Source organism: Saccopteryx bilineata, chromosome 2 (assembly GCF_036850765.1).
Source record: "Saccopteryx bilineata isolate mSacBil1 chromosome 2, mSacBil1_pri_phased_curated, whole genome shotgun sequence".
Lineage (NCBI taxonomy): Eukaryota > Metazoa > Chordata > Mammalia > Chiroptera > Emballonuridae > Saccopteryx > Saccopteryx bilineata.
The window spans coordinates 357,283,510-357,354,848 of record NC_089491.1 but is presented as its reverse complement, the minus strand read 5'-3'; the positions used below and the strand labels follow the sequence as shown (position 1 = coordinate 357,354,848).

The following is a 71,339-nucleotide window of genomic DNA, read 5'->3' as shown; positions in this document are numbered from 1 at the left end:
GATTATTAGAGGGAATAAACTAGCTGATCAGGCTGCCAAGGAGGCACCCCAGGACTTGCTTTACTGTCCCTAGTACCTGCTGTGGACTTATCTCAGTTCTCCCTCGAATATACAGAAGATGATATCAGAAAAGCAGAGGAATGGGGATTTCAGGAAGAAACCCTCAACGGGAAATAAAGGAAAAAAAAGAAAGGACTAGTACTACTGTCAGAAAAACTTGTCAGGCCAGTTACAAAAGATCTGCATGAGGCCACTCATTATGGGAGAGAGGGACTAACAAAATATGTCAGGCCATAGGTCACTAGACCAGGAATTTCCAAGCACTACGGCATGTAACTGCTGCATGCGTGCTCTGTCAGAAAACAATTCTAAGATGGGACCACGCCAAACAGAAAAAGGATGACAATATGCTGGGCTTTTGAGGACTGTCAAATAGACCTCATTCGTGTAAATGCCCAGGAAGAAAGGTTGGAAATACTTCTTAGTCCATATTTTGAGGTTTTTATTTTTCTTTTTGTTGTTTAGAAACTGCCACTGTTTCACTCTGATAAATTTGCAAATGTATTACATCTTCAGGATGATCCATGAAAAAGGATTTAAATTTACTCTAGAATATGGGTTTCTGAAAATAAATGATCAAGATGATTTTTTTGAACAGGATAAGGACTCGTAGAGCTCTGAAAAATGATGGATTCATTGAACTACTGACAAGTGACCAGGATAAATAGGAATTGACTATTTTTCTGACTTTGTTCAAAGTATTGTTGATTCTTAAATCATTTGTTTTCCAAATATAAGAAAACTTTTTTTTTTCTTAAAGCAGTTTTAACAAACTACATCTTTATGAATGATGTTAGGGCCTTTATATTTTTCTCCCTACTTAATCCATCCAGAATCTGGCAACTCTTAATGAGTAGGTATTATTGTAATAGTAATGTATTTATTTGTATAAATCCAATAAGAATCTTCTCTCTTTATAAAATACAGAACCAGTTTCCAAGACTTTGACTAGAATGTCATGTCTCAAAATGACATGCCTGGACTCTGGATGTCACCAGAAAGCTTTAAGGAATTGAGTTTGACTTTGAAGCTAACAAAAGCCAATGAAGAAACAGCCTGGTACCTTGCTTATTCATGGTTCATAGCATTTGCAGGTAAGGAATGAAGGTTGCTTTCCTAGCAGATGGCAAAAAAGAACCTTGGGACATTCTTGGGGATCTCAGGAGCTTGAGGAATTCACCCAAACTTGTAGATACTGCAGGCAGAGCCTAATGGCAACCATATTGCTTGGCTTTTGTGTGTGCCCTGAGGGGCTAATTAAAACTCAATCTGAAAAATCTTACAAAGTTCCAGCAAAGCAGATTGTAAAAAGTCAATATGATCAATTGTGATTCTTGTTGTCTTTATGCAAATTACCAGCCCAAGTTAAAACTAAACTTAATACTGTAGGTCAATCTTAATTTGGCTCTTTAAAAAAAATAAGGGTAACTTTAGGAAGAAAAATGATATTTTAGGAAAATCTATTAACACACAGTTATGAATATCAGAAACTAGACTGGATCCTGAATTTTTCTGATTTTCTTGAATGTTTTGGCTACAACCCTCTGAACTATTGCTTGGTTTCTCTCCCATTCTTCGACTTGAAATTATTAAGAACTAAACATTGTTTCATAGTTCTGTCCATTCAGTTTTTGCCCCAATAACACTGAAATTTGTAACCCAGTTGGTCTCCACCAGGTTACAATCCCTACTCATACTCAGGGAACACCACCTCCTTCCGTGCCCAGGCCTCACCATCCCTCTGACAAGGAGCAAGGATCTTGGCTCTTAAGGAAAATGTCACCCCTCTTCAGTAGGAAGCAGCTACAGAAGAGACCCTGCATCCCTTTTTCCTGAAAGAATTCAGAGCCAGGATCCTTGAGGGGGAATTGTAGGAGACAGAAGAGCAGAGCAAGGGCTATGGGCCAAGTTTGGAAGGCCACCAGGAAGTGGAGCTCAGAATACTTAGCAATGGGCAAAACAAGAAAAACAAAACCCTCACCCCCAGGGCAACCCTTTCTCCACCAGCACCAGCATATTGCTGGGCATGCAGGTTAAAGTCCTCAGTAGAGAAATAAACCAAGGGGATCAGAAAATAGCGCTTAAGCACTAACCCCTTGGGACAACATTTAGGCCTCATTTGTGCTTCAGCTCCAGGCCCAGAAAAGCAGCAAAATAATTACTTCCATATAAAATTGTTAAAAACTAACAGTGGGTTATAATAGGGTATCAATATAGTATACAATCAATAATTTGCACATATATATGATTGCTAGTGCACCATATGTAAGCTATTTCCTAGATTTCCCTTAGCACCCCCACCTAGGAATGCAGGAGAACTACTGAAACAGGACGTTTCCATACCCCTGAGATGACTGGCACCCAAGAAACAATAAAGTCCGTGATTAGATCTGAACGCCATGGAGAAGAAATTATGATTCCAGGAACTGCCCATCCTGCTTGATGACTCTTACAATGCTGGGAACCAGCTATCCTACTTTAAGACTAACTGCATGCCCCCCTACCCCCACCCCTTTGTACTATCCTCACCTGGAAAAGTATATAATCAGCCCTCACAACTGAGATTGTGAGGCAGGCTTTGGGCTAGGATACGTCTCCTGTCTTCTCAAGTTGCTGGCAATCTTGATTAAAGACGCCTGTTTCCCTCTCAGACCCAGTCTCTGCTTATTGGCTATTGTGGTGGCAGGTGACCGGAACCCCGGACTGGTTGTAGTCCAGTAACATTAATTGCATCAAGTTAAATTTATTGAATATGCAGCGAGGAGGGAAGCACAGCTTTGGTTAAAAAATAGATCAAGTAATTAAAGCTGTAAGAAAAATCTGTAGTGCTTTAGATGGTGTAGAGACTCCTGCCATTACAGAATCAGTAAAGAAGCTAAAAAATAGGCTTCTCCAACTTTATAGCAACCTTCAACAAACTTTTCCACTCCACCTCTCATCACCCTTCACCTGCCTGCACTCGACTAAAATTGCTCCCATGTAGTCTGAACGAGCCCACCTCTGTGCCTTAGCTCCTTAAAGTGGTTATTTACTTCCCCATCCTGTCCTCATCCCTCCACTGTTCATGTTTCGACTCAGATGCCACTTCTTCCACGGAGCCCTCCCTGATGAGGAGGGCTTGCAGCCCTTTCTCTACAACTCTTTTAGAGTATTTACTACTGTTCGCCTTGTATCACCCTTACTTCTGTCTGCTCTTTACATACTTCCCCGTCTGCCTGCAGTCCCTTGCAGTGGGGAGTTTGTTTCAAGTTTTCCCAGTATTTAGCTAATGTTTTGAACTGATAGGTCCTCAACAAACAATTGAGTAATAAACAAATTGGGGTGGGTGTAGCAATCTGGAAGAAATCTGGTATGTTCTTTAGAAACTCCACTCCAAGCTTATAGTTTTGGAACAGAGAAGAATAAAATTTGTTTTTACTAAATCCATCTCCTCTTTGCAGAATTATTTTGTGGTCTCTTTCATTGAGCCAATTATGTTTATGCAGGTCAATTACAACAAGCGAGGACCCACTTGCACGAATTACTATGTGCTAAGTATATAATTAGCAGCCGATGTCTAGGGGGGGAGTTTGTTGGATATTTCCATCAGAAAGAAAACCACATTATGATCCATAAAAAACAATGAGCAATGATAATTTCATTTTTATTGGTCATTTAAAAACATTCACTCATAATTCTCCCATGCTTAATAGGCATATGTTTGTATCCTTCAAACTATATCCATAAACTCGTTGCAGAAAATACTTTTCCATAATTGTTCATCCTCATGTCCATCATAAAATCTAAATGAAAGACTTTCAAAGATGGCAAGTGTGGAGTTCACTGAGAGCAAGTAAACAGGTGGTGCAAGGTCTTTCCTGAGAACCAGGCCGCCCGGGTTCTCAAGCCAAGGGGGCCCAGTGCTAACTACAGCATTGTCCTCACACTAAGGGGTTTCTGCACCAAAAGGGGCTGTATCCTGTTTTGCATTTGAATCAGAGCAGGATGAACCCTTGTAACTAGTATCTCTTCCTTTCCATAGATAATTAAGAGGAGGCTTTAGGTCGTTTTAGGAGACCTGCACCCCAGGGCCAGGTCAAAGGGAGACACCGGGCAGGTGATAATGAATGTTAAGTATATGAGAGAATGACCCCAGGCTGGCTGGCTGAACCTTTGCTAGATGGAGAGATGAAGCGGAATTGAATGACATTTTCCACACCCATTCCTTGAGGTTCTGGCAGGTACTTTGCGTCCCACTGCCACCGGTTCCCAGGTCTTATGGAAGGACAACCGGATTCTAGAGCCCATGGGAGGTGATTATCGCCTCAGATTCCCTTCGCAAGTTCGGAAAAAAAAAGAAACACTTTCATGTGTTTCCAAACCCACCTTAGGAAATTGCTTCAGTCTTCCAAAGTGGAAATTAAATCCTCCATGTGAAATGTGTTTTCTTTGCCTCTGCTCCTGGTGGCTCGGCAGCTCTGCTTTCTGGCCCAGACTGAGCCCTGGCCCCCAGGTCAACTTCCTGATTGTGCGCAAGGCTAGAAAATCAGTCAGGATGAAAATGGAGATTGAGGAGCCAATCAATGGACTCCCAGGAGGGAGGACCCTGCTCACCAGCCTGTAGGACATGTTGGTTTCTCTTCAGAAATCAGACCCATCCATTGACGTGTGCTTTGAAATGCTGGGGAGCCTGACAAGTCATGTGAGTGTGAATGTACGTCTCTATGTGCATGTGTGACAGATGCCAGTGTGTTCTCATTTCTCTAGAACCCTCCCTGGGTGGGCAACTGGGAAGAATGGCAGAGTTGTTCCCCCCCTTTGTGAACATCTGGCAGGCTGGGGGGCACCAGCATGCAGGCGGGCCAGGCCACAGCCTGTGCGTTCACTCCTGAGCTAAGCATGTCTGCGTGTGTTCACGAGCACCTGTCTCTGGGACTGGGAGACCGGCTGTTGCTCCCACATTCTTGTATCAGCCACCTCCGTCCTGCCAGCTCCTGTGGTTCCACACGCACACAGCCACAGCTGCAGTGTGGCATAGCTGCTCTCCGCCGGCCCCTTTCTCAAATCTCCTGGATCGGGCGGGGCTTTCTCCTGCTCTCCAAACACCCCCTGTCTGTGTCCCTCTGACACTACATAGCAGTCTTTGAACCAGTGTTTGTCCCTGGAGGATCACATGCGGGGGTGTGGATGAGCCAGAGCCACCCACCCCTGCTGGCCAGGGTGCAGCTCTAAGGTCCTGTCCTCCTGGGTCATCAGAGCGTTGTCCTGGACCCAAAGGGGCGAGACTTCTCCATAGTCCTTGGTAGTGTGCTTAGAACAACACTCCTGGTGTGGCTACTATAATGGTGCTAAGGGGACTGTCCTGAGTGGGAAGAGGGCAATCACAGAGTGATGGAAGAAAGTGCTCACTGTCACTGCCTGGATTCTAGAAAATACCTTGCTTTAGTCACATTTTCTACATTTGTGTGACTTCCCCTTATTATTCATTTGCCTGTTAATGTAGTTGATTATTCATTTAACAAACATTTAATGAGCACCGAATGAAACCAAGGAGTCAAAGTGATTAGCTCCGGAACTGGCCACCTTGGGGTTCAAATCCTAGCCTTGCCATTTCACAATCTCTCTGAACCCCCATTTCCTTGTCTGTTAAGTAGGAGTAAATCTAGTATCTGCCTCATGAGACTGTTCTGAGGCATGCAGTAAAATCACATTTTAAACCCTCTGTAAATGTTAGCTACCATTACCGTTGTTGATGCCGTCATTGTTGCTATCCCTCGAGCTGAGTGTTGAGTGGGACGCTGGAGAAACAGAGCCGAACAGCGCAGCTCCGCCTGCAGATGCTCACGGCCAGCGCAGCGGCAGGTGTGGGAAGCACCAGTGCCAGTTAGAAGCAGGAGGAAAACAAAACTGTGGGGGTTCCAGAGCACAGATCCATTCATTCTGCTTCAAGGAACAGAGGTGCCTCCTTGGAAGAGCTGAGTCCATTCGAGTTGGATATTAAAGACTTTAATAGTCAGAGAGAGGGAAGAAAGGTATCCTAAGAGAGAGAAGAGCATGGGCAAAGGGCTGAGCGTAATGGGAAGATGACAGGCGAGAAGAGGATGGTATGTGGCCAGACTGCAGAGGGCCTTGGGTGCCAAGCCAAGTGGGGCATTTGGGTTTAATTCTATTGGCTGTGGGGAGTGATTCTAGCATCTTAAGCAAGGGACCAGTGGGATATGATCATTGCCAAAGGTACAACTTGCCATTATGAAATAAATACGTGTACCCGAGACTCAGAAAATTGGCAGGAACAAGTGGCCAGATTTTCAGTGCTTTGCTGTGTGACTTTGCTTCCTACCACAGGCAAAGGGGCCAAGTATAATGATGTCAGGGGGGCTGTGGGATGCCTCATGCCCAGAGCAGGCAGCCAACTTGTGCTTACCAGGGACCATGAAGCAGGGGAGGTGACAAAGAAGGCATTTAGCACCAGGCTGAGCTTCCTTTAGCCCAGATAGCCTCAGTGGGCTTCTAGAAATCCAGGGAAATTATAGATGGGAAACTGAGGTAGGTGGGACCAATACCAAGGCAAATTGGAGCCAGATGGACATGAATCTCCATCACTATTCCACTACTTAACTAGCTCTGTCGCCTCGGAGACAAATGGCACAACTTTCCCGAGGCTTGGTTTTCTCTGTATAATGGGAATAATGTTGGTTATTCCACAGGGTCATGGTGAAAACTCAGGAGGAGAATTTATGAAAGTTTTGGGCATATTGTCAGGCATTCAGCAAGTGCTTATTAAATGGTAGCCGTCAGGAGGGGCTTTGGAGACTTGAACAGGTTCAATAGCAGCCTCCCTCCCTCCACTCCCTGCTCTCCCACCCTCGGTCTTTCTCGCCGGTTGCTCTCTGCCAAGGCTGCCGTCTGTCCCAGGTCTGGCTAGAGAGAAGCAGGAATGAAAAGAACAGCCACCTGCCTGGGAGGCTTTGTAGTCAGATAAAACCGAACCAGATTGTGCATTTCTTACCATTTCTCTCCTAAGAGGGTAAAATATACATCATCTATCTTTTTTTTTTCCCCAGGACTTTTGCAATTTTTGCTATAAGCAATAAAACACATCAATGAATTTCCCCATGAATATTTATTGAAGTAGCACTTTTAATACAAAGCCATTTGAAAAGTGAAACTCCATGGAAAATGCACTTTGTGCAGCCATTGATCTTAAAATATTTACTATGAATATGCTCATTCTAGAAATACTCCCCCGCTGCTTTTTATTATTGGTTCAGGATGAAGTTGCAGAGATTTGGCCTAGATGGTTTTTACAATCTGAACAGCATTGGCAGGATCATCTCCTGGACTACATTCAGCTTTCTCTCTTCCCAGCCCTTGATTTCTTGGTTTCTGGCCACTAATCTAGATGTCTCTGGGATTCACAACGGCTAGTGAAGGCAGAATAAAGACACACCTGTAACAGATGAGCTTGAAGAAGGTTAGAGGTCACCATGTCCAATGCCCTCACACAGGAAAGTACACTTAAAGATTGGATGCTATTTCTCAGCCCACCCATTAGATTGGCAAAGGCTGAAGAGCAGTAACTCCCAAGGTCCGTAAAGATGCAGGGAAGAAAAGCATTTCATACACTGCTGGTGGGAATAGGAACTGTTACAGACTTTATGGAGAGAGCAGGCTACTGGTATTGTTTCAAATTAAAATGCCACATACCCCTTGAATAAGCAATTTTGCTTTTGGGACCCTGTCCTGTAAAACAAAAAGTACTCGTGTACACATGTAGATGTAGAGTGATGCTCGGTGCGGCCTAGTCTGTAGTGACCTCAACGAGGAACAGCCTGTATGTCCAGTCAAATGGAAATGAGTGAATAAATCGTCCCCTGGCCTTTGAGGACTTTTGATTGCTTGTTTAATGATGGCATGCACTTCCAAACTATGGATTTTTATTTGCAGATATGAATGTCCTAAGTGTAGGATAAACAAACACAAAAGTCGAAATTTTAAAGAAATGAGGTATAAATCAAAGTTAGGGGGTTCTGTAAATGCTGGCTTGGAAGACAGGGTCTCGAGGTCAAACCCAGCTGCCAACACCACCATGCTGGAGTGACAGAGGAGGGGCAGGAGCCTCCCACAGATGCATGGACAGTTAGTGGCAGACTCAGTGCTAGAGCCCAAGTTCCCCAAGGATCCTAAGCTTTGGGACCTCTTCACTCCTTAGCATTGCCTCATTCTCCACTATGGACGACCTAGGCAAGATTTGCTCAGTGATTGGTGGGATTAGGACAAGTCAGAAATGTCAGAAAGCAGTGCTTCTATGTGGAAAAAGCATAGTAACTCACAGAGCAGAATGTGACTTTTAAAGGAGTGAGAATTGATGAAGGTGTCTCTGGATTATTTGCATCTGTTGTTTGTCTGCAATCAAAAATCTGCCCAAAGCAGTTCACTATGGAATTCCTAGTCCCATGTGGCTCTCAGATCTGAAGGTTTGCTGGCATCCTCTTTCTGGCCTTGTGTCCTGGCCTGACCCTGAATGGTGTGACAGAGCTCAGCTCAATGATGAGAGAGACAGAGAGACAGAGAGAGAGAAAAGAGAAAGCGTATCCTGGCAGAGGGTCTTGCTGGGACCTGAGAAGCTATGGTTAGAGTGAGCCCTGCTCAGCACCCTGAGGGACAGGAGACCGAACCAGGTCCAGGACAACAACTTGATCCAAACTCGATGACATCAGAGATGGTTCTACTGCCCTTGTCTACAGGGCTATTTGAGGGGAAAATTAAATTATAATCCTAACATTCTTTGCACATCTAGGAATTTGTCATAGTAATTAAATGCTAATTAGGCGAGGGAGAGTAAATGGATAGTTTCCTTAAAGATTACAGTCCACCACCCAAGGTCAGGTGGAAATTATAAGTAATATAGTGGTACAGTCAGATCACTCCGGTTGAATAAATGTCACAACGAAACCAAGGAGTCATTCAGTTCTCTCTATTTGAACATCTCATTAGAGGCTGTGTCATTCAAAGATGTATTGGGTGGCAGAAAGGTGACATTTCAGGACTCCTGTGGAAAGCCAAGTCTTTAATTATCTGATGGAGGCTAATGTGCCTATGTAACAGGGGATGCTTGGGCATAACAGGGAATAATGCATTATGCTAAGAGCAGGTTTCATGGTGAGCCCATCGGGTGGGCCATCCTACCAGGATGTCTGCCCAGAGTTTTCCCGCCTTGTTGGTTCCCTGCCAGGATGAATGTGGGGGCCAGGACAGTGCTCCTTGGTAGAAAGAAGTGGTGGGCACAATTATAAGGGAGAAGACAGCAGAAAATGAACCCCTGCCCTCAACAATAATGTAGACAGGAGCTCAGGCAGCCTAAGGGTCCAGAGAAACATTGCTGAGGATGCTGAAGGCTGTGGCATGGCTCCGTACAGGGGAGAGGCGAAGGGTGGACTGTGAGTCCTCGGCTGAAGTATGATAGGCAGCTACAAAAATGGCTCCCCTCCCCAGATGTGGGCGGGACCTAGTGGCTCACTTCTAAGAAATATAATACAATAAAAGTGCTGGGATGTGACTTTTAAGATTAGGTTACAAAAACTAAAAATTCTCTCTTATTTGCACTCTCTTTAGCTTGTCTTACTTTCTCACTCTGATGAAACAAGCTATCATGTTGGAAAATGCCTTATGGAAAGGCCCACATAGCAAAGAACTGAGGTCCTCAGTCCAACAGCCCACGAAAACCTGAATGCTGTCAATGACAATGTCTGTGAGCATGGAAGGGAGTCCTCTCCCAGTTGAATCTTCAGATGAGACTGCAGCCTGGTCAACATCTTCATTGTAGCCTCATGAGAGTCCTTGAACTGGAGGACCCAGTAAAGCTGTGCCTGGTTTTCTGACTCACAGAAACTCTGAGTTAATTAATACTTGGTTTAAGTTGTGGCTTTAAATTATGTCTAAGTTTTGGGGTGATTTCTTTCACGATGACAGATTACTAATGCAGTGATCTCTAGACTCTGTAATATGTTGGGGTGGGAGAGTCCAGAAGACCTAGCACACAGACCCTCTTTCTCTGTTTCTGCATTTCTCACCCTTGCCCCATCCCAAGGAGAGGAAAGATCCACCTGCCCCTAACCTCAGGAGTGGGACTGGGAGAGAAACCTTCATTCTTTCCTGCCCGAGGCAGGGTATGGCAGGGGGGCCAGGGCAAGAGAGCCTCCAACCTTCTTCTCTTTGCCTCTTTTTCAAACACACTATCCATCCTCTATTGCTCTTAGGAGAAAAAGGAGATGACTTCCGTGGGGCATAAGATAGAAAGGAGGCTTTTATTTAGAAGAAAAATTATTTGCCATATAAATGATTATCTTTAGGGAATGAACTGCAGAACTGAGGAGGTAGAAAAGCCCACCTACTCAAAGTAAACAAGAATAAAACCCACCTGCAATGGAGGCTCCCGTATGCAGCTAACTAAAGTGAGGCTTGCACAGGTATCTTCCTGAATATCTGTGAACAGGGCCTTGGAGGAATATCCTACCGATTTCTTTCCCATTCTTCTCCAAGAGTCAAGAACTACATACTGTGAACCAGGAATTATATAGTAGTTCAAAACTAAATTCAGGCAGATTTAGTGGCTGCCTTAAGGTATTCTTTTTGTTTGTTTGTTTCTTTGTTTTGTTTTGTCTTTAGCCATAGTACTATATAGTTATGGTTGAACTCAGTTCCCAAGCTTCTCATTTAAGCAGTTGATGGAAAAATTCACCCAAGTATCTTCAACAACATTCTCTCAACCCAGATAAGAAAAGCCTGATATTATTTTGATTTTTGAGGAAGATGTTATTTTCCTGAAAAACTTAAAAAGCCAGTTGCTTTAAGATTTTCCTGCATCCCTTCTTCCAGTTCACTAATATACTTTCTGTGCCTCCTGGTTACCTGTCCTGGACTGGAGCCAGGAGTCACCAAGATGGATGGAAAATACAGACTGTTCCTGCCTCTGGTGGCATAAAATCTACTGAAGGAAATAAGTCAGTATGGTTCTCAAGTTAATGAACAACATTGGTGAGTTGTTTGTCAAAGCTTTAAAAATTAAGAATGGAAGGAATAAACAAAAATGATGGTAAGGGTATTTTATTTTTCCTGGGGCTCTATCCACTGGTGGGGAGCCGGGACAGCACCTGGCTTCCCAGGGAAGTTTGGTCCATTCTGAGGTGCTGGTGATGGACTGTGCTCTGAGCAGGGACAAAGATTGCTCCTTTTCACCAGAGGATGTTGGTGAGATACACAGAATTTTAGAATACCAAAGCTGGAGAAGGCATAGATAATTTTTATTTCAAACTTTTCATTGTTTTAATGAAGAAATTGAGATTCCGAGAGAGGAAGACACTTGTCCAAAGTCACATAGTGAGTAACTCAGGTCTCTCCCTCCAAGCCAATATTTTTTCGTGATGCTTTTAGGTAACCTGAAGACATCAAAAATAGATGTTTTTCTGTTTTTTTATGATCAACGATCTGGTTTTCATGATGTTGGGAGATTAAGGAAATACTTGCCCTGTTTTATTAAACACTTGCTCTCCCTAAATCAAATGTACAATGATAATCTAGCTACATTTGAAAACAAGAAGAGAATTCGAGTGGATTCAAAACTGAACAAACTCTGAAAGACAGAAAACAGAGAGATAAGGAAAAATCAGCAACCGGCACATTGCTGGGAGCTATGACTCAGAAAGGTGGGCACTCCCCACCAAGAGTTGGAATTAGAAGGCAGAAGGTGGTTGGGGTAATTAAGAGACCCATTAGTTGAGGTATTAAGCCTGGGACTGCCAAAATGGTTGACCCTTACATGATTCTCTTCCCCTTTTATGAGCACACAATTGCCAAATTTTGATGGAAACCAAAATCTTGAAAAAGACAGCAAAATCGACAAATGGAAAAACTCACAGCCAAGTAAACAATTAATTAGAGCAATCAGTAGAGAACATTTACAAATGTGTATTTAATACCCTAAGAGAGCTATGAAAGGGCATCATCTGTAAAACAAGTGCTAATCACTTAGAGGTCTCAGGAATAAAAAAAAAAATTATAGAAATCAACAGGTTGGTTGAACTGAAGACTATACACAGTGAGGAGCAGATTATAAATTTTGACGATCAAAGTGAAACAGTGTCCCAGAACTCAGCACGGTGAGATGGAGAGATGAAAAATATGTAAAAAAAAAAAAAAAAAAAAAAAAAAGCTGAGATGTGGAAACTAGATCTTTGAGTTCCAGTGTCAGTGGGAAGGAATGCCAGAATGAGGGATTAAAGAAGGAAAGAAGTGGCAATATTCAAATCAATAATAGTAATTATGTCCTAGAATTAAAGAAAGAAGTCCAGTTATTGAAAAATCTATTATGTAATGGGCAAGATAAATAAAAAGTGAGTATAGAGGCGGCTGATACAAATTGGGGATATTTCTAATGATTCTGTGAATGTCAAGCTAGTGGTTTGGGGACATAAGACATAAACTTATTAGTATGATATAATGTAGTTATAGCCTGATCCTCCTGGGTGATTCTTCAAAACATCTGCTACATTTAATGCAATCCAGTGGTCAGCAGTACTCTACAAACCATAAGGAATGTACTGATTTCTGGACTTTTCACATAGTGGTGTTGTAATGAACAGACCCATATTTACACATATATGTAATGTATGTAAAACTCTGTCTCATTCTGCAGTCAGCCTTGGAGAAGCCAACAGCCGTGTTGTGAACTGCCTATGAAGAGCTCACTTATTTAGAACTGTAGGTGGGCTAGAGAGACTGAAAGCCTCAATCCTGTAACCACCGACTTGATTCTGCTAACAATCCGAGTGAGTTGGACACGGACACTTCCCCAGTCACACCTCCAGAGGAGAACACAACCGGGCTAACATCTTGGTTGCCGCCTAGTGAGATCCTGAAGCAGAGGATCCATCTAAAGTGTGCCCAGACTCCTTCCTTACCTATAGACGCTGTGGGAGAAAAATAAGTGTTGTTTTAAGCTGCTCGGTTTATGGTAATTTGTTATGTAAGCACAGAAAACTAATCCAGGTGATTCTGGTGAGTTGCCATCTCAACCTTTGGCATGTCCAGTGGTTCCATGTAGATGACTGAAGGCTGGGTACAGAGGGAAGTATCTGAGCCTGATACCACTGTTCTGCATTCCCAGACATTCCCCTAGATTGGCAGTACGCACCACCTTCCAAAGTGGGACCGGATTACTGTGCCATCTGGAAGTGGTCGTTCTGCCTGTGGGAGAAAGAACTATCCAAGTGAGTTGCTGCCAAGGTCAGATCACCAGGCTCTTGTCACTTGTAAGGCTCAGGTAGGCTGGCATGGGACTCAAAGGGGCAGTGTCTGTCAGCAGCAGGGGCTCATACCGCATGCACATGTACTCATCTACACATTCACCCTGCTGGGCTCGGGCCCAACAAAGATGCTTGTCTAGTAATCATCTTTTGAGAACAGGGCGTTCTTGCTGCCTGGGATGTTTGTGACTCAGGATGAGGACCCTGGACTCCTTCCTTATGGCAAGTTACAGTTCATCTCTCTGACCTCGCTCCTGTGGAAAGGCCTGCACCAGCTGAGCAAGTTTTCAAGTACTGGGGAAGCTTGATAAATGGCTCTTAGAATTGAAATTAAGTGTACACCAAAAAGTTTTAGCAGTGAAATTAATGGGGTCGCTTCTAAATGAGCTTACTGGCACACTTGCCTCATTTCCAGCAATTTCGTGACAAGTTACAGGAATGCAGTACAAAGCTAATCAGGTGGTTTCATGGAAGAGCCCTCTCTCCAGCCCTGTCTCCACCACTCATTCTTACAGCATGACCTCATAGGAAATCCTTCCCCATTCTGAATCTCATTTTTTTTTCCATCTGTGCTATAAAGGATTTGAACTTTAGGCAACATTCTCAGAAACTAAATTCCACCCTACCCCCATGGAAATTATAATGTCCACTTCACTGAGGCACATGTGGAATGTTGGTAGAACTTCATGCTTTGTAAAAACAGTGTGCTACGGATCATTATTGGCCACATCATCAAGCCATGTATCTATCACTGCTGATATCTGAATCTAAAAACATGACTCAAGTACTGAACACACCTTGGAAAATTCATTCATTCAGCTTATGCTTTTGCTTACAGCACCAACTGGAATTGTTATTATTTTTGTTTGATATCAAGATTCCTTATTTATATAAGCAATTGTGCTGGTTACTTAGGAAGGACCTGCTCATATTTCCCATGGCCAGGGACCAGATTTGTGCAATGTTTTTGCATATAAGAGTTCTGACAAAGGACTCAAATCTTATCTTCAGTCACAAAAAAGCAACAAAGGGGGCAGATATACTCATATCAATTTCCTGGGATTCTTGTCTTTTTTTTTTTTACCTGTTATATAGACCAGGGGTCCCCAAACTATGGCCTGAGGGCCGCATGCGTCCCCCTGAGGCCATTTATCTGGCCCCCACTGCACTTCCAGAAGGGGCACCTTTTCATTGGTGGTCATTGGTGATGCCACAAAGCGCAGTGTCGCTCATGTACAGTACTACTTCTGGTGACATGGGACAGACGTGTCATGGCTCTAGAAGCATGTCATATCACTTGTTACAGCTAGGAGTGACAAATAGGGAACCTGACATTGACCATCTCATTAGCCAAAAGCAGGCCCATAGTTCCCATTGAAATACTGGTCAGTTTGTTGATTTAAATTTACTTGTTTTTTATTTTAAATATTTTATTTGTTCCTGTTTTGTTTTTTACTTTAAAATAAGATATGTGCAGTGTGCATAGGGATTTGTTCATAGTTTTTTTTATAGTCTGGCCCTCCAACGGTCTGAGGGACAGTGAACTGGCCCCCTGTGTAAAAAGTTTGGGGACACCTGATACAGTCCTTCATCCTGGCATACTGTATCAGAGTTAGACATTCCAAGGAGAGTTTGAAGACAGGGGCCATAACTCTTTTTGTCCTTCTAATTTCTATCATACAGTAAGGTTAAAGAGGGAAAGACAGAAGAGGGAAATTCTCAGTTTTATCACTGTTTCTTCTGATAGCAGCAATTCTGCTCTGCCCCAGACTTGCATGTCCCACTCAAAAAAAACAAAAACAAAAACAAAAACAAAAAACAAAAAAAAAACTGTACAACTAACCATACCTACCCTTCCTAGAAGTTTGTTTACTGCCCATCAGCTGTTACTCAAAAATGTCTCTTGAAGGAGGTCTCACCTTTAATCCAAATAGCTTATCAAAGCATCCCTTCCAAGACCACATTATATTCTTCATGAAAAGTGTTATGGTAAATACGACAAGGCCATACTTTTACAATCATTAAAGATTGGTGACCTGGTCCTCTCATCTGTCTAGTGTAAATAAAAGAGTATTGGTTAAGGATTAAATGAGACAATGTTTGGGCTGGACAATCAAGGGGAATAATTTTCTAAGGATATATAGGTGGTTTTACTCTGTAATGACTTAAAATGCTTCTTGTTCTGGCTGACTAAACTTAGCCTCCAATTGAGCATATCTCACCTAGTCCTAGTCCTGTATATAGCAACTTTCTAATTCTACCAGCTCTGTGTTTTGGTCTTCATTTACATCAGTTAGAGACAGAGGATGTCAAGACTCCAGGGCCTTTTAATCCAAGCCTTTTTGACACTGCCCTGGGCTGCCAGTAATAAAAACCCAACTCAATCCAACTTAAACAATAAAGAGAATTCATTGACTCATGGAACATAACTGTCCTGAGATGGGGCCAATCACTGTCAAAGCTTGATTCTGTAGTTACACAGTATCACCAAAGACCTGGCTTCTTTCTGCCTCTTGACTACTCCTTCATTAATGTCAACTTCAGGCTGAGAGTGGTTCTCCTTCCTGGTCCCAGGATGGCTACTGTCAAAACTCAAGATTACCCACTTCCTCTTATACATCCAGCAGGGTGGATAAAAAAGAGCCTCTACCCAACATTCCCAGAAAAAGTTTTGAAATTCCCTCTGACTGCATTGATATAGTTCACATGACCATATCTAAACCAATCACTGTAGCTAGAGAGCTAGAATGTGCTATTGGCTTAGTTTAGGTCATGCAATCACCCCAGAAGTGATGAGTCAGCTCAGCCAGATCATAAAATCCCTAAACAGAAATCAAGGGCTGCTGGGAAAGAAAATGGGGGAATGAACATTGGGGATGCAACCAGCAATAGCCACCGCATCCCTCACTTTATGGGAGGAAAACTGAGACCAGAGAGGGAAAAGACCTTCCCAAGATCATAGCAGAGCAGAGCTGGACCACAACCTAGCCCTTCAATCTGCAGACTCTCTTATTTCTACTCTACTTCTATGCGTTCAGGCCAACTTGCCGCTGCTGAGTGGTCATCAATGTGGGTTCAATCAATCAATTTCTCCCTAAACCTGAACAAAGCAGAGGCATCACATTTTAAATAACTTCAATAAGTTTCCAGTTAAAAGAAAACAAACATGCCCTAAGAATTCTTGCAGCCAAAAAGATCAAACCTAGCATTTTCATTTCCCCTCTCGGGGCCACCTAAGTACCAAGTAGCTCATGCTACTTTTAAGGGAAAAATGCATTCTGGTGTGCATACATTATTGTATATTGATGCACTCAAGATCTAATTTTAGCTGTTAGAGACTTCATTACAAGATGCTCACATAATGAAGCAGCTTTCTTCTCAGGGTCTGGAAGCCTGTTTATTCTTTTCTCTCATTTTCACATTACTGGGATTATCAGAATGTGTGTTGGCTTCTTAAAATGATATATTTTGGTTTTTCTAAATTGATCCACAACAGGAGATGAAATCCATGAAAATTACATGTTTTAGCACAGGTTTGTATAACTCCATAGCCTTGCTCTTAAGGTTGGAATCGTGGACAGTCAGGGTTTCATTGCTCATAGGCTCCTGATGCATTTACCACATCTCCTCTAGATATGCATCTGCTTGTACTCCTTGGCTGGTTGGGACAGTATCCTCTTCCTGGGGAAGCTGTGAGCTATAGACAAGACCTAACTTGGACCCAGACTTTCCCAAAAGGACAGATCCAGGCCCAGGGCTAAGGGCCTTTTACCTCCTTGCTCACCCAATATCCAGAAGCACCTGCCACGTGGCAGGTCCCTTACCATGGACAGTGACTCAATATAACCTGGATGTACCCTGACCCCATCATTCTACTCATCTGCCTGCTTGGCTAAGGTGTAAGTGATCAACAAGGCCGTTTGAGCAGGTGACACTCCACCTAGAAAGAGAGGTCTGTGGGTGCCTGATTGCAGGGAATATACCTATGGATCCACCAGGTGGAAGGGACCAGGCTGCTGCTCTCCTGACTCCTGGGGAGGGGGGAAACCCAGGGGGCTGTGCCCTGGCTGTGGTCCTAGTCAACCTGCCAGGCACACCTCTGCTTTCTCCAGCCCCTCCGGCTTCTGAGTCTTCCACCTGAAGATGATCTGGGTGGCCAGGGAGTGAGGGCCACAGCCATGGGAGCCAGTCTCAGGAGGAAGCCAGCTTTCCTCTTCACCACCAATTGGAATTGCTGTCTCCTTTAAGATTCTGTGTTTGCTGTAGGATGCAGGTGTTGCCTGGCCCTCTTCCAAGACAGCGTGGAAACTCCTGGTGGGTCTCAACTGTTGCTAGAACTCGGGCTGCACAGCCTCATCAGAGGCTCTTCATAGACTTGCCTATGGAGCCATGCTGAGCCAATAAACATTTACAAAGACCCTGGTGTTTCCAGCTTTGACTGGAGCCAGATGATGCTGCGGGAGGACCTAGAACAGCCTCAGCACCAGCGTAGCTTTGGGAGAACCCCAGGAAGAACTTGGAGGCCACGAGGAGCACAGGCGCTCAGGTCCACTCATTGACAAAACCAAAGGTTAGGGAGGCTTCCCTCCGAAGAAGTATGGCTCCACTGGGCCCATCAGCTCTGCCTGCCTTCACCAGGTGTGGCTCTCGGCTCCCGCCACCGGCCAGGGAGCAGAGCATCAAGGGGATCCCCATGCCCAGCTTTCCCAAACCCCTCTCCCTGTCATCTCCTTGTGATGCAGCTTGTCTCAGGCTAAGGGGACATCAGATGGAGGTGCCCAGATGAGGTTACCCCAGGTCTGGACAAGCTGCAGAGTCTCATGGGCTGCCAAGTTCAAGCTCCCCCTCTTCTCCCTCCCCCAACCCCCCACAGGGCTCAGTGTGCAGCTAGGCTCTCGACAGCCCTCCCTGGATCTTGGCTGCCCTGGGCTATGCTCCCGAGTCCATTCTGACCTCTAGCCCTGAACCCCTTGGTGTCACCACTCATTCCTGAGCCAAGACATGTATCAAAGAGTGATCCAGGATGGTAATTAGCACCAGCACCTCTGCTCCTCCCAGGCTGTAAGGACAGAGTCCTTTCCTGTGTCCCCACCTTTGTCCTCACTTACCCACTCCCCTCCTGCTGCTGCAAATTTGGAGACACACATGCTCACACCCCATTCACCTGTTTCGCAAAACACACCAGGGTTTTCCAAGCCTCTGAGCCTTTGCAAACATTGTTCTCTTTGCTTTAATTATCCTTCCTCTCTGCTTTACTGCGATAAGTGTCACAGATTTCTCATGAGCAGGTCAAAGTCGCTGTGGTGCGTCCCCTGAAGGCTAGGCATGTGGGCTGCATGGTGAGCCTGCACAGAGCACATTCTCCTGTGACAGGGTTCCTCACCCTGTCTGCAGTGACCCCTCCCGTGGCCCCACTGGACTGAGCTGAGGGTGGGGAAAGGGTGCTTTTCCTGAAGGCCTTCTCCTGCGCCTGGGGGCCAGACGCAGTGGGTATCGGCATCTGTGAGTGCCCTGGCCTTTTTGTTGAGGAAAGGGATGAACAAGTGGCAAAGATGACATGTAGCAGAAACAGAGACAGATGGTGTGGCAAAGAGGCTGGTGACAGGAGGTGGTGGGGTGAGTAAGAGAGGAACAGAGAGGGCTTGGCTATAGCCACCGGGGCTCAAGCAGAAGCTGTGGCCATGGTTTCTCCCACAAGGGTCCAGGGTTGTGTTGTTGATGGACCATGCAGCATCCCTTCCTCACAAGCCAAGGGTGGGACCCCATGGACAGCAGGGACCTGTCAAGATGGGTAGGGAACCAGTCGCAGTGATTCCCAAGACCTGTCCTTCCTGGAGCCCTTGGGTCTGGGAGTCCCCTTAGGGCCAGCTCCCTCTCAGTCCCACCAGCCCCTCCCCCCTCAGACCCTGGAGCTGAGGCATGGGGTGCGTGCCCCGCCTTCCTGGGGACAGCTGGGAAAAGAAGCCAGGCAAGGAGGCCCCGCTCCAAGGAGTGCTCATGTTGAAAGGGGTGGCCGAGGGTGCACAGAAACTGTGGTGGGTCTTGAGGTTGGAGTGTGCATTATGGGTGCTCCGTTCTGCCCACAGGGCTGCCAGATCATCCACAGAGAAGGGGGAGGCGGGGCTGCAGAGTTCATGGTGCCTGGTCATCACACCACACACATTTATGGGACGTCAGGGCCACACAGCCCAGCAGTGACAATCCATGGGCCCCCCTCCATGCCCAAATCCTTGCTGCTCAGAGCACGGGTGCTGCCCAGCCCAGCATCTCACAGTCAAGAACCCTCCTCAGCAAGTCCGTGCTTGGCGCTGGAAACAGGAAACCTGGGGCCTCCGAGAGCCCTGGTGCACACGTGTATTTGTATGTGTGAGAGACAGACTGACAGCCTCTGGGAACACAGAAAGTGGCCTCTGTGTGTGACTGATTTTGCAAGTGTGGGAGTGTCTAGCACACCCTGCATGGTGTCTTGGGCTTGTCAAAATGGGCACCGTGAGCATGGAGTGGCGTGTTTAAGCGTGTCTGCCTAGGAGTGTGTGTGTGTGTCACTGTGTTTGCCTGGGTGGGCTAAAGGCTTGTGTCTGGTCTCCCTGCACACGGGCGAGGGAGCACTGGGCGAGCCTCCCTGCTGGCGGCACAAGCAACCCTGTGTCCCAGCGAGGCCACCCCCTGAGCATCTGAGCAGGTGCGGCCCCAAGGCGGCCGGCTCTCAGCAGGGCGGGCAGGGCGCTCGGCCGGCCCTATCATCTGGGCACATACTCCCGGGGCAGCCCAGCCCAGTTGTGGTCACGCAGGGCCTTGTCCACTGTCTGGATATAGCCATTGATCAAGTGCTTCATCTCCGGGGTGAAGGGCTCGGGGTCGTGAGGGTGCCGGCCGTGCCGCCGGAAGCTGCCCTCCTTGTTGTTCTCCACGCAGAGCAGCCGCTCCTCGCTCACGGACACGTTGAGGAAGGCCACCATCTCCCGCAGCGTGGGCACCAGGCTGCGCCGCAGCTCCTCGTAGTGCACCACCAGCAGCCGCTTGCCGTACTTGAGCCAGTCCAGGACGTGCGACGACCACCACGACGCGTAGCTGTTGACGAAGTCTGGCCACTCTGGGGAGGAGACAAGGGGGCCGTGTCAGGGCTCGCCCGGGGAGGGCTGCTGGCCCTCTGAATCCCCCAGGAGGTGGCCAGGACTTTCCATCACCCGTGGCCCAAAATGCTCGAATCCCCTGCTGAGGAAGACCTTCCTGGTGACCTAGTGTGAATAAGGGTTACTATCAGGCTGGGCTCTGAAGAGTCCTACGCCGGGAAGATATGATTTCAGTATGCCTGCTCCCCTCCTCCCCCTCCCCCCCAGCAAACACATCAGGTTAAAACAGTGGTCCCCAACCTTTTTTGGGCCACAGACCGGTTTAATGTCAGAAAATATTTTCACGGACCGACCTTTAGGGTGGGATGGATAAATGTATCACGTGACCAAGACAAGCGTCAAGAGTGAGTCTTAGACGGATATAACAGAGGGAATCTGGTCATTTTTAAAAAATAAAACATACTTCAGATTTAAATATAAATAAAACAGAAATAATGTAAGTTATTTATTCTTTCTCTGCAGACTGGTACCAAATGGCCCACGGACCGGTACCGGTCCGCGGCCCGGAGGTTGGGGACCACTGGGTTAAAACACAAGTAAACTGCATGTACCAAGAATTGGTTCTCTCTCCCATGTGCTGTGAATTCCTCGACCTTAGGGACTGCCCCTGGCCAGGGAGAGCTCGGCTGGGCTGCAGGGCACAACACAGCAGTATTAAAGACAGGTGCGAAACCGGGGTAGGGCATCTCTTTCGAGGCGACCCTCATTCACCTTGATCTTGTCTCTGGCAACTATGCACATCTTATGTGGGTGGCAGAGACCAAGCAGCAGGTGTAGGGGCAGCCTGGTGAGAGGAAGATGCTGAGCAGGCCCGACTTCCTCTCCCGGCCCCTCCCATAAATCTAAGACGGATGCTCGCTGTGTCTGGGGAGGGGGTGAGGTCCAGTTGAACCTGCGGCACAGTGGGGTGGTAGGACACCCGTGAAGCCATGGGCGGGACAACTGCAAACTTCTGCAGATGATCTGCTTTGTGAGATTTATTTTCCAGCAAATTAAGAAATTAGTTGTTTAGTTGGGGGTGGGGTGGGAGGAACGTGCAGATATTAAGAATCATCCCAACAAAAACAGTTTCCATAATTGGGCTCTGGGAAGCATTTGTTATTCTCTCATTTTCAACATGATCCTTGAGATGGGGACCACCTTGTTTTTCAGATGAGGAAACTGAGGCTCAGAAGGCATGCAGTTTGTCTGGGGCCACTGGGCTGGTAAGAGGTTCAGGAGGCATCAGAGCTTAGCTGGACACCGTCATCAAGGGGAGTCAGGAAGGGGACTGGGGGCGGGGCTGGAGTTGGTCTAGGTGAAGGGAGATGGGGAAGACACAGGTCAGCCTCAGCTAAGCCAGAGTCACACAGGGACAGAGGCACAGCCTGCCTGGCCTACAGCCTACCTCTCATCATGCCACCCACTCCGCTGAATACAGCTTTATTTCTGATGGCTTAATTTTATATTTTATATCGCTCACCATTGTGACTTGTGCCTCTGTAATTCACTGCCTAGCGGCTGACTGTACATGTCTTGAGGGTGGAGACTGTGGCCACTTTCCTGGGCCCCCCGGTGCCTTGCCCCATGCCTGGCACACAGTAGGACTTCAGTAAGTATGCATCAGCAGTCTGACTCCATGAATAAAGTTGCAGTGAGCTCCCTGTCTGCTGCCCCCTTCTGCACCTTTGCTCTTCCAGTTGCGGTCAGCTGCGTAGCCCAGGTGCCCAGCGCACTTCCTGTTGAATTCGGCCACCAGGGACCTGTACGGGTTTCGGATAAGCAGGATGGCTGAGTCGAACATCTCGATCTCCCTCCTGCCACTCTCGTGGGTCTTCACACAGATGGTGCGCTGGCTCCTCCAGTGGTCCTTCTCACCCTTAAATCCTGCCCGGGAGAAAGGAGGGGTCTGCTTTGGAGGAAGCCGTGCTGGGGCCCCCAAGGCCATGGCAGTAGACAAATCCAAATGCCAACTGCATCCCCGAGAGAAAGCTGACAATAGGGGCATAAGAGAGGCCTGTGGATGGCAAGCAGAGGCACTGGGCGGGCCTGTGGATGGTTGACAGGAGCGGCCACCACAGGATTGACCCTGCCTGTGACAGCAAGCATTGGGAAAGATGGCATCTGCTAGACAAAGGAGGTAAGGCACCTTCTACAGATCCCCTAGAGTCAGGAGTCAGAGGGCCTGGCCATTCCCCATCTCTAAGCGCTAGAGATGCATTCGTTTGGGAATTTTCTTGGCGATTTTACATGAACATCGCAAGTACTCTATTAATCAGCTACAGCTACAGGCATACTGAATAGACTGAGGTTCAGGTTGGGTGTGTGCCTTGCCTAAGATTTCAGAGCCCCACAAAACGGAGCCAGGGCTCTCTCCACGTGGCTATGTGTCCTTGAGAGGCCCCTGGCTCCCATCCATCTCCTCACAGGAGAAGCTGGATTCCAATTATTATGCTCACGGGCTGTAAGCAGCTGTCACCCCTCTCTCTGACCTATGCCATGGTCCTGTAACAGGGCCCCAGCCCTGAATCCATGGAAATTCCCTATCTGGGACCCCAGAGCAGGTCTGGCCAAGGTCTCATCCTCAATGATTAAGCCTGTTCCTGCAGAACCCAGGGCCCAGTTTTCTATGAACAGAGAGCCCTGCTTCCATGGAACAATCTCTCTGGGCTGGGGCGGCCTGCCTTTTTCCTGGGTCCCTTGGGCCAGTACTGGGTGCCTGAGCTCAAAGACTTCTGGCTGAGAAGGTCAGACTCTACCCATCCATACATATTTATCAACAACAATTACTGTGTGTTCATTTTGTGTTGGGCTTTATGTTGGGGATCAAGACTCAGACTAGATCCCTACTAGACTGTACGGTCTAGTAGAGAAAGAGCCCAAGTATTCGACAGAGCATAGGGGCTTATGGAAACAGGTATTAGGGGGGACTAATTAGAGGATGTATTGACTTCCAGGAAAGATGTCCCCCGACCTTGTCTCCTGACCACATCCCAGCATAGCTATGCCAGCCAGCTCTGGGGACATACTCCATAAATATGTATGAGCTTATCTTGGGCTCTTTGAAACATAAATAAGCCTGCACTCCTTTCATGAATGGCTGGGAAGCATCTGTATCTACAAACGCCTGGAAATTTGCAAGTCTCTTTTGAATCTGGGAGTCTGGGTTCATCTACTGAAACGCAACACGTTTCAAACTCATCTCTGCCATGGATAAAACTCCAGAAGTCTTTGCTTTGATTCATTCTGTCAAACAGCTGGGAGTGTCCAGGAATGAAGTCCAACTGGGGGCTGAGTAAATATGAGATCTCTCTGACACCTGAGACCCAGGGTGCCTTTTGTACTGTCTCAGCCTATTTCAACAGGGGCCACTTTTCCTTATAACTCCAACCATCTTCACCCGGGACAGGTCTGGCATTTTGGCATTGGGCTCTCTCCACATGGCTGTGTGTCCTTGAGAGCTGCCTTGTGAAATTTGCATCTCTGTGTGTCCTTGTTCTGTAAGCGCTCTGAGGCCAGTGGCTACATCTAACTTTGAGTCCTGTAGACTCAAAGATGTACCAGTATTTCTAAAGCCACTTTGAGGCAGTGTCATTGAACCTGTCTATGTGGCTATTCGAACTGTGGGGCCACTTCTACATTTGTGGACTAAAGTAGGCAGCTGTGTGAGAAAGGGAGGGGCTTTCCAGATGAACAAGGTGGGTCACTGCAGCCTGCGCACAAAGGGTGGTCCCCAGGGGACGAGGCCAGCATGGGCAGGACCCTGTGCTTCGTCTGGCCACTTCACCTATAGGTGCCCATGACACACAAGCCTCCCAAGGACAGTGGGGCTGAGTTATATGAACAACCTTGTGTTTTCCCCAACCAGACCAAGATTGTCACGGGTGATTCCAGAACCCACTGCCAAGCTCAGAAAGTTTCTGTTTTCTCTAGGATGTTTTATGATAGTATCCTCTTTTCCTAAATCAAACTCCAGTTAAGAAAAACCGAGAGAAGTTGTGGTAACACTTGAAAACAGAGAAATACATTTCACCAAATTTAGATGCCACCTGACTTATCTGAGGTCCATAGTTCTAAAACAGCTCACAAACTCGAGCTATTTAAGTTCATTTACTTGGCCTAATAAGGCCTCTTATTTCTATAAGATAAGAAATCATAAAACTCTTGAAGACTTTGGGACTTTTTAAAATTTTCTTCTTTTTTCTTATTTTTCAGGGACAGAGAGAGGGATAGATAGGGACAGACAGGAACGGAGAGAGATGAGAAGCATCAATCATTAGTTTTTTGTTGCGACACTTTAGTTGTTCATTGATTGCTTTCTCATATGTGCCTTGACCGCGGGCCTTCAGCAGACCGAGTAATCCCTTGCTTGAGCCAGCGACCTTGGGTCCAAGCTGGTGGGCTTTTTTTTTTTTTTTTTTCTCAAGCCAGATGAGCCCGCACTCAAGCTAGTGACCTCAGGGTCACAAACCTGGGTCCTCCGCATCCCAGTCTGACACTCTATCCACTGCACCACCGCCTGATCAGGCTTATTATTATTATTTTTTTAAATATCATTTTGATAAGCTACCCTTAGCCTAAAAAGAAAATAATAAAAGAAAGAAAAAGAAAGGAGTGAATAGATTACAGTCTCACTTAATTATTGAGGTCATGAAAAGTAAGGAAAATCCAAGAAATGCTTCTAGAGAGGGAATCTAAGCTACTAGGCTTTCCCTTTGAATCCAGATGGATCTCTAATTGTCACTTGAAGCATAACCCCGGCTGCCTGTCACCTGGGAGCTCATTAGGAATGGCATTTTCTCTGCTCCAGATCAGGTCAACTGAACCAGAGCTCTGAGGTTCAGCCCAGGAAGCTGCTGAATTGAACAAGCCCTTGGGAGATTCCCACACACTCCAGTGGGACAGGCACTGCTCCAGTGCTCCGCAGGGAGAGTCGGCCACGGAGCTGCCCTTCCCCTCTCTCCTGCCGCCTTCACGCACCTTTGTTGTAGAGAGTTCCGTCAAAGTAGTAGCTTCCTGTATAGAAGCCAGTGGCGTGCTCGATGAGGTGGCGGGCCCAGGTGTTCCCAGCTCCTGGGAAGCTTGACAAAGCCACAAACACTTTGGATTTAGTGGGCAGGAACCTTCGGTCTGTGCACCGGGTGTCTGAAAGCCAAAAGTCATCTCAGGGTCACTCACCCTTGTGGTGACTCATAGACTCCACTAGACAGAAACTGCTGATCCAAGACTCCCACTTAATAGAAGAAGTATAACCTGAGACCCAAAAAAAGGGGAAGAGGTTTACCACCTGCATGTTGGGTGCACAGTTCTATGGCTGGCCACAGAAAGCCCAACAACAATGAGGCCTCCAAAGCCCATGCAAGAATGTGGTGCAAACTGGCCCCCTATGGACCTTCAGCCCCTGCTCCGTCTCCAGGGTCATGACCAAACCTTGTTATCGGCACAGCGCAGATAACTCCAGGGGAGGCGGCTGGGGCCGTGGCTGGGCTGACCAGTGCTGCACACTCAGATACAGCCTACAGTAAATCTGCTGCACTAATTTCAGGCAAATAAGCTCTCTGTGCCTCCTCTTCCTTCCCCCAGGTTGCAGAGAATCATCAGGTGAAAACCCCAACGTCCCTAGGCTGTGCTGAGTGATAGTAGGTGCTTCACAAAGGCGGCAACATTCCTCCCCCTCTGTTCTTCCTCCATCAGCTCCTAAGGTCAGCGGGACACACTAGATGCTCACACATCACAGCCCGGGAGCTTTACTGGCCCCCAGGCCCTGGGCTGGCTCAGAGAAGCCTCCGAGGTCCCTGTGTTTACCGAGCTCTCATGCCATCCAATGCCACCACCTTGCCATTACTATCCCTGTGGGCTCAGCCACTCTGCTCTTCCTTTCTCCCTCAAAACCCCTTCATCCTCAGTGAGATTCAGGTGAAGGCCAGGTGCTCTTCAAACTGAGCCCTGCATCCTGCGTCCAGTCTGGCAGAGGCCTCTTCCATCCCATTATCCCAAGAAGAGACCATCCACGAAGATGCCAGGTTGTTACACAGATGCCCTTCCTATCCTAGGACTGCATACTCAGCCATGGCTAACATTTCCAACCCCCCAGACCAAATGCCATAACCACAGGCAGGCCCAGGGAGGAGGGCCCTTCATGCCGCGTCTACCTCTGGGGTGGGGGCTCACCTTGCACAGGGGTCTGGTAGACCTCGCAATACTCTGCCAGCCTCTGCGCCTCAGGCTCCCGGCCACACAGCGAGCTGTCCACAGCGTCCCGCAGGCTGAACTGTGGGGTCGGGTAAGCACAGTAGCACTCCCAGCCTCTGAGGATGGCCAAGGGGAACTCCTGCCGGACAAGAAGAGGAAGAGAAGCATTACCAGTGAATGCAAGGGCCATGCCTCCTGTAGCTCACGTGTCGGATGAGCCCGTGGATGTCCTGCTGGCTATAGGGAATCAACAGAAATGTCCGTCCGTCCTCTCAGCGCCAGGCTTTGTGCCCAAGCCCAGGGAGACAACTCGATGAGACAACTACTGCCCTCCAGTAGCTCCCAGCCAGCTTGTCAACACTCACAGTAGAGTGAGTGTGGCACATGACAGAGGGTGAACCAAGTGTAGAAGGCATAGAGCAGACCTCTGAACTGGACGTGTGTGATGTCTAGGGTGTGGTCAGGAGCGCCGGGGTGGGGACGGGCACTCCAGACAGTGGGATCCATGTGAGGAAATGTGTATGAGGGTCAGAATGGGACAGATAAATCCACACAGGGCAGTTAGGTCTTAATGTGTCACAGGTCTAACAAGTAGACTGAGAGCCCTGAGTGATGTCTGGAATTCCAGCTAGGTCGCCCTAGAAAGAGATACAAACCACCCCTTATGCCTGAAGCTCATTGCAGGGCGGGGCTCAAGGCTACGGACAGATAGATTCCCACACACTCATCTCTCCAGGACGGGGTGGGAGGTGAACAAAAGTCGACTTCAGCCCACCAGAGTACTGAGCCCAATGGGAGCTTCCTGAGGACGGAGGGGCCCCACCGGGGGTCAGCCACACCCGCTCCTGGCGCTCTCCTACACGGGGCTCTTGTTCCCCCTAAGGAGGCGCATGCACCACGACGAGGAGAGCTGGGGCGCTGGCATCTGGGAGGCCTGAATGTGAATTTGGGTTTACAGGCTGAGTAACCTTGGGCAGGGTGCTAATCTCTCTGCTCTCCGAATTTTGCCTTTGAATGAAAGTCTAAAATCCACCTTGCACATTTATTATGAGGCTTAGATGAGCAGGGTCCTAACTGCCTGTCACTGGGCCCAGCCCATGCTTGGTGCTCTCACAGACGAGTGGGTCACCCTCTGCCACCTTACCCTGTGGGCATCAGCTTCAGCTCACTCAAAACTTCCTCCGCCCACCTCTCTCACAGAGCGCCTACTATGAACCGGGCACTAGACGGGACACGGAGCCCGGTTTCACCTGCCTGTCCATCCCGCGTCGGGCACGCAGGAGAGCAGAGGGCGTCTAGCAGTGTGCACGTGAGAGGGAGGCCGTGGGCAGAGAAAACTTCTGTCGAGGGAAGCGCCACACAAACCTCTGTATTTTTTGCCCACAGTGACATCTCATATATAAATAAATAAATAAGAAAATCAATAGCGTTTTCTGAGTGTGGCTTGGCAAGACCTGGGATCTCAGAGGAGAAACAGAGGTGGTGTCCCGGCCAGAGGAGGGAGATGCAGAGCCTGAAGGGGAGGGGAGAGACTTGAGGGGGAGGGGGAACTTTCGGGGAGGAGGAGATGCCATGGACGCTACCCCCACGCTGTGTTTCTGTGGGCGCAGACTGAGTTCTCTCCCGGGGGGCCAAGCAGTCCCCCGGAAAGCCCCTCCCTGCTTCTCTGTCCTTCCTCAAGGCAGAGGGACAGCTTTGCCTCCGCCCGGACACTCACCAGGGCTCAGGCCCACATCTGCCTCTCAGAGCTGAGCTGCCATAAAGGACGGGGCTGGGGGTGGGCAGACATTTGCACTATTCTCACACTACACACACTTACCTGCCTGCGCGCACACACACACCCACACACACAAAATCTTGCTGCACTCTCTGCTTCCAGAGCTCGGAGCCCCCTTTTGCACTGGAAAAACTCTTAAATGTTCTATGGGACCATAAGCAAGGCGCTTCCCCTTTGGAACCTTACAGTTTCTCCATCTATAAAATGGACACATTCCATGAATCAGTCTGTCTGGAAGAGTGGGAGGATCTCGGATCCCTCTGGCCCTCTCACTGGCTTCCCCTGGCCCACCCTGAGGGCAGTGAGGCTGGGACATCGATCCCCAAGCTTTTCCCGACAGAGGCTGAACACAGGGACGGAGGATGGAGGCGAGCGGTTGCTCTGAGTCTCCGTGGCCTTCTGTGTCAGAGGAAGGAAGCATTGGGTAGTAGAGGAAGCATTAGGCTTATCTTCCAGAAGACCTGAACTCAAGTTCCTGCCATAAGTCAATATCTGTATGACCTTGGGCAAGTAACTGCCCTTTTCGAACCGTGATTCTCTCATCTGTCACATGAGGATAATAATACCCACCTCACAGAGTGCTGGGAGAATGAGGGGACGATAATGCACGAGAAAGAACCGGCACATAGTTGGGGCACCCTTACTTTTATCTCTTAAGGCCTTTAATTGCACTAGAGGTGGGCCCCAGACCACCTCACACCCAGTGTACCAACCGTTTGTCTCCTAAAGTTCCTTCCTTTGGCTCCCCTCCAAGGCTGCGAAAGCTCAGGATCACGGAAAGGTGAGAAGCCCCTCCCCCTGGTTAGTTAGCACTTATGGTCCTTTAGTCTTGATCAGTCAGGCACATACAGAAAGAATTGCTTGGAAGACGCAGTGGCCACAATGAGGCCCTAATTTTGGAATCAGCCACATCCCCAACCACTGCCATCCTCAATGTCAGCTCTAGTGACAATCTAGCACAGGCAGCCCAGGCTGCTGTCACAGTGCAGAGCTGAAGAGAAGGGATTTGGGACTGAGTGGACGAAGGATAACAAACACCAGCAGCATGTCCAGTTAGATGCTACCTATCTGGGGCCACCAGGCCTTTTCTGTGCAGAAAGCAAAATCTGTGTCTGGACCTTCAATCAGAACACCACCGGTTTTCTGGAAGCCAGTTTTGTGGACATGAGCCAGTGAAAAGCCAGCACAGGAATTGTAACCTCCGGCCTCTACCATCACCATCCATCCTCTGCCACAAAGTCCTCATCCTACCTCTTCCCAGGTCAACACCTCCCCCACAGCAAGTGGAAACCAGCAGCGTGGTCACACATGGCAGCTGCAAAGGGGAGAACACCCGGCCATCTGACTGTCCCTCCTCTGCTCACACTGACTGTTAGGGGCTGCATTGTGTCCTCTAATTTCAATGTTGAAACCCTAAACTTCACACCTCAGAATGTGACTGCATTTGGAGACAGGGTCTTTAAAGAGGTAATTAAGTTTAAATGAGGCCATTAGGGTGGGCCCCAAGCCAATCTGACTGGTGTGGTTATTAGAAGAAGAGGTTAGAACACAAACACACACAGACCAAGGGACAACCATATGAAGACAAACAGACAAGGTGTCATCTGCAAGCCTAGGACAGATGAAACCAATACTGCCAATGCCCTGATCTCAGACTTCTGGCCTTCAGAACTGTAAAGAAATAAGTTTCTGTTGTTTAAGCCCCCCCCCCCCCATCAGTCTGTAGTACTTTGTTACAGCAGCCCTGGTAACCAATACACTAGCTTTCTTACTGGTCCTTGGCCATTGTAGTCACAGACCCACCTTGGAGCCTTTGCACTTGCTGTTCTCTCTGCCTAGAATGCTCTTTACCCAGACACCCTCGTGGCTTTTTCCCTTACTTTCTTCAACTTGCCTTCTCCATGAAGCCTTCTCTGGCTACCCCATTTAAAGTTGTAACAGTCCACCTACTACCCCTGTTCCACCCTATTCCCCTGCCATGCTTTCTCATTTTGTTACATTGAGGTATAACAGCAATGAAATACCCTGACCCTAAGTGTATGGTTCAGCCAGTCTTGACCAATGCATGCTAAGACACACAGCATTTTTTCACCCCAGTTGCTTCCATCTCTTTCCAGTCAGGCCCACCCTCCCCCCAAAGCAACCGCTATTCTGATTTCTATCACCAGATTCATTTTGTCTATTCTAGAATGTCCTGTAAATAGTCATCCAATGTCTATTTCTATGGGTCTGCTTTCTTTCATTCAGCCATACATTTGTTAAATCCACCTATGTCATTTTATCTATTAGTAGATTGTTCTTTCTCATCACTGTTATTCTGTGTGTGAATGTACCAAGTTGTTGATTCATCCACTTGATGGACACATGGGCTGTTTCTGGTTTTTACCTATTCTGAATAAAGTTGCTATGAACATTCGTGTTTAGGACTTCTAGTCAAGAACTATTTCATTTCTCATGGGTTAACACCTAAAGTTCCTGCTGCATTTTTCTCCACATAACTTGTCAGCATTCAACAAATGATCTGTTTTACTTACTGACCTGTTTATTGCTTGCCTCCATCCCCGAGAATGCAGGCAGGGATTTCCGTGTCTGGTGAGCTTTGCTGCATTCTCTAGGACAGGGGTCCCCAAACTTTTTACACAGGGGCCAGTTCACTGTCACTCAGACCATTGGAGGGCTGGACTATAAAAAAAACTATGAACAAATCCCTATGCACACTGCACATATTTTAAAGTAAAAAAAACAAAACGGAAACAAATACAATATTTAAAATAAAGAACAAGTAAATTTAAATCAACAAACTGACCAGTATTTCAATGGGAACTATGCTCCTCTCACTGACCACCAATGAAAGAGGTGCCCCTTCCGGAAGTGCGGTGGGGGCCGGATAAATGGCCTCAGGGGGCCGCATGTGGCCTGTGGGCCATAGTTTGGGGACCCCTGCTCTAGGACATGGTGAATGCTTAATGAATGTCTGATGGACAAACCAATGAACAAATGAATGAACGAATGAATGAGTGTCCTTTACAGATCCCAACTCCCTCCAAAGTTGTTGGCACTTGGACATGAGCCTTCTGTTGGTGATTTTCATCCTGGGCATGGGGGAGGAGAAGAAAGACGCTGCATCTAAGCAAACCTTCCCCAACATCAGGGACCCCAGGGGGCTCAGTTCTGGGATTCTCTGCTCAGGGCAGCTGGCCCTGTCTCCCTCCCCGGCCGGCCGAAGCAGTGCTGCTGACATCGATGCCCTCATGGTCCTCTATCCCAGGGCTGGGCACAGGCTGCCCCCACCAGTGACCCAAACCTTTTTGAGTGGAATAAACTGTCAAGCTTCTGAGTGTCTGCAGAGCGATGGGCAAGCTGCAGACAGTAATGTGGTTTTATTTACAACATAACCGCTTCAGCGACATCAACGGATTATGAAAACACTGAACAATTTTCAGCCCCTTGGGGATTTCCAGGACATGATTTCCATAAAAATTAAATACTGATGACTCTTATCTCTCTGCTAACTTCCCATTCCCCCTACCCACCCCAAGCTTTAGTAAGACAGACAAAGAGAGAGAGAGAGAGAGAGAGAGAGCGCGCGCGCAGAGAGAAGGGAGAAAATGATTAGGAAAAGCAAAGCAGAAAGAGGAAGCACTAACATTGATGTGGGATTATTTCAATAAAGTAGACAAGAGGTTAAAGAGGGAGCCGCTGAGCCTGTGTCGGGGGGCAGGGTGGATACACAACCTAATCCTGACACTTCATCTCTGGCCTGAGGCTGGGCGTCCAGCCTGGAGCCGGGTCATGGCACAGTCAGGACCCGGCTGTCTAGGTGGTGGGATCCACATGCAAAGGCTTGGTCCTGGCCAAGGGGTCAAGGAGCAAGGCCCCAGGGAGGAACCTTCTCACAAGCTGGCCCATCTGGGTCTCATCTCCATCTTCATTTCTCCTTGAGCACCCTTCTTGGGATCTCCATGCTTACACAGAATTACAGAAATTTCAGAGATCAGCACTTTAAGCTTCAGAAGGGGAAACTGAGGCTTGGAGGCAGGTGGCGAGCAGCCCAAGACTTCAAACTATCTGGGTGAGTGGGGTCCAGTTCAGTTCAGGGCTTTGCCACACCAGACCCTCAATTCCTTGGAGGCAAACATATGAATGCATGGATTTTTGATGAAATCTGCAAACCAGCACAGCCGTTAAGTTTGACCCATCTTTGCCTCCAGGGCCATTCCCTTCACTCCAGAGGAAAGTCCGACATTCAAGACACAAAAAAGGACTGAAGATGTCCACAATGGTGGCTGTGAATACGGGGCCAACTTCTGCTTTTGGTGCTTCCGAGCAAATGTCAAGTTGAAGGAAAACCTGTCAGCTGGTACCGAGAGCCTGTTCCCTCCCACCTGAAGCCCCTGGAGTCTGACTGCAGTGGGGCCTGTGGGCTTTGGAGAGGCAGCTATGGGAGGTGGAACCAGAACCAGGCTTGGTGTCGGGTTACACAGTGTTGACAAGCTCCTGAGCCTCTCTGAGCCTTGATTTTATCACCTATAAAAGGGGCAGAGCTTAATGATTATAGGTTTTGGAGTCAACAGGTGGGAGATTAAATGAGAATGGATTGAGTCTTGATTTCTGCATCTGTAAGGGGAGTTTGAGGATAGAATGAAATGCTTGTGAAGTATCTGTCAGTGAGGAGACCCTCAGCAATGTTTCTGGCCCGAGTCCAGGAGATGCTAAAGGCATGGGGTGGGGTGGGTGCTTCTTCACATGAAGAGCCCCCTTGCAGGAATCCAGCCTCAAAGCTGCTGCTTCAAGACTGCTTGAGGCAAATGTCAGTGTCTGGAGGGGCTTCTATGGGATGTTCCCTTGGGCAGTGGCTCTCTGCAGACACAGAGCCCCCAGAGAGTAGATCCACTAGCCCCTCTCTATGCAACACCCTTCCTGTCAAAGCCAAACACGCATCAGGAAGAAGAGTCCACCTGACCAGGCGGTGGTGCAGTGGTAGAGCGTCGGACTGGGATGCTGAGGACCCAGGTTCGAGACCCCGAGGTCGCCAGCTTGAGCGCAAGCTCATCTGGTTTGAGCAAAAGCTCACCAGCCTGGGCCCAAGGTTGCTGGCTTGAGCAAGGGGTTACTTGGTCTGCTGAAGGACTCCGGTCAAGGCACATATGAGAAAGCAATCAATGAACAACTAAGGTGTCGCAATGTGCAACGAAAAAGTAATGATTGATGCTTCTCATCTCTTTGTTCCTGTCTGTCTGTTCCTGTCTATCCCTCTCTCTGACTCTCTATCTCTGTAAAAAAAAAAAAAAGAAAAAAAAGAAAAAGAAAGAAGAGTCCATTAAACACTGTATGGCTCAGAACCACCACACTCTCGGGATCTCAAGGTGCCTGGATTTCTCCTGACATGGGAGAGGACCAGCTCCTCATCTCAGGCACTTCCTCAAACATCCTATGCACAGTAAAGGAAACAGGGGAGCAGAATAATAATGATCATCACCCTATCATGTGGAATCCTCACTAAGCGAGAGACACCCTGATCACAGCACTCTTTCATGTGCACAGTCACTGACTCCTTCTCACAGTCTGGTGAGGCACGGCCACCGCCACCCATCCCGGTCAGCACATGAGGACGCTGAGGCTCAGGGCTACGTGATTGACCAGGAAGGACCACTAAACGAGCAAGGGGCAGAGCAGGGCTATGTACATATTAGGTCACTATGACTCTAAAGCTGCCTTCCTATCATCTTCAGAATGATGGGGCCAGGTGACTCACTGCTCAAAATGTACTGCAAGTCTTATAAGAGCACACAGAAAAATGTATAATACAGATCCTTTGCACCAGCAAGTCCGCATCTGATAATATAGCCCAGGAAAGAATCATGAACACGCTCAAAGGGTTACTCACCAGGGTGTTTCTCTATGGCAGTCTGTTTATAATAGCAAAAAGAAAAAAAAAAAAAAAAGTAAAGAAACAGGCGAAAGGTCCAACAGTAGAGGATGTAACACTTTGTAGCCATGAAGGACACAACATGGCAAAAAGAAGCTCATGAGTCACTACATGAGAAAAGGAAACAAATGAAAGATTCAATTTATTAAAAACAGATGCTATAGGTATACATTTATATGTATATGTATATGACTCTAGAATAAATCACCAAAAATGTGCAAAACTGTATTTTTCTCTGACATGGTAGTTACAAGTGAGTTTTAAGTTTATTTCTACATTTCCAAAAATTTCTCAAGTTTTCTAAAATAAAACCTGTGTAACTCCCTACATCCCAAGGGGAAAAAATAAATGTTCTTTAAAGACACACAGTATAACATCAACAGTTTTACTACATAAATTTTAAGAAATCCAAAGCCACACCCTATCCGTCACCTATTGAAATGACTAAACAGCATTTTGGCAACAACAACTAAACAGCATTTTGATAAATCATTAATATTGGCCCTGGCTGGTTTGCTCTCTGGTAGAGCGTCAGTCTGGTGTGTGGAAGTCCTGGGTTTGATTCCCAGCCAGGGCACACAGGAGAAACGCCCATCTGCTTCTCCACCCTTCCCCCCCTCCTTTCTCTCTGTCTTTCTCTTCCCCTCCCATAGCCAAGGCTCCATTGGAGCAAAGCTGGCCGGGACACTGAGGATGGCTCCATGGCTTCCACCTCAGGCACTAGAATGGCTCCAGTTGCAACAGAGCAACGCCCCAGATGGGCAGAGCATCGCCCCCTAGTGGGCATGCCGGGTGGATCCCAGTTGGGCGCATGTGGGAGTCTGTCTCTCCGCTTCTCACTTCAGAAAAATGAAAAAAAAAATCTTAATATCTAGGTAGTAATTCACAAAACCCAGACTCTGACAGCCCCAACCTTGGCAGAGCGTGAAATTGTGTGCCCCGCGGAGGTGGCGAGTCCACCAGGATAGAGAGCATCTGTCGGGATCCAAGTGGATTTAGCCACAGGGGCCGCCCAGCAGAGAACAAACAGGCTCCACATTAACGGGTGCTTTTCCATTTCACAGGCGGCTGGGTTCGCACCGCCATTAAATGGCCAAATATAAAACCCTAGAAGAAATGTCAATAGGAAAACATCCAGGAGATTAATATTCTCGATGAAGAACTTACCCAAAAGTGGGTAAAGGAGAGCAGAAAGAAAGGGTAACACCTCTCTCTCCTCCAGCCTGTCCCTCTGCTTCCTGTCTCTGGAGAACCACTAGCAGTGGCTGGCAGATACAATTTCAGATTACAAGGCATAATAGCTGGTGAAGCTTCACACGTTAAGTCACCTATTTACAGATGGTGTTAGATTTCACTCAGCGGCCCACAGTGGGAACGAACACACACTCCCACAAATGGCCTCTAGGTTTGCACACAAATATCAGGCTTCAAAATTACCCCCCCCCCCAAGATCTGAACTGGTAGCAATGCAAATATCTAAGCTCCCTCTCCTCCCTCCTCATTCTCACCTCTGATCAACCGATGGAAGGAGGTGATGGGATTTTGAACGCTGAGAATGAGCAGCAGGCTTCCTTCATTCTCCAATACAACCACAGAATGGTTAGACAAGATCATTTTACTGTGTTTAAAAGCGCATTACGTTGGTCACGTCCCTCTTGCTGGCGGAGAGTCAGATCATTTAAAATGCTGATATTCCCCCGAATGTTCTTTTTCTGTCAAACTACACTGTTGGAGCTCCCCAAATCCATTTCCACTAACTAGCAGAAAACAATAGAGATTTTCATCTGGGGCTACAAATGAACTCCAGACAGCACTCAGAATTGGGCACTGCAAGGAGGGCTCCCCTCTTCTCCTATTTCCAAGCCCCACCTCTCACATCTGCTGCAGCCCAGCCAGCCCTAATTAAGCCCCTAGTCCCCTCCCTCATGTTTAGCTCTGTCCCCATTTAGCATTCTGCTGTGAGCATTTTCCATCATAAAAGTCTTTGAAAACATTTTCAATGGCTGTATTATAGTCCACTGTATGGCGGTGGCTCAATGTAGCCATTCCCACAGCATAGAACATCAAGCTGGTCTTTCAGCCAAATTAGGAAGAGATGAAGCTTCCGCTGGGTGAGCCCCACAGCCTCGGAGCTACTGGCCTTTCTGGAGAGGAAGGGCTTGGGCAGGGAAGCATGGCCAGGCGTCCCCAAAGTCACCTCTTTCACTGGCTGTCAGCATCCAGGGTAGGAGAGAGAAAACCATTCCGGCAAATAGGTCGCTGGTCACTGCAGGCCTGGGTCAGCTGAACTTCCAGCTGGTCTCACGTCCCCCAAAGCTCAATACCAGAGGCAGAGTTTGCTTCTTCATCCTCACCAAATGATTAGGAAAAAGGATGGTTCACCTGGATTCAGGCTCACGGAGAACGTGGGCCACGCCTGGGTACTGCTGAGCCAACACATTCAAGCTGGCCCTCTAGCGTGGTGGTTATGGACAGAGGGGTGAGGAGGCGATTTGTCCTACAAGGGACATCAGGCCTTGTTTGGAGATAGTTTCTGTTGTCATAACTGAGGGGGGAGGTGCTGTGGGAATGTGATGGGTAGGGGCTAGAGAAATGCTGTGTCCCACAGTGCACAGACAGATCCTAAAACAGTGACCTGACCTCAAATAATAGTTGCAAGGCTGAGAAACCCTGCTCTAGAGTGAAGTCACAGCCCCCGTAAAACCCTGGCCAGGAAACTGCAGAGCTGAGAGCTGCCCAGGGCAGGGGGGTGGGGGGGTGGAACTCCAGAAGGCTTGAGCCCAAGGTACACCAACATCCATAGGGCGAAATGAGGGAGAAGTGATGGACAGCTCGGGAACCAAAGGCTCACTCTGTTGGGTAGGTGGTGGTTTTCCTCGGATAAGTAACATCTGGGGCCTCATCCTTGCCTTACCTGGAATCCCTAAACCCAGAGCTAGCTCACAGGCTGATTTCTGTCTAAGCTTTGCCAAGGCGTCTCTGAAGGTGGCCCTGAGGAAGGCTGCCTTCCAAAGGGATCCTCAGAGAACAGCTCCACACCGCTCCAGTGCATCCTACCTACAGCTGTGAAGTGCTACACAGGGCATATCACCCTCTCCCTGCTACACACTCAGTAGCTCCCTCTTACCCACCAAAAAACATCTGGACTTTGAGGCAGGCATCCAAGGCCCATAAAATTGTCTCCACCCCCCCACCCCCCCTTCCACACCACACCATTCTGGGTCTTAACCTGGGTTGCTTTCTGCCAGCCCCCTCCTGCTCAACAGCTGCCCCGTCCTGCAATGCACCCCTCACAATTCTCATCTGCCTGCCCGTTGACTGCCCCACATCCTCTGGCTCCAACCCTTTCAAAAAGGTGCAGTCCTCCTCCTAAGTCTACCACCATGCCTCCCTCCTCCCATCAGGCACTGACCTCACTCTGCCTGGTCCTGTCCTAGCCCCCTCCCCAGACGTGAGCTCCACCTCATGAAGGGGGCTGGGTCTCCTACACCTCTGAGCTCTGCTGGCACTGCCCCCCCCCCCCATTTGTGTCAGCAGTTGTGTTTGGCCACATCTCTTTAAATGTGCCCTGCCAAGACCTGTTTTCAATATTAAAGCTGTAAATAATGACTGTTCCTCGTAGCTGCAAACTCCCCAGCATCTAAACAATGGGGCTGGAGGAAACACCCACCCTCCCACTGCATCCACATCCGACAATACCGGGGAGGCCAGGAAGAGAAACAGGCCCTGAGGGCAAAGGCCACTTCTGAGAACCCCAGATGCCCTCTCCTCCCATTCTGACCTGAACAATTCCCACCAGCCCTAGCGCGAGCTGCGCGTGTCACTTGTCCTTGAATCACATCAGGACAGGAGACGCACAAGGTTCTAGCGTGCACAATGGCATAAGAGACTAGGAGCCGGCAGCTAGCTCTGGCACATGCTCCAGTGTGAAATTGAAGCAAAGTGGCTCTGTGCCAGCACAAATGAAGAAAAGCTGAAAATAGACGTTGAAGAGTTTTTAAATCTTCACAAGGTTTGTCTAGCATCACAATGAAGAAATCCCTGGGCCCTCGTGGGCTGCCCGGGAGGAGGCACCCCCAAAGTTCCCGAGGATGCTGCTTTGAAATCACTGTCCCTAAAAGAAGAGTCGCAGGGGTGCCTTGTTTCTCTCTCATACATTGCTGGTGGAGCTGTCAAATTAACACAACCTCAGCCAAGTGCGAAATGGCAGAGTTTACCAACATGACAAGGACACAGGGCCTGTGACCTGGCAATGCCTTGGAATTCTATCTCAGATCCACTGGCCCAAAACAACCCACTCACAAGGGGAGTCACTGAAGCCTTACATATGAAAGCAAAAGATCGAAACCAGCTAAATGTGTAACAGCAGGAGATTGGTTAAGTAAATTATAGGACATCCGTGTAATGGGGTAAAAGATTGGGAAAGCGCTTTCCTCGCCTACACGGAGTGCCTACTAAGAGACAGTGTCCAGGAAGAGTCCAGTACAAGGTGGTGAGCTGCTCATTACCCTCTGTGGGTTTGTAAAGCAATAATGACTTCGAAAGGAACAACTGCTTGAATAGTCAGAGTCACTTTGAAAGTAGACCCAGGAAGTCAGGACCCTGGGTCAGTTCCAAGGAAGGACTGACACTAGGTGGGTGAGACACCAGGGTGGGAGGAAGCCTCTCTCCTCTGAGCACTTTGGTGTCTTTCTGTTGTGTTCCATGTGAGCACATTACCTATTAAAAATCACTTAAGACACTAAGGACACACAGCGATGATGTCCATTTCCTGTCCTGTCCTCTCGTCTCTTCTCTCCTGTTGCTTCTTTTCTGCACTCACCCACCTGGTCCCTCCTTCCCCCAATGTCACACAAAGAGATTAGCATAAAAACTCATAGGCGTGATGTCAAGAGTGGGCTGTGGAGCCAGTCACTCCATGCCTGTGTGTGAGGCTGCACTGGCTCTGCAGCGAGCAGGGATCAGAGCATCTCCCCTCAGGGAGTGCTGGGAGGAGTACAGCAGACAGTGGTGGGAAGGCCCCCAGCACAGTGCCCAGCACACAGGAGGACACCTGCCCCAGCACTGACTGAGGAGGCCTGCCTTCAGCCTGGTCTGGCCCAGCTGAGTTCCTCTGATTCCAGTGGGGGCTCCCCAGGAACCTGCTCTCCACTGCAGATGTGAAGGCAGCCCTGGGAAGCAGCTGGTTTCCTTGCACGTACACAAGCAGGTGTCCCGGCTGCCTCTGTCCCAGGCTCTGTTCCCACAATGGGGAGAGGGGAAGTAGAGATCCCAGGCCAGATGTCTGAGAATCAACAAACTATTCTGGGCTTGCTGTATGTGTCTCGTGATTCCCTGATGCCCCAGACATCCTTGGCAGAGGCTTCGGAAATGCTGGACATGCGAGAGTGCCACTTCAAAGGTTGCACGTGTGCAAGAGGAGAGCACAGTTGAAAGGCCTCATCTCCACCTGCCTCTGAGGGAAGCATCTCGGGGGGCTGAGAACACATGAACAGAGGGAAGGCAGCTCCCAGGGAGGGTGGGGGCACCTGTGGAGGGCAGGCTCCTTCATGTCCAACCACATCTGCCTTCACTGGGGCCCTTCAAACCACCAGCAGGCTATGGAGCTAAACTGGGTTCAAATCCTGGCTCCTCCTCTTACTGGCTAAATGAACTCAGGCAGCTCAAGCTCTCCTTGCCTCAGTTTCCCTATGGGCAAAATGTAGACAATCATAGCAACTATCCCACAGGGTTGTTAGGAGGATTAAATGGGTTAACATATGGCTTGAAATAAATAACCAATACATGTTAGCTACCATTGATCACTATCATCATCATCATCATCATCATCATCATCATTGCTATGGCCCTCCTCTCTCCTAGCCCCATTCTGTTACACTGCCGGGTACCACGGTTCCATCAAGGCTACTGAAATCCCGCACATAGGAGCAGCCCCAAACCCCAGCCCGCTGCCCGTGAGGGTCATTTCTAGGGCTGCCGTGTCCAGACCAATCTGGAGACCGCCGGACTCCAGCCCCCGATCTCAGAGCTCTTTGGACAGCCTTCTGGTTCCCCCAGCCTCGCTTCACAATCCCCGGTCCTGCCTTCTGCAACCCTGTCTGGCCTCGGCTAACCTTCCCACCCCAGAGCTGACACACGACACAAGAACGATGGCCTTTGGTGCCCAGCCCATCCCTTGCACAGTCACACTCCCTTCCTCAGTCCAGGTTGAACCAAAGGTGCCCAAGTGACTGTAGGCCCTGAAGTCAGAGTCATGGCCTAACACTGTCAGCACATATATAACAGAAAATCCGTCAGCTCTCCCCAACTCCTGAGCCAGCATCTTTTTGCTTCCACACCAAGTCAATTTAGCATCTGACACTTGTGCCAAGAGCTCATGTTGGGAAAGGTATGATCCTTTCAGTTTTTACAACCTTTGCTGACAATTCCCACCCAGCTTGGAATTTCCGGCCTTATCAACAGCTCCCAGTGGGCGCCCTCAGTGATGTCTGCACATGGCCTGCTGCTCAGGGGGCGGACAGACATCTGTAGCCCGGCACCAGCACCTGCCCCCTCTCTGAGCACACTGCACATGGCGGATCACTGTGAACTATCAATGGTCTTACTTTCTTGGAACAAAATCCCGAACACATCTCCACGGTCACATTGGTCTGCATCAGGGAGTCAGGGAAGGCGTGCGTGACGTTCTCTGGCAGTCTGAAGCATCCACGGTACGTGACTGTCCTCCCTAGGGGAGAAAATGGAGCTCCGGTGAGAGACGGCACGCATGGTTGTTGGTGCCTATCGTAAGGAAACCTGGTGGCTTCGGACCCTGAAACAGGTGTGACTACCTTCAGGAAGGGCAGATTTCAAATCAGAGAAGGCAAACCTCCCGGAATGGGTCAAGCCGAGCTCCTGAGAGAAACTGGGCGCCAGAACCTGGTCACCCAGGGCCACCGACAAGGGGCCATTTGTCTGAACCTGTTGACTTCAGGTCTCATTATTCCTGCCAGCTCTTGGAGAATGGTGCCCATTCACCCATCCATCCTTCCTCTCTCAACAAATTCGAATTGTGCATCCGTCACGTGTCAGATTCTGCACTAGGTGACCCAAGAGGATGACAGTCTGAAAAAGTCTATGACCTCCCTGTGAATGTGTGGAAAGGAAGTAGATTTGGAAACCTGAAATCCTGCCACATTGCCTCTCACTATGCCATTGAGTCATACCACGGCTGCCTCCCCCCATCTTGAACTCTCACCCGATTCTAGGAACGAAGACTCTGTCAGCCTGTGTTATGTTACAGAGGAAGCCTCTGACCGTGCTGTTCTCCAGACCTTCTGGTGGGAAACTGCGACTCCCTAGTTGGTTTCCTTGGTGCCGAACAAGCCTTCCGGGATGTTCCAGCACCAACTGCTTGTATTTCTTCCAGACTCACTGGAGTGTCTCTAGATGGCATCCTGATTCTCATCCCACGTTCCTTTGAACACAAGGTGTCCTGGGGCTCAGCACCTCTTCCTGCCAGTCTTGGCTGGCAGCAGAAACCCTCTCACCAGCCAGCACCAGGGTGGGAGGGTGTGCCATGCAAAACCGCAGAGCAGGATCACACCCCGGGTCTGGAAGACCATCTGATCAACCACATCACCAGTGGTCTCGACATCAGGACACCAACCTATTTGGGCACAAATGAAGGAATGCAGCCTGGTGCCAAGAAAACTGTCCAGGCTGAGCATCCTAATGGCCTGTCATCAGGTCCTGGCACTGCTAGTGACTTGCTCTGAAACTTGAGTGTCATGCATCCAGAGACTCTCTGTTTCCTCACCTACATAATGCCCGGCAGCTAGAGTTGTTTTGAGGGGTAACGTGCACCCACATGCCAGGCCCTGATGTGGCTGTGTCTCCCACACCACCTTCCTGCCCTGGCCTTGGTGTAAAGGCCTGAGTGATGGGCTCACAGAATTCCTTCCTGTTCTGTGGTGTGACTGGGCCCCGAAAAGACCAAATAGCTAGCTACAATGGGCTGTGGTCCTCAGCCAGCTGCTCTGGGGTGGGACAGACACCAGAGAGACAGGCTCTGGGGCACGTGACAAGTAGGGTGAGTGCACAGGCAGGGCACAAGGTGAGTGGGGTCATGGGGATCCCAGCCAGTCCTAGGTCACAGGGAGGTACAAAAGAGAGCTCCAGGGGCAGGCAGCATCTGGGTTGCCCCTGTGCTCCCCACACCCAGCCCTGACCTTGGCATATACCAGTGCCCAATAAGGGCTGAGCGGATGAATGAACTGAACACAACAGGACATGCTGGGGATGGCAGAATCGGCTGCCTCTAGACCAGGGGTCCCCAAACTTTTTACACAGGGGGCCAGTTCACTGTCCCTCAGACCGTTGGAGGGCCAGACTATAAAAAAACTATGAACAAATCCCTATGCACACTGCACATATCTTATTTTAAAGTAAAAAAATAAAACGGGAACAAATACAATATTTAAAATAAAGAACAAATAAATTTAAATCAACAAACTGACCAGTATTTCAATGGGAACTATGCTCCTCTCACTGACCACCAATGAAAGAGGTGCCCCTTTTGGAAGTGAGGTAGGGGCTGGATAAATGGCCTCAGGGGGCCGCATGCGGCCAGCGGGCTGTAGTTTGAGGACCCCTGCTCTAGACGTCACTGAGTGACTATCGGAGAAGAGGCTGTCATCTAGTACAGTCTGTCCATACCCTCCTCCCTCCTCGCTTCCCTGGTGACACAGCCCAAGGGCCACTTCAGACAGAAGGATGCCTCCTAATTAAAGTACTTGATGAACTGCTCTGTTCCTACCTCTGATCCCAACCCAGCAGCACATTCATGGCTCTTAATCCTGTGAGTGTTCCTTGCTAGTGAGAAGCTGAAGTTTCGCATGGGTGGTCACCTGGTCACCTCTTGACAGAGATCCTGTTGGCTTATCCCCTTGAGAAGGGAGCAGGAAGGCCAAGGTCAACCGCACGGGCTCTACAGCCTGCCCAAAGGGACAGCTATCATACTGTTCCCAACATTAACCACGACATCGAGTCTAACCAACACAATGGTTTGAGTAACTGAGCCAACTCACCCTCAACCATTAGGGAACCTGAAACAAAACAGTGATGTCTGAGTCAGTGGTTGAGCAAGCAGGAGCTGGCAGGGCAGCCCAGAGCCCACACACAGACCTGGTCTTGCTGGCAGGCAGAGAGGAGGGATCGGGGGGGGGGGGTAATGTTGCTGGAACCCAAAGAAATCAGATTCATGAAGACAGTCTGGAACAGTTTGGTCCTCAGGAAGCCCCTCTGAATGCCCAGGTGACAGAGCAGAATTTAATAGATCCATGCACCATGGCAACCTCTGCACCAGGACAGGGACTAGCATAGCACAGGGTAGGTGTCAATGACTATCTGTGGAGTGAGTGGTCTCATCAGCGAGTCCATAAAGAATGTGTTGCCAGGGTTACAAACCCTGTCCTCGCTCCCCCATCTGGAGCCCTTGTGTCCAGATATATCCTGTCTGACTGCAAGCACTTCAGCCGTCTGAGCTGGCTGGGCCTGAGCACGGAGCCACTCTCCCCATCACTCTGACGCCACATACAGTCACCATGCATCTCACAGCCAGGCTTCTGTACTGTGTGGCCAACATTCATGGCTAGGAGAGCTCTCCCAGATACCCCTCGGCAGTCCCCTCTTCTGACCCTTTCAGTCCCCTCTTTCCCTGGGCTCTGCACTAGTCCATTAGCTGTCCTGGAGCCCTGCTACCAGGCGCACAGCCAGAGGCGGTTATGTCCACGAGTCAGTGCACCCGGATGCTGGGCTGTGCCTCTACCATCTATTATCTCACCCTTGCCAGTGGTGGGGGCCCGGTCTCCTGTGCTCTGACTTCTTCTCAGCCCAGCCCCTCCCAATTATGAAAAGGATGGCCCCGGACATGCAAATGTGTGCAACCATATTTATTTTTAAAAAAGCCTTTCAGAACTAGATTAACTGGATCCAGGCTCATCAGCTTGCAATCAGGACAAACCTGAGTTTCAGACACATCTAGCTGGGCCCCCTCAGTTGTTTTCTGTATTGGAAAGCACTTTGCACTGAGATTCTTGGGGGTTCAGTGTCACTGTCTGAAGCATCAGCTGCCACTCCCTCATGGCTGATTATTTGCTCCTGGGTTCTTTCTGTACTTAGTTGTAAGCTTATCTCCAGTGAGAATTTATCTATGGGAACTCTACACCAGGGTTGGCGGCACAACTCTTGAGAGGGGCTGCATTTGCCTCTGCTGGCACGTCTCGGAGGTCCAGAGCCAATGTCCCTGTTGGAGGTTTCCGGACCAGGCAGATTGTATAGATCTGAGCCTCAAAATTCATCCAAATGCAGACCGACAATTTCAAAATCTTAGGAAGAATATTTTTTTCACCTGAAAGCTCAGGTCAAACAGACAAGTTTTCTTTTTATATTTCTGAACTAGTAGGTGATATTTTATTTAAAAACATAAACGTTATTGATTTATACTTCAGTGAAATTGAATCCCCCTTAATGCAGAGGTTTCCATCGGCTTCCCTATCCTGTTCTAAGTGGACGTAAAACCTCAGTCTTGGCCACCAAGACCAGCAACTTCCCTCTGCGGGGGCCGGAGCTGCACAGCATCTTCTCCGACTCTCATCTTACCACTGTGAGGTTTGGTTCCCTCTGCATTTCTGGAACAAGCGCAACTTTCTGCTCATTCAGCTATGCATGCAAGATGGTGTTTGTTGAATTTTATCTACCTTTTCTAGGTTGTTTTATAGCTAGGAAACTTCCAGATTATCTGGTCCACCCCATTGCTAGAAATCTAGGTCTGCTTCTGTACTTTACAAAATAGACTGAAACCCAGAGAGGGAAAGCGAGCTGCCTGAGGCTGCACAGCATGTTTGAGACATACCTAGGCCTATGCCTAGGCCCCAGGCCTCCTGATCAGTTTCTCTCTCTCTTTTAGGGGACAAAGAAAGATGTGCCTCAGTTATGAACTCAAGCAACCTTTGGCACTCTATTCCCACGCCCCATCGTGAGGAGCCTGCCCAGGGAAGGTGGTAAGAAAGGGAAGGCAGAGTTTCTGTTCCAAGTAATTCGGACTTGGAACCACAGGCAGGGGCAGCGGAGAGAAGGGGCAGCCAGAGCTTAGGGGGAGGGGGCCACACTCACGCTTCCTGGAGCTCGGCTGCAGCTCGTCCACTCGGTACACAGAGAGCCGGCCGACACCGCCGCACACGGAGCCCTTCTCCCCCTTGCACTCGTGTTTACACTCCTCCGGCCTGACGCTGGCCACTGGGAGCCGGTTCCCGCAGTAGCACTCTGCCCCGGCCTCCAAGCCAGCATAGACATAGGACCTGCAGGAAGAGTGGAGCATGGGGTAAGCTGCCCTTGGCCCAGAGCTAGGGCTGGGGTCCTAATAGCACTGAGGTCTGTATTGAGGAATAACAGCTGGGTCTGGGCCCAGAAGGAGGGCTGGGCTTGAAGCTGAGGTTAGGTCTGGGTGAGGAGGCGGAGGCCACATCCACCAGTAGGTGGCTGGCCTCAGGGGTCAGTCTTAGCCAGACCTAAGAGTCCTCTGCCTAAGTCTGGGGAGCAGTCTTTCCTTTGTGATAAGTTAACTGACTCAGCCCCATTGGTTCCTCTTGTCAGCCCTGAGCTTTGTCTCCTACGGGGTTATCCATGGTAACAGACAGCGGTGTGCTGGTAACTGGTTCTCAGTGTGGGAGGGAAGGAGCCCTAATTGGTGACACTTGCCAATTTCTGTGGTGTAAATACTCCTATTTTAGATGATTTCAAGCTACTGATGGTTTAGCAATGGGCTTATAACATTTAAAAATTTAACTGTTTGCTCTTATGAGCCACCACTGATCCAAATTGCCCTCCCCCTGTTACAAACAGGCCCACTGCCAGCCTGCCTCCCCCAAAGACCGTTCCCACCCACCTCTACCCAGTCGTAATGCTGCCTCTAAAGAAAGACAGCCAATGGAACCAATATCTCACACAGGATTTTAACTATGAAAAGAGGTCAACATTTTCAAAATCCCACCTCAGCGGACCTAGGTTTTAAAAAACCCAAATTGAAGACCCAAACATAAGCTCCTAAATCCTCATCTGGCCCCTCGCCAGGTTGTATGACCCTGAATATCACATAAGTCTCAATTTCCTTAACTGTTAGGAAAACCAAATGAGATTGTGTCCGTGTCAGTTTTAGTTTCATCTAGACTCTGAAGCACTCTTGACAGGGACTCTCTCTTTTCCTTCCCTGGCCTCAGCTTCTCCACCTATAAAATGGGCATAATTAGTTGTTACCTAGTAGAAGGTGGTGAGATTTTATGACACAACAAATATGAAAGAATATAATGTGACTGAAATAAATGAACTGAACCATCTGCTGATTGTTTTACCCTCTGCTGTGTGTGAGCATGCACGGGCACACATCTATGTGCATACACACACACATGCAGAGTGAACTGTGAGAGTCTTAAGAGTAGGGACCATTCCCTGGCATGTGACTTAAGAGTAGGGACCATTCCCTGGCATGTAACTAGCCATAGCAGAAAAAAAAACAATCTCATTATAAACACAATAAACTAAACTTGTCCAGTGAGAAAGGGCCTCAGAGAAATCTAGGTTAAAGCCCTCTGTCCTAATTTAAACATATAAGTAAACTGAGCCCCAGGAAAGGAAAAAGGACTCAGAGCTCACATGGTAAGTGCCTGGCACAGCAGGCCCGGGACCCTGGTCTCCTGACACTGAGCCCAGGGCTCTTTCCACACTCCCCTGCTGCCTCCTCAATAAACTTTCCTCTTTCTGGACAACTGGGATCTGATCAACCAAGTTCTAATTAGTTATACTCTGACAGCCACCTGGCAGCCAAAATCTCACCACCTCCCGGGGAACGTTTCTTCATCTTATTTCCAGTGCGGTTGAGGGTCTGGGTCCCCACACTTACCGCTCAGCACAGGCATCCTGGCAGTGGGAGACGGTCATCTTTCTCATGTCAAAGAACACAGTGCCCTTCAGAGTCCTGTCCTGGCCATTGTCACTGAAGCAGCCGACATAGGTGCCTGCGGGCAGAGAAGCACTGCAGAGACTCGGAGGCCCCGGAGCGGGGCCCCTAACCGCGACACACCTTGGGGAAATGCCAAGGCAATCCCTAGCCCTTCCTGGCCAACAGTACCTCTCAGAGAAGCCCAGGGGATGAGGCTGTGGTTCACCTTTTCCTGGCGTGCTTCTGGATGCTTCAACTCTGCTCCCTTTCTGCCCCTTTTCTTAGTTAATTGCCCACTCTCCCCCTAGACACCCTATCAGGAGCCTGGTGTCAGTTTGAATGCCACTTCCTTCCACCCCAACTCAGCAAGTCTGGCTGGTTTAACTACCTCCCCTGGGCCCTTCCTCTCCATCCTTGGCTCGGAGAGGCCTCTCTCTCTGCACAGCTGTCCTGATGGGCAAGTGCTGTCACCTCGTAATCCAGAGGGAAGAAATTATCAATAATTGTGGAAATTCTGATTTTAGCTAATATAAACAAGATCTTGCAAACAGACCTATTTCAAGAAAAAAAAACAACAACCTGCCACCCCGGGAGAGAGCCAGCCCCATCCGTGGCAGTGTGGAAGCAGAGTCTATCTGCATGTCAGAGAGCTGTCCTGTGTGGGACCCTCCAGAACCAAGGGACTGCTGGGCCCTCACCAGTCCAGGCATCTCTGGCTCATCCCTGGAGGGAGGACATCATTCTACAAAGCAGTGACTGTGCTGACCTCACATGCCCATGCCAGTGGAAGTCTGCTACAGCCCTGCCCTGTCAACCCAACAGGGAGGTATTTCACCCCCTTCCAGGTGAAGAACCCCTTGAGAGTCCATCAGCACGCATGTGGCACGTGCTGTATACCCCTCCACTCAGTACTCCCAGACCCCCAGGCTCTGAAAGCTTTTTTCTCTCTATATATATATCAAGTCTCAGAATGGCCAAGACTAGAATGGACCACCTCAGGAAGACTTCACCCAGGTCAGCAAGGATGAGTTGCTCTCCTTACCTGCCTACTTAGTAAAAAAAAAAAACCACAACTTGATATTTCAGAAATTTCTCGTGTGTTGCTCAACAAAGAAGGAATTCTATTACAGCTTTCAATTAAACATCCAAAACACAAGCTCAAAGGCTGTTAAACGTTTATCACTATTGGTGGGAAATGAACCTAAAGGTTGTAAAGGTGCCCGGGCTCAAGACTCCTGAAGGCTGAGAATGGCACATAGATGTTTCTGGGTGAGTAGGTAACAGCTTTTGGGAATGGGCTGACTTAGGTTCAAATCCAGGCTCCCTCGTTATTTGGCTGTGTGACCTGGCATGCACAGCTTCCCTTCACGGAGCCTCAGCTTTCCCATATATGAAATGGGGCTATGCTCCCATGCAATTCATGGGTGGTGGTGAGAATTCCGTAACACAAGGGAAGTTTCTAGGCATGGCATGTGGTACATGCTCAGTCATGATTGTTTTTATTGATAATATATCATTATTAAAAAAAAACATTTTAAAATTACTTTCTTTTCCTAAAACCCACATTCTTCATCATTAGAATAGTGACAGAGCCACAGACAAATATGGCTGTTCGGAATTAAATGAGGTAGCAGATGTACATCTACATAGAACAATGCTTGGCCATTAACAGACTTTTGAATAAATAACAGCTATTATTATTATTCTGATCCTACACTCTCACCTGGGACCTGGTGTGATGATGATCAGGATAAATCAGCTGAATAATTAACACATTAATAAAAGAGACAGAGAATTGGTTTCAAGAGGTCAGGCTGAGGTTCTTTCGAAAACAAGGAATGGCTAAGGAGTTGGTGGCTGACCATTTGTGGGAACTGACCAGTCTGGAGGGGAACCCCTCGACTGGCTGGCCCCGGCTCAGTTTGTAGCAGGGGCCTAAGATGCACACTCTGTGTGTGAGAAGGAGGTGAGCCCTTTTTCTGTTGCAAAAAATAACAAATGGCTTTTCTAACTTCCTGACAGAGACTAGAATGCACAGAAAGAAAAGGACTTCCGAGGGGGATACACTGGGACACATTCTGAGGCGGATTTATTGCTTTCGGCTGAAATGGAGGCAATGCATTATTGTCTGTGACTCCACATCTGTTCATTTGCACATCAAAATGGACATGCCGTGAAGCTATTAATGATGGCTTTGGAGATATTGGAATGTCTTTGGAAATTACTATCAATAAAAAACAAACTGGCTATGAAGAAGTTACTATTTTTCCCTTAGTAAACTTACTGACATTTTATTCCATTATGGATGTTGTCCAAGGTATAATGAAATGCTCAGTGATTGATAGAGGCTCCTGCAGCTTCCGCAGTTTGCAGGATCCCTTTTCAGGAGGATGGCAAGCTGCCCGCGCCTCAGAGACGCCCTCTTTGTCTGCAGCCCCAGCAGCTGTCCTGAGGGCTGGACTGTGGGCCACTCTCCACCAGTAATGCTTGCCTGGCTGGGCAGGGCTCCCAGAGCCCCCAGAGGAAAAGGGGGCGCCCAGAGGATTTTAGGTCACTGCCACGCTTCTCCTTTCTCTCTCAGAAGATTTCCAGCCATGTGATGATACTACTGTCACTCCCAGAGTACATATTCTTCCTAAAACCTTGGGGAATACTAAAAATATTTAATAACCTACTGCCCGTTCCGAATTGCCACTGTTCAACACTGATCTGGATCCTGGTGTTCCTGCTGTACCAGGCCTTTCATTCGCTGGGTCATGGGGAGGTTTGGGGGATCCCTGGGGAGGGCAATCAGAGTTAATTGGGCATCCCAAGGACTCAGGGTAGTAATCATTCCAATATTTAACAACTGATAAGACTATACTGCTGTAGAATGGTTGACATAACCACAGTCCTTCAGCCTTCACTGGAGCCCCTTCTATCTGTTTTAAGTCACTGTAAAGGTCTTAAAGGGGTACCTACTGGTTCTCCTAGGAATACATACTCTACACCCAGGGCTATAACTAGGTAACCTTGAGCCCTCCCCTCTGCTGGCCAGTCACCCTGAAGTCAGGTTATAAAGAACTAGTCACTTCTGTCTCATAAACCCAAAGCCCTTTGCACATGCCTCTGTCATACCCCAGTCATGCTGTGTAGTAATCATTTGGGTTTCTATCTGATTCTTCCACCTAAGATCCTGAAGTGTATGGTGAGTAGTACATATACAGACCCAGACATGAATCCTCAATAAGTGTAGCTTGAGAGCAATAGAGGAATTGCGGCTAATTTGCCCAAGGTCATAGAGCCCAGAACTGGCAATACCAAGACAGGAACACAGGTCTGTTTTCAAAACCTGTGCTTTTCCTATGGCTTCCTCTCAAGAAATCTATGTTGACCTTGTCAGTCATTTACACTTTAGTCTAAATGAGTCACATTGGTATAACCTGCATAGAGACCCAGTTTCTGGATGTGTTGAGGAGAATTTACAGAAATCATACCTGTATAAAATGAGTTGCAGAATCAATTCCTCATGTCTCCATGAAAGCCTCACTGGAAATCCCACAGTGAGGGAGGGCTTTGACCTACATGATTTTAGAAGAGACTTCCTTCTATGCAGACAACAACGCATGGTCCTCTAGTCTACATTTTACCGAGCCACTAGGATCATCCTCCTAATGAAAGGAAAGCTTGGGCTCCTGTCTGTTCCCTGGAACCTTCTCATTATCCTCAGAATAAAGTGAAAGTCCTAGGCCTGGCCCCTCATCGCCCTTTCTGAGCCAGGCACCAGACCTGAACCCAAAGCCCAAGCTCTAAGATGAGCTTCTTACCTCATCTCTTCCTATATTTTGCCATTGAGTGCTCTATTCTCCAACCACATTTCTTATCGTTAAGCAAGCAATTCCCCTTTGTGATTTAGGGTATAGGGCCAAATGGGGTGGTGACAGGGTACAGGACCAAATGGGGTGGAGACAGGACCGAATGGGGTCATTACAGGGGTGGGGACAGGGATGACAACAACCATGACACTTTCTGGGTGCTCATCACATAAAGGCTCCATTACTGGGGCATGTACAGAACCTATATCACTCAGTGCAAAGAGCCCCGACCTGAATCCAGGCTGACCCCGTGTTAAAATCTCAGCTGTGATTACAATGGGTCTGATCAATGCTTGCCCATGTCCCCCAAACCTCGTGGCTTCCAGACTGCACCTTGAGATGCATGATGAGCCCTTGTTCCAAGTTCCCACCTGCTCTATACCCCACCCTTTACTGGCTGTCTTCTCTTCCCTGATTTACTTCCCACTCCCTAACAGTGTTCTGGGATCACATCCCAAATATAACATGTGCACTGAGGTTCTGGCTTCTAGGAACCCAAACTAAGAGAATCATAACCTTGGGAATTTACTTATGTCTTTGTGCTTCAGTTTGTAATATCGGAATATAATGATAGTACCCGTAAATAGTACATTTATAGGTACACAGTAATGCCAAATAATAGACTAGGTCTTCTAGCCCAGGGGTCCTCAGCTTAGCTGTACATCAGAATCACCTGGGCAGTGTGGCTATACAGACTGTGGCCCCTCTCCCAGAATTCAGGATTCGGCAAATCTGGGAGAACCTGAGAATCTGCACTTGGAACAAGCTCCCCAGTAATGCTGAAGCCGCTGGTCTGGGACCCCACTATGTGAACCATTGCTCTACATTATCCCATTTAATCCTCACAATAACCCTGAGGTGGGTATCTCTATCTCCGGTTCAAAGGGATCCTGAGAAGTTAAACGACATTTCAAGGTTACCCAACAAGTTTGTGAGGAAGCCAAGATTCAAAACGAGGATTGTATCCAATGCAAATCCTGAGATCTACCTGACTGGCTCACACATCCTGGCCTAGAGGCATGTGGAAGTCCAGCTGGTGAGTGAGCAAAACTTCAAGGGGTTTCACATCAGAGGCCCTTCCCGTATCCTGCAGAGCGGGAGGGAAGGCGCAGTCTGTGAAGGCCAGGCTGCACCAAGGGCAGAGAAAGGGGCCGCTGATCCTGGGACCCTGAGCCCGGCTCCTGAGAGCAGCTCCCAAATTCACCAGGGGACCTACCTCGGCTGCTGGGAGCTGGCTGGGGGGTCTTGGAGCCCAGGGCTGGCAGCCCCTGGGGGTCACTCAGGAAGTGGTGGAACCAGCGGTGCCGCAGCTGGCGCAGCTCCGAGTTGCGGCTCCGGAGCCAGCGAGGTCCAGGCCGGGGCCGGGCCAGGGGTCTCTGCAGCACGTCCACACCGAGCAGCAGCTCCGGACTCACACGGGGGTCCTGCAGGGCTCTGCTGTCCAGCAGGCCCACGCCCAGGGCCATGGCAGCCACGGGTAAGGCCTGCAGGGAGCCAGGTGTCCGGGGACCCTGTGGCGGGGCCACTCGGGCCCGCTGCAGCAGCAGCAGGCTGCCGGTCATCAAGTAGGCGGCTGTGAGGAAGAACAGCAGGAACTGTGTTCGGCGGAGAAACTTCTGGAGTCGGAATAGAAGTTTGGCCATGCCCCTGGGAGGCAGGGCTCCTAGCTGGAGCCTGGGGACGGCTCCTAGCACCCGGGCGGTAGGGAGGCCTGGGCCTCCGGAGGCTTCATCTCGCACTCTGGAGCCAGCCTGCGCTCTCCCGGGGTCACTGCTCCTCCTGCCCTGTTCTCAGCAGGTGCTGGAACAGTACCATCACTCATCTCCGGCCTCTGGGCCCTGCAGCTGCAGCTTCTGCATAAGTGTCAGGACCTCTGCCATTCCTGAGCTCTACTGACCCTCATGTTCTGGCTCAGAAATCTGGAAAAGTAGAGAAAAAGAACTTAGATGAAACAGGAGGGCCCACCACTCCCACTGCTCCAGGGTCAGAAGCCCCTCATGACTGGCTCTGTTTACCAAAGGGGCTGACTGTGTTGCAGAAGCACTGGCCAGAGGGCTGGGTTCACATCTCAGCTCTGCTACTGGCCAGCTCTCTGACATCGGGCAAGTTACTTAACGTCCTGGGCCTCTGCTTCCTCACCTATAAAATGGGAATAACACGGTTCCCTGAGCAGCTGTGAAGATGCAGTAACAACAGTGACGTGGAAGAGGGGGAGCTGCAGCAGCTCTGTGCCGAATCCCTATGAAGTGTCAGGCACCCAGGTTATCTCATTTAATCTTCCCACCAATCCAGTGAGGTAGGCACTGTAATATCCCCAGGTTACAGACGAAAACTGTGGCAAAAGGGGGCAAAGAAACTTTCCCAAAGTCACACAGTTGGTAAACAGAGGAGGCACGGTTTGTACGCAGAGCCTGTACTCTGAACTACATGGACAGCCCAACCTATGACGAGACAGCATCACATATAAGTGCACCCACCCGGGGCAGGAGTATACAGCAGGTGCTCGACACGTGAGGGCAATCTGCCGACTCCCAGGGGCACACTGGGGCTGAAGGCTGTGTTTTAGAAACTGCTTCACAGTGTCTGGTCAGCCTAACACCAGAACCGATGTGGGGAAGGGAGAGGACTTGCCTGGTGGCTCCCTGAGGGCTAGGGGCCAAAGGAAGAGGACAGACCCAGGGCCCTGCACGTGCGAATCGGGGCTGGGGCACCTGATGTAGAAAAGGTGGAAGGGCTCTGAGAGCAGCCTTCTAGGGTCCCCCTCGACTCCCCAGGACTCAGCTCTCATGCTGAGCTTTGGTTCCCACCAGCAGGGCCTCTGAGTGTGCTGTTAGCGGTTGGCAGGAGGGTTCTGCAGCTGCCTGGGGCTCGGCTGCTGCTTGAGGAAGGCTCTCAGGCACAAGGACAGGCTTGTCCCAAAAAGAAAGGCTCCGAAGAGCGTGACTAAGCTGCTGCCCGTAACTAACGTGGCCCGGGACCGCCGCCAGACCCGCGCAGCCCCTCAATGGCTGCTCTGTGTGCTGGGAACAGCCGGCCAGGTGTGAGAGGAAAGGCAATGTTTGGGCTCCATGGCCTGGAATCGCAGGGGGGAGATCCAGAGGAGCCCAGACCAGCACGGCCCTTTCTGACAAAACACTGACGGCTGCCAAGTTCTGAGGCCTCTGGGGAGGGCAGGGATGTGGGCATACAGGCGGCTGGTCCTTTAGGCTGGAGCGGGGGTGGCAGGCTGGGTAATCAGCAAATGAAGGTGGAATTAAACTCTGAGTCGGGAAGCCATTTCAGACGGGCCTCCAGAGCTTTGCCTTTCTAAGCTGGTGTGTGCCAGGGCCTCCAGAGCTTTGCCTTTCTAAGCTGGTGTGTGCCAGGGCCTCCAGAGCTTTGCCTTTCTAAGCTGGTGTGTGCCAGGCCCACCCCGCCTGCCTCAGCAGATTTGTAAAACCACAGAGAAAATCCCAAGAAATCCTGACTGATCTCCCTGTCTCCAGCTTCGGCCCCTCCGATCCACCCTCCACAGGGCTGCCAGGGTGAGCCTCCTAACACGCAAATCTGATCACAGCATTCGCCTGCTTAAAACCCTTTTCAATAGCTCTCCGTGGCTTTTGGGATAAACTCCAAGCTCCTTAGCACAGCACACAGACCCCTTCACAATCAGGCGCATTCAGCTCATCTCTTGCCAGGCCCTTTCTTTCGGCTTCCCCATCACGCGTTCATGCGTGAGCGTGTGCACGTGTACACACATACACACAGAAACACAACCAGGGTCCAGCACAACTACCACAGCACATCTGTCTGGGTGCCTTCGTACATACACACTACCTTTCATGTCTTTTTCTCCCTCTTTGCCTAATGAATTCCTGTGCTTCCTCCAAGGCTCAGCCCAGGTGTTCCTTCCTATGAGGAACTTTTCCTGACCACCACCCACCCACTGCTATAGATTCCTCCGTCTTTCCACAGCCCACAACTGTCCTCCATCCCAGCACGCATGGTTTTAATTGTTTATTCACTTGTCAGTCATCCTGAGAGGACTGTGACTGATTGACTCACACTCACATCCTGGGCCAATTTTAATTGTCTATCCACTTGTCAATCATTTTGGCAAGGGCTGTGATTGACTGAAGGCTAGAGGTCACACCCTATTCATTTTGGCAACTCTGGTCCCCAGCATGAGGCCAGACAGTGAAGGTGCTCACTCAGTGCTCTTTGTTTCTGAATATGCTTTTTAAAATGAATGATAAGATAAATTGATAGGCAGATCCTGATATCTGGAACCTGCTCCTGTAGGGTCTTACACGGCAATGAAATTTCAAGATCCATTTATCCAGAGCTGTGGGAGCTTAGCCTGAAATGCGGAAGACATGGAGCAATGTGTGAGCACACTTAGAGCAGGCAGCCTCACGCAGCTGAGGTCTTGCAAACACATGGAAGTTAACAAGGTGCCTGAGGTTTATATGTTAACCTGTCTCTGCTGTAATTCCATAGAGAGGGGTTTCCAAGTCTGCTGAGAAAGGGCTCTGGTTAAAGGACTAGGATTCTAGCAGCAAAAAGCTCTTTAACATTAAAATAAAAGGGGGGGGGGGAAGGAAGGACTTCTGCTGTGGAAAGAAAGGTCCTGATAAGACAGAGCAGAAATGTGGTTGATGGATTAACAGTTCCGAGTTTTGAAGATACAGTGTGGGTCCCATGCATGTTTTATAGATGAGGTTTGGACATGAGCTAGGAGTTGGGGTGTAGTACAGTGTGCGAGGTATAGTCAAGGCTACCATCAGGATTCCACTGATAATACCCAACTTCTCCAAGGCCTTCCAAAGTTCTCTCTGGAGCCTCCCCTCCCCTGACGGGCTGCCTCTGGTTTGGGGAGGTGGACGCTGGGCGTGAAGGCAAGGGTCAGCCACTTTCAGGCCGGAGCTCAATGACCCAGGCCTCCTATAAAGCAGGCCTCCACTCCAAACTTTTAAAATCACAAAGCCAATTCCCGGCCCAGAACACCTGCCGTGGGCTGCTTGGGGGACCTGGATCTGCAAAGTATTAGAAACTTGTCCTCCTGTCCTGGACTTCTGCCACACTTCCCAACAATATTTTATTTGCCAATCACTGCCCACTCTTGCCATGCCCACCTCTCCTCCCGGTTGGCAGCCGCTCTAGGGCACAGATCGCACATGATTTATCACCACGTCCCCAGATCCCTGCACACAGACAGCAAGGCAGGGTTGGCACCTGATTGTTGAGTGACTGAACATAAAAGCAGCCTGGAGGTGGGCTGGGTGAGGGGTGCATCTGTACAAGGGCTCCCTGCCAGGCCCCGAGGCCAGTCATACCCAGAACTCACCTACCCCTGGCGGGGGGGAGTATCTAGCCACTGCCTGAATGCACTGGGTCTGGGAGCCCCTCAGCTATTCCCACCGTGCCTCAAAGCCGGCGGGTTCTCCAGTAAAGCAAACCCACCTTGAGAAAATCACTGCACAGGGTGGCACCTTGAGCTCCTCATCTGTTAAATGGTGATAAATTGGCATTGTAGTGGGGTGGAATCAGGGAGTAAAACTTCTATCACCTACAAACCGCTGCAAACATTGGTCATGAATGCAGAGAGGGAAACAAGGACACACTGGAGGGCTGACCTGCAGTGGCTGTGCCATGGGTGAAATCAGTTACTCTCACTGCCTCTTAGCCTCTATGCCCCGGGTTGGGCCTAGTATCCTATTCTTACTTGAAGCTGGTCCCATGCTAAGGTGGCTATTAGAAATTGCCTTATTTTTCCATGTCACCGTTTATTAAGCACTTGCAGTGTTAATAAATAGGCTCCTGGAGACTTTGCCTGCACCATCTCATTCCCTCCACAAATCCCAGCAAGGCAGACGCCCTGATTACCCACCTTGAGAGCCGAGGTCTCTCTAAGGCTCAGCTGGGTGAAGTGCATTGCCCAAGGTCAGACAATCCAGGGCCAGCACTCAGTCCCAGGTCACCAGCTTCAGAGCCCCTCCCGTGACCACAAAGCTTCCTGCTCTTTTCCCACTCCAGCTCTGGCTTCACACAAGGCAAGATTTATTCCTGAAAGGAGTTTAGTGTGTCTCCGTCAACATCTTTCTGAAAACAGGCCAGGCCCAAACTCCTGGAGACGGTGCTGCACGTGGTGTCCCCGAGCCAAACCTCCCAGAGACTGCCATGTTGGGTAAGTGTCTTGGCCTGCTGGGGCCCTCCCCTGCTAGAAGTCGGCACCATTTCTTCCTGAGCCGTGATCCCCATCTGTCACCTCCCTTCCTGGAACCATGCCAAGTGCTTCAGGGGGACCATGAGGGACTCTACCCTTGCCTGATGCTCAGGCCTTGTTGGGAGGGGCACCAGGGCTGAGTGTAAGTCCTAGGCTGGACAAAGCTAGATGCCTTCTGCCATGGCCAGCAGCCTTCTGGAGGCCAAGTATCACCCCAGAGAAGGGCTGGGCCTGGGGGATGCCTTCTGCCATGGCCAGCAGCCTTCTAGAGGCCAAGTATCACCCCAGAGAAGGGCTGGGCCTGGGGGACGCCTTCTGCCATGGCCAGCAGCCTTCTAGAGGCCAAGTATCACCCCAGAGAAGGGCTGGGCCTGGGGGACGCCTTCTGCCATGGCCAGCAGCCTTCTAGAGGCCAAGTATCACCCCAGAGAAGGGCTGGGCCTAGGGGACAGAGACCCTGAGTCCCCTCTCGGGATTAGAGGAAAATAATAGGACAAAGGGGCTCCTGGGGGTCTCAGGGAGAGAGCAGGAGCCTAGCCCAGGTGGGGACTCCGCCAACCTGAGCCCTCTTCCATTAGCTGTTATCTGGGTGTCAGACAGATGTTGACCATGAGGGAGAGGGGGTGTTGGGCAGATGGCACCTGCCTCTCACCTAGGTTTGGAGGTCTGAAAAGGAGCTCAGAGCTGGCCCAGGCATGACCAGTGGCCACTGGGGTTCAGTCACATGACTCCGCCTCCCTCCCACCTGCTGGCCAGAGAGGGCAAGCAGTGGCAGGTGAGAGGTGAATGACTCCAGGCACCACCAGAAGCATTTCAGCCACTGTGACCACTGCAGTGAGGTTGTGACCCTCTCGGGCTCTTAGGGAGGTGAGAGCCATAAAGACAAAGGAACATGCTGCTGTCCAGACAGGGAGATGGGTACTCCAAGCCCCATTCTCTATGACTGGTAGTCGGGAGCGAGGGCTTTCAGTCCTCAGACCTCAGCAAAGTCACGCCGGGGTGCCTCCAGCTGGGCTCAGCGTTCTGAATGACCCCTTCCTGTCTTTTCCTACTCCAATAAAGCCTGCCTCTGCTCTGCTCAAGCTCAGGGGCTCTCATCTGAACACTACTCACCTCCAAAAGACTGGCCACTCCCAGGACCTAAGAAAGAGATCTTTTAAACATAAAGAACTAATGCTATAGTCTGCAATGGCTCCCCAGCACTCAGATTGCCACGTGTAAGCTCCTCAGCTGGCATTGAGTGGCCCTTCTTGGTTTAGTCTCCTAGCCCCTTCCTTTCATCATTGCTTCCAAAATGCCATCTCCCAGCCAGTGTCCTCTGTCCAGCAGGAAGTGCTTTGTGCCCCCTCATGTTCTTCCATTGGTCATAGATGCCTATGCCCCGTCTCATGGCTCTGAAATGCATTGCGGCCAATAATCAATGTGGCGTCAGCTCCAATGCCATCTCTTCCATGATGCTTTCCTGATCCCTGGAACAGAGCTGCCCCAGGGCTGGATGGCAAGGCTGGATGCTGTGAACTGCATCTGGTCCCACCTGGCGTCAGGAATCGCTGCTACTCTGCCTATCTCTCCTCCCAGTCTGTGAGCCCCTTGCAGACATAGTCAGTATCTCTGCTCCCCTCTGAGTGGCACACAGGACAGGCACTCAGGAAATCTGTGCCTGCTAGTCACTCTTTAATACTTAGGGCCATGTGCTGCCCTCATCCTGGGGTCCTACACCTCTGGGTCTTGGAAACTCAGAAAGGGAGCAAAGGACCTACTAAATATAAATCTACTGGACCTTGGGTGGGACATGGTCTGAAAAATATGGGTGTCCTAACTGTGAAGAGGTAAATCTTTGGTATACATATTGCCGAAGCAAGGACAAAGTAGCAGAGCTTTGATCTTCTGAATTTTAGACTGTTTAAGTGAAAAGGTCCAAAGTAAGAAATGTTGCTTAAAAGGTATAAACCATAATAGTAAGGTTGAAACTCCATTCAATATAAAGGAGGGAGGAATCTTTCATCAAACCTACTGCTGAAATTCATATAAATAAGAATAAATTTTTCTATGCCACATTAGAGATTGCAAGGTACCTACACACACTATCAGTTGTGTTGAATGAATGAACAGATCAGCAAATGAATAATGTTCCCATAAACTTGTGAAGTAAAAATCATTATCATCTCCTTTTACTAAATGCAGAATGTGAGACAGAAAGAGGGCCAGTTAACTTGACCAAAGACAAATAACTATGGTTAGACCAAACTTTAGTTTCCTAATTCTAAGTTTACTATGTCACATGGCCTTCATTTGTTCAACATCAGAGGTGTGTGTTCTTTCTGGCACCATGCCAGGGGCCAGGGCTACAAAGAAAGACAGAATACCACTGTGGGAGCCGGTGGGAGCCCAACGCACTTTGAAACAATCACATCCTCTCCTGGACTACCTCTGGATCACCTCTTTCATAGAACCCTATTTCGTTCAGTTGGTCATATGTTTCTCCTACCTAGTGGTGCACTCTTGCGGGTTGCCTAGATCCCATTAAGTGATCTGAAAACAATCTGGGCAAGCAAGTCGAGTACCCAACCAAAGTCAGCCTGGCCCTTCTTGGGCTCTCTGTCTGCTGTGCCTACCGTCACTGGGATGAGAAACTCGTGCTATGGGAAGAGACCCAAGATGCCTTTGGCATTCCCATTATCAATGCCCTCCCTCTTTTTAGCAGCAGGAGAAGAGGAGCAAAGTGGAAGGGAGAGACCTTAAAAGCCGCCAATAGGTGCACTGCATTTTATAACTTACAAAATTAATCTAGCCCATTCTTTCTTCCACTTCTCACATCCACACTAGGAGGCACAGTTCCTCCCTAACTACGTTCTCCAAAAGTGGCACACTTCCGATAATTTTGCAGGCAGTATGTCAACGTGGATTATTAAAGTCACGAGGAGAGATGAGTACAAACTATGTGAAAGCAAGACACTGAGCCCCAAGGAGAAGGCAGTCAAAGGCCACGTTCATGCACTCATGGCCTGCGTCTAGTCCAGCCCTGCCCCCTGCTTGTGGGCTTGATTATCATACACATCTTACAGGTAAAGACCCTGAAGGCCTAAACACTGAGCTGCCCCAAAGTCCTTGGCCTTGACCTCAGCGTAGTGCCAGAGAAAGAGTCAGGAATCCAGTCTCATCAAGACTGGCTGGGATCTGAGCCAAATACGAGCACAAGCCAGGAGTGTTTACAGAGAGAAGCACCCCTTCCCTAGAGGTCCTGATCAGACACGATTCGATCTGGCCTGGAGGCCCTGTGCTACCTGTTCAGGTGACCCTACAGGAACAAGCTCTGCAACTTTCTCCCCAGTGTTGGGCCTTAACTGACTCAGCTGGAGGCTCAGGCTTTATCAGCCAACCAACTAGTGGCCCAGAGTAGCCACTTCTGCCTGGTTAGGCAGACAGGAGGGAAGGGAGAGGGATCTGGCCTTTTGCCTAATCCAGGCTTCTCTCCACTTCCAACCAGATACGAGGGCAGGCCACAGGGCAGGGCTCTAAGATCCACATCCAAATGTCCCCAAATAAGACATTCTTCCTTCTAGAGAAGCTGTGGAAATGGTCCTGCTGGGGATAGGAGGATGCAGGAGTAGGTGAGGACCAGGGGTCTCCTTCTGGGGAAGATGGAGCTGCCGGGCTCACCAACGTCTTGTTGGCTAGTGTGCTTGGGAGACCAACACACTCTCCACAAACTAGCACAACTGCTCCTCCTTGTAGAACCTCTGGGCTCAGGTGGCCCATCAGGGCACCTTCTCCACAGGACTTCCGAGGGTCAAGCTAAGTGTATTTGAGGTAGTGAGAGACATCTCCCCTTGCCCTCTCTCCAACACCTGCAAGCTTCAGGTAGGGGCTGCTGCAGGCTGGGCAGGATAAGCCAGCTTTCTGCCTCCTCTGTTCCACTCCTTACCAGCCCTCACTTTCTGAGCCTAATAACCTAAGCAATTCAGAGGAGAAAAAGCCCCATCTCCTGATCTCAACCATGGCGTAGTATCCCAACCCGGGGCAACTCAAGTGTCTCCATAAACTGAAGCGTGCTGTTCCAGAGATAAGAGGAATGACAAGAGGGACGATGGCATCTACTGCTGTTAGAAAAGTACAGTGAAGTTCTGAGTCTGTCCATCTTGGGAGCAGCTGGGAACCCCGTGAGTGTGGGCAGCAGCTGGGTCCCAGGACACGGCTGTGGGGGTTGGAACCCTAACATCCAGCCTTCCTAAGAGCCTGAGCTCAACAGAAGGACAGAGTTCCCCTCTCTGCCATCGCTTCCTCAGGGGCAAACCAGCACTGAGCAGAGCAGGCATCATCCGAGGGCCACAGATGCTCAGAAAAAGACAATCTCGCGGTTACACAGAGACAGGGTGCTTCCAAAGCCACCTCGGAAAAAAAAGAAAAACGCAATCAGCACCCACCAGTCGTGAGTTTCCATCTACACCTGGGAAAATACAAAGCTCTACTTGGGGTAGATTTCCGGACCAAATACATACGTTTCGCTTTAGCTTCTGCCTCTGCTCAAGTTCACCAGGCGCTGTAGAAAACCCTCCGCTGAGCGGAAGCCTGGCTTTGGCTTGGTAGCGGAACGAGAGGGAACTGCTGCTAGGTAAACGTCTCCTTCTAGGAGAGGCAGTGCGCACCCCAAATCGTGTCCTCGTCCCCTCCCTGGTACCGGATCCGCGGCTCCCTCCGGGGAAACGGACGGTCTCTCAGTATCTTAGGAGTGGGAATCAGCTTGGGCACCTTGCGCACCCGCCCCAGCCCGATCCGGCCGGAGCGCTCCCCGCTACGCGCACACACTCATACTCTCTGCCCCAGAAAGGCGCCCCCGCCAGCCGGCCCGGAACCCAGAGCAGGTGCAGTCCCACCGCGCTCGCGGCCACATCTACACAAACTTGTTCGTCCGCGGCCAGCCAGGGGAAACCGTGCCCGCAGTCCGGGCGGGTGTCCCGCCTGGGGCATCCGGGAGACAGGACTCACCCGCGATCGCGGCCGGCTGGAGTGCCCGCTGTAGCGGCCACGCGCCTGCCTCCTCGGGGCGGCGAGCCCGCAGCCCCGCAGTGCCCGGAGCCGAGTGCCCCTGGCGCCCACACGCCCCCGGGATGTCCGCGGCGAGCAGCCTGATGCGGCCCTGGCACTGGGCGCCGCTGCCGGGCTCCCCGGGGCTGCGGACGTCTGGGCAGAGCCGCGGCCGCAGAGCCAGCGGGCACCGAGCGGGCGGCGGGCGGACGGCGGGCGGCGGGCGGACGGCGGGCGGCGGGTGGCGGGCGGCGAGCGGCGGGCTAGCGGGCACCCGGCTCTGCACATGCTCACTCGCGCGGCTTGGGGATAGCGGCCGGCCGCCGCCGGGTCCTAGAGGCACCCGCGCCACCGCCTCCCCTCCTGCCCGTGGAAGGGGTCGGGCTTGCTGGATGGGGGCCCACAACCTGCTCTGGCCCCCCAGACCAGCCCACTGCGCCGCCGTGCGCCAAGCAAGGACGCTGATACCCAGTCTCATACACACACATACATGCACACACACAGCCTCACTCCCTGTACTACACACACCAGGAGAATGCATTGGTACTCACACTTAGACATACGTAGACACGCGTCACCACACTCTTTCAGATACAAACACACAGGGACAGACACACACTGAATCACTGCTTTACAGACTCTATCAAGTGCACACACACACTGGATTCTGTCCCAGTCGCCACACTCTTTCAGATACAAACACACAGGGACAGACACACACTGAATCACTGCTTTACAGACTCTATCAAGTGCACACACACACTGGATTCTGTCCCACTCGCTCAGAAACAACGTGGGACACTGACAGACACACATATATACCCTGCCACACCGTTTGTAGCACTCTGATACCAACATACCGTCAGTCACACTTGGATCACTGTCCTGTGCAGAGCTAGACAATGATACCCACGTCCTCATACACACCTACTATCTGAAATAGTCACACAGAATCACTACTCTACAGACAAATAGGTTGACAGTATTTCTAGCCAACACACTCAGGGCTCTGCCATCAGCTACTACACTGCTCCACACCAACACACAGTGACAGACCCATGCCTTGATAGAGTTGTCCACAGAAACAGTGCCACACAGGAGTTTACTAGCAGATACTCTTTATATGGAGTCATACTGGGCATGACCCACAGTCATGTGCACACACACATACTCTGAGAAGGACAGGTGCTGATACAGACACACATGTATACAACCACACTGCTATATAGAATCCCCCTTTTTTTGGCCTTGGCTGGTTGGCTCAGTGGTAGAGCGTCGGCCTGGTGTGTGGAAGTCCCAGGTTCGATTCCCGGCCAGGGCATACAGGAGAGGCACCCATCTGCTTCTCCACCCCTCCCCCTCTCCTTCCACTCTGTCTCTCTCTTCCCCTCCCACAGCCAAGGCTCCATGGAACAAAAGATGGCCCCGGGCGCTGGGGATGGCTCCTTGGCCTCTGCCCCAAGTGCTAGAGTGGCTCTGGTTGCGACAGAGCAACGCCCCGGATGGGCAGAGCATCGCCCCCTGGTGGGTGTGCCGGGTGGATCCCAGTCGGGTGCATGCGGGAGTCTGCCTGACTGCCTCCCCGTTTCCAGCTTCAGAAAAAAAAAAAAAAAAAGAATCCCCCTTTTCAAATTAGGGTTGGATCCAAGCCTAAGAATTTCCCCTCCATGGCCCACTACTGCTCCTCAGAAATTTCCAAGGCACAGTGCCACCCCTGCCCTGCCAGGTGCACCAGTGAGCTCCTGTCCTCACCCATGCTGATGTGAAGATGCTCCTGGAGGCTGAGGACTGGCAGAGGCTGTGGGAGCAGGTGGTGTGACAGTTTCATGCCTCTGGCTCCTGCTAGGGGCAGAGCAGCTTGGCAAGGCTCTGAGGAGCCTTTCAACAGGTGCTGGATGGTAGGGAGAGGATTCACCTGGGGACCAGTCAGAGCCCCACTTTCCTGTAGGTCAGTCAAGTGACACTCAAAGAGAAAAGGAGCTTGCTTAAGTTCACACAGCTGGTCAGGCCAAAGCACCCAAGTTAGAATAGTCAGCTCCCTCAAGGTGAACAGTGGGAGTTCCAGAACCAGCCAGGGCACAGAGCGTAAGAGACACATCCCATGCAGCCCCGGCCTCCCTGATGTGCAGAGAAGCCCCCTTACACATTCCTTACAGAATGTGAGTGTGTGTAGTGCTGTGATTGCCAAGAATAATAGCCATTACACATTTTTACAGTGCATTTGGATTTTCAGAGCCCTCTTCAGGACCTGCTACATAAATTGCAGGGCCCAATACAAAATGAAAATGTGAGCCCCTTGTTCAAGAATTACGTATTAAGAATTTCAAGAGGCAAGAGCAGAACAGTAAACCAGGTGTGGAGCTCTTCTTAGCAGGGGGCCCTGTACCCTGCACCGATCTCATGGCTGTGAAACTGGCCTTGTTCTCTCATGCCCATTGCCTCACTTCAGACTCAAAATAGGTGTTCGGAGCCTTCATGAGCCCACTTTACAGGTGAAGCTGCTGAGGCCCATAGGTGAATAAATACCCAGGCTCACAGCAAGAAAACCCCAGGAGAACTGAAGCCCAGCTCCTCTGAGAGGCCCAGCATTGCCCTGCAGCTGAGGACTTGACGTGGCTGCCACAGGGAGCAGAGTTGGCTCAAGGAAAGAAAGAAAATGCTGCAGGGCTTCTGTGCCATTTCAGTGGCCAATGTTATACTACATCTAAGATGCAAAACCCTCCAAGGGCACAGCACATGGCCCCTGACTGGAAGACAAGTAGGAAAGAGCACCTGCGGACTCTGGGGAGAGATGTTGAGAAAGGAGGTGCATAAAAGCATCCAGGAAATAGTTGGGAAGGGCTTGGGACATGCGGCTTGGGCCACCTACAGTGTCCAAATAGCCAGAACTAGGCCTGATAACAGAATCACTCCCAACCCCAGTCCCACTCTCCGGCACACTCTCTCTCTGCATAGGTGGGACTGTTTGATGTGCATTTGCATATTGTCTCTGTCTATATCTCAGAAGGAATTGTGAGAAGATACCTTAATATTAAAGGGGCTTCCCTGGTGGCCCCACGGTGGTGCTGACACATGCCCAGTTACTGCTGAATTGGGTGTTGCCTACTTCCCCAGCAAGTCTGGGACTAGGGATCAGAACAGCCTGGTCTCACTTCAATTCCATCTTCCTGTGTTTGATTTTTGACTCCTTCTGCCCCTTTCTTGTGGCTTCTGATGACTACATTCCAAATATTTACGTTGCCTCCTAGCTTCATGTTATATGCTGGCTTCTCCTTCTATCTATTTATCCATCTATCTATTCGTCCACCCACTGTCCTTTTATTGATTCACTGAATAAGACATCAATGGATTTTGTGTTCAACCCTGGATACCCTTTGAAAAAAAAGAGTATCCTCAATGAGTTTAAGATTTAAACTCAGTCCCCTCAATGAGTTTCCAGTGTGAGAACAGGGCGAAAAAAACAGACTCAAAGTGATAATGTCCCACAAAGGGGAAGTTCTGCTATATCAGTTCAGGTGCTTGCAGCTTCAAGCACATGGCCACTCGATCAATTGTTCCTCTGTTTTTCAAAGAAGACTGTGATGATTGTTTGGAAGGCAGCTAGCTGTGTGTGCCATATATGTGCATGGTGCATTAGAAATCAAAAGATCTGCAACATCAGTTTGGAAAAATTAAGAGAAAGCTTCATGGAAGAGGTGACATTTCAGCTGACTCTTGAAGGAGAAGTAGGCATCATCTGGGCTATAGGGAACAGAGATGGCAAGCATCGTGTGTGAAAGCAGGAAAGTATGAAACACATAGTATATTAGGGGAATTGCCAGTAGCTTGACATAGCTGATCAAGGTCAGGGGTAGCTGGAAAGGAAGCTGGACTATTATTATCTGTCTGAACCCTCCTTTGAACCATTGCGACCAATGGACCTGGCAGGGCTACACATCAAGCCTGTGCCTCCACCACAGTGATCTTCCTCCACTAACTGCTCATCAATCTTTGAAAATAGTCATTTAACAAATTACTCATTGTCAACCCTACATTTCTGCAATGTGTTGTCAAAGGCAGCTTGAGTTGCCATGGGCATTGGGATGACAAGCCCAGGCAGGGGACCCAATTCCAGATCTATACCTCTCGAACCTTGAGCAAGTCAAAATCTCTCTGAGCCTCAACATCTTCATCAGCAACTTAGAGAAAATGCACCCATTATTAGGTTCCTGAAAGAATCAAATAAAATGCCTCTCGAGTACATAACACACTGTCACAGAATAAGCATGTGACATATATTAGAAAATGTCTATGAAGAGCTCTCTCCCAAAGCTTTCCTACAATTTAGAAATGCCACAGGTGCGACGCTGTCTTTATCTGCCAGGCTGTGGTGCCTTCTTGTCCTCCAAATGCCGCTTCCCAAGAGAAGCCCGCCCTGACATTCAGCTAAAGCACCGACCTCCCTATTCAGAACCACATCACCCGTCATTACTTTGTGTCGATTTTCTTCGCCCTGACCCTCAGTCCCTCACAGCTAGAATTTCAGCCCCCACAAAGCCAAGGACCTATCTGTCTCATTCACAACTGTATCCTCAGTGTCATGCTTAATTCTTGGCACATAGTCATGCTCACTAAATGTTTATTAAATAAATAATTAATTGATTTCCAAAAATGCAATGCATGTACCATATATGCGCATAGTGCATTGGAAATGCTAGCATGATATATATATATATATATATTTAAATGAACCCAAGCAGGTTTCCAATTGTCACCGTGTTTCTTCCCAAGAATTCAGAGACTGCTCCTTCCTGCTCAAGTCACAGGCTGATCCCTGTCTGTGTCCACAATACAGCTCACAATAATTGTCCATTGAGTTCTACTTCTACTGGCCATCAGGGAGACGGAAGGGAGAGTGTGCCTCGCTCGCTGCACTGCGTCCCCCCCCCCTGGCAGGGGCCCGTGTTGGGATGAAGAATCAGGTGCCCCACCAACACTGGGAGCACCTGGATCTGAGCAGCCTCCCCCTTGGACCACGTCACTTTTAGCTGCTGCTCCAGCAGCACGCTGGCCTGCAGGGTGACTGGGCTTGACCCTTCTGGAGTAGCCTTTGAAGGTTGTCTTCTGCTCCTGTGGAGGACTGTATCACTGAAGAAAGCACGAGAGGCTGAGAACCTTGGGCAACATCTCAAGGTGGGTGGGGGCGGGGAAATGCATTTTGTTTTTCTTCCTTTGCTTTTTCAGGAGTGCTGTGAACTATCTGGTGCCCTCTCAGTGCATGCGGACCTGAGGCTGCATTCAACAGTTTGCTGCGCTGCCTGTTTGCTTGTCTCTCCTGTGCGTGCTGAAGCGAATTAAATATGCTGCTGAAAAGATGCCAGTGACAGAGATGGTAATTGTACTTTCTGCTAAGCTGTGCATATGACACTGGGAAGGTAGGAGACGACGGTAGTCTGCCTGGGAAGAAAGGGGCCCCTCTGAGGACTGGTCTGGTCTGGGAGCCACTGACCTTTCTAAGCCTGGGCCAGAGGTGCCCGGGGAGTTTCAGGAATTCTGCGGCAGCTTTAAATCTGGCGTCAAAATGAGGAGAAAGACCGAGCTACTTTCCTGGCTATACCTGAATAGGCCTCATGCATGTGGCCTCATGCAAAACCTACCTTTCTGGGTCCTGGTTTGCCTTTCTGTAAATTGGGCAGGTTGTCTAGCTGATACTGAGGGCTTTTCTTTAAGTGAGGCAGGGGAATAAAGTCGAAGTGCTTTGGGATCCGTTCTGCTTCTCTAGTTGGGTAAATTAAATAATTTCTTTCAGTGTTTTTTTTTAATCTGCAAAATGGGGAAAGTGTTTCTGGTGCACTGTTCCTGGCACAGGGTACATATTTAATAGGATCCCTCTCCGCCCTGGTGGTAGCTATGATAATGCTAACTGGATCTGGCAGGGGGCCTGATGTGGCCGGCGCTAGAATAAGGTTTGTTGGAGTGGGTTGGACTGTTTCCCCCTCCACCCATCCTACCTGCGCAAGGGCAGCGACTCCGGGGAGCCGGGTGCAGATGCCTGTTAGTTAGGCTGGATCGATTCACAGCTTATGGGATCAGTTGTGATCTAGAAGTTGTAAGGGTGCCCAGGTGGTAAGTAGCCCTTGATGCAAGAAGGTGGCCCTGCTCTGCTCCTCCTGCCGCCTGGTGTGCACCAGTGTGTGCGCTTAGCAGAGGAAACACCTCACTTTTGTTCCGTCTGTGTGAACTTCCCAGTAAGTCACTCATCAAAGGCCTTGAACTTGCACGTCGTCTTCTGAATTAAGCTGCTGGAGCACTTCGAGCTTACAGCATTGATAAAAGGAGGAGGTGGGTTCACTTTAACAAACTTATTTTGTAATAATTTCAGATTTACAGTAAAGTTGCAAAGATAGCATAGTTTTTGTGAACCCCTCACTCAGTATTCCCCATTGTGAACAACATCTCACATTACAAGGTACCTTTGTCACAGCTGAGAAACTTACACTGGCACATTGCAATTAACCGAACTCTGGACTTTATTTGGATTTCACCAGCTTTTTCATTAAATGTCTTCTTTCTGTTCCAGGACCCAATCCAGGCTACCATATGGCATTGAGTTGTCCCTTCTTGCCAGACTCTTTTGCTCTGTGGCACTTTCTCATTCTTTCCTCGCCTTTTGTAACCTAGACAGTTTCGACAAGTACTGGCGAGGTGTCCTGTAGAATGTCCGGTGGGCTCATTTCACACAACTAGACGTCTCAGACTAGAGAAGTTTTGGAAGCTAGAGGCATCATATGACTATGGATGTCATCCCTGTATATGCAGTCTTTTGGCCAAGCTCCATTAAGAGAGATCTGGGCAGGGTCCTGAGGAAAAGAGAGGAGAGGCCACCACAGAAGGAATTCCAATAGCACAGGGGCTGGCAGATGGCTAGTAGCTGAAATGGAATTCTGGGGAAAATGCCATGTCTAGTTCCAAATGCCCCATGGCTAGTTCCCAGAGTCACACCTGGTATGCAGGGCCTGCTCCTCCCAGGTGTGCTGGGTGCCCAGAAAGGATCTCTGGAAAGGGAGAGCTCTCCTCTGCAGCCTCCGCTCCAGCCCTGCCCCCTTCCATGTGGGGCCCCAGAATCACCCACTTACATAGCCAGCCAGCCACCTCCCTTCCCCACACCCTGAGCAAAAACAGCACACCAGCCTGACAGGGCAGTGGGTTAGTGGATAGAGCGTTGGACTGGGACATGGAAGACCCAGGTTCAAAACCTCCAGGTTGCCAGCTTGAGTGCAGGCTCATCTGGTTTGAGTAAAAGCTCACACCAGCTTGAGCCCAAGGTCGCTGGCTTGAGCAAGGGGTCACTCAGTCTGTTACAGCCCCCTGGTCCAGGCACATATGAGAAAGTGATCAATGAACAACTGAAGTGCCGCAACGAAGAATTGATGCTTCTCATCTCTCTCCCTTCCTGCCTGTTTGTCCCTATCTATCCCTCTCTCTGACTCTTTCAAAAAAACAACAACACAAAAACAAAACAAAACAAAAGAAACAGCACATCAAATGCTCCACAACATTTTTGCCAAAGGCAATTAATTCTTTGTTGGGAAATATTTTTAAGAAATAGAAGTTCTTTTTAACCCCATGACTCTCCCTCCCCTTTGTCAGAGTTTCTCTTGCAGTACCTTAACCACAGCAGTGCTGTGCTTTGTGCCCAAACTGAAGTGGCCGTCCGACCGTGAGGTGGTCAGCCAGTGCTCTAAGGGAGACAGAGACAGAAGCAGCCTGGTTCCTCGGTGGCACTGCTGAGCTGCTGCAGCAGCGAAGGACCCCTTCCCTCTGCATACATGTCAGAAAAATAAGATCTATTTGTAGAGAAAAATAAATCCTGCTTACTTAATTACCTTTAGGTAGTTGCTGTCTCTACATTGTGAGCCTCCAATATCCAGCACAGAGCCAGAAGTCCTAAGAAATGTCTGCTAACCAAATGAGTGGAACAGTTTAAAAGTCATGCTTTTATATTTTGAGTCTCTAGCCTTCTAGAAGGTTGAGGGTACAAGCAATTCAATGAATGGGAGGTGGGTGAAAGGGCTGGGGCTGTGCAGACAGGCATAAGAGGTTGTGGACAGATAGGTGGTGGTGGTGGTGAATGTGGAGACTGTGAGCTTCATGAGAGCAGGGTGCTTGCCTGTCTTCACATTTATTGCTGTTAGCCAGCACTCAGAAGAGAATCTAGCATGCAATGGAGTCTTCATTAATATTTGATGATTGAATTAATGGCTGCTTGGGTGGAGAGTTAAGAAAGGAGAAGTATGGGTGAGTGAGTGGATGGGGGGGATAAATAGTCAAATATGTGGGGCATAGATGGGTAGATTTGTGGGTGAATTGATGAGTGTTGTATTAATTAGTTTTCTGTTGCTGCATAAAAAAATGACCACAGTTTTATTTATTTTTTATTTTTTTAATTTTTATAAATAAATTTTTATTTTAATGGGGTGACATCAATAAATCAGGGTACATATATTCAAAGAAAACATTTCCAGGTTATCTTGTCATTTAGTTCTGTTGCATACCCATCACCCAAAGAGAGTCGTCCTCCATCACCCTCTATCCAGTTTTCTTTGTATCCCTCCCCCTCCCCTTCCCCCTCTCCCCCCTTCCCTCCCTCCACCCCCCCGTAACCACCACACTCCTGTCCATGTCTCTTAGTCTCGCTTTTATGTCCCACCAATGTATGGACTCCTGCAGTTCTTGTTTTTTTCTGATTCGCTTATTTCACTCCGCATAATGTTATCAAGGTTCCACCATTCTGCTGTAAGTGATCCGATGTCATTGTTTCTTCTAGCTGAATAGTATACTATGGTGTATATGTGCCCATCTTCTTTATCCAGTCTTCTATTTTTTTTTTACAGTGATTAAAAGCCTTTAAGCAAACTCTTGGCCAATACAGCAAGAATCCATAAAA

General features: G+C 49.3%; 1 protein-coding gene across 2 annotated transcripts; it reads right to left on the bottom strand.

Annotated features, from left to right (window-relative positions):
• Window positions 1–16,505: 16,505 nt before the first annotated feature.
• Window positions 16,506–62,664, bottom strand: WSCD1 (WSC domain containing 1). 2 transcript variants are annotated; one of them, XM_066262937.1, is made up of 9 exons: window positions 62,375–62,664; window positions 52,400–53,102; window positions 47,291–47,405; window positions 45,508–45,692; window positions 40,959–41,080; window positions 26,627–26,786; window positions 25,436–25,600; window positions 22,142–22,342; window positions 16,506–20,436 (listed from the first exon to the last, which is right to left on the bottom strand). In XM_066262937.1, the coding sequence occupies exons 2-9, from the start codon at window positions 52,824–52,826 to the stop codon at window positions 20,084–20,086; spliced, it is 1,728 nt and encodes a 575-aa protein (XP_066119034.1). In that variant the 5' UTR covers window positions 52,827–53,102; window positions 62,375–62,664; the 3' UTR covers window positions 16,506–20,083. The 2 variants fall into 2 exon arrangements, with proteins under 2 accessions (XP_066119034.1, XP_066119036.1); XM_066262939.1 differs by lacking the exon at window positions 62,375–62,664 and adding an exon at window positions 61,888–61,906.
• Between the last annotated feature and the right edge of the window lie 8,675 nt (window positions 62,665–71,339).

Bases quoted from the DNA above. Each gene is read 5' to 3' on its own strand.
- WSCD1 (XM_066262937.1), bottom strand. From the start codon at position 52,826: ATGGCCAAACTTCTATTCCGACTCCAGAAGTTTCTCCGCCGAACACAG. The intron at 47,406-52,399 runs GTAGGTCCCCTG...CTCTGCCCGCAG, and splicing joins GCCAGCTCCCAGCAGCCGAG to GCACCTATGTCGGCTGCTTC. The intron at 45,693-47,290 runs GTAAGTGTGGGG...CTCTTCCTGCAG, and splicing joins CAGGATGCCTGTGCTGAGCG to GTCCTATGTCTATGCTGGCT.